This window comes from Xyrauchen texanus, chromosome 6 (assembly GCF_025860055.1).
Source record: "Xyrauchen texanus isolate HMW12.3.18 chromosome 6, RBS_HiC_50CHRs, whole genome shotgun sequence".
NCBI lineage: Eukaryota > Metazoa > Chordata > Actinopteri > Cypriniformes > Catostomidae > Xyrauchen > Xyrauchen texanus.
The window spans coordinates 4,797,759-4,869,847 of NC_068281.1; the positions used below are offsets into that span (position 1 = coordinate 4,797,759).

The following is a 72,089-nucleotide window of genomic DNA, read 5'->3' on the forward strand; positions in this document are numbered from 1 at the left end:
AGAGACACTGAGTTAATTACAATTAGCCATGATTTCATTTAATTCGTGTAGCTTACATACGTATTTCTAGTAGTTTTTTTTTAATTATTATTATTTGTTTGTCAAATTGGCAAGTCTCATTTGATGCTTCTTTGTTGGTGCAAAACTTGCAAAAGATGAAAACAACTTCTTTTCTGGGCTGTTTCATCACCTCAGAATGAATAAGAACAAAAACACGAACAGGAACTGCTCATTTCTGTTTGAATATATACTGAGAAACAGGAAGTGAATTGTTTATTTCAGATTGCCTCTTAAAAAATTTCTGACCCTCACATGGTGCATCCTTTGATTCTCTTTGGCATTTTATTGTGCACAAGAGGTAAGACACAAACATTTAATTCCACCCTGATGTTTCTACAAATGACCTTGTTCTTCTTTGTTCACGTGTGGCTGTTGGTGTTTCTTTAAATGGCTGTTTTGATTTTATCTCTTAAACATGTAATTTTGTGGTTTCTGAGTTCCACCAAATTTTTATATTATATTTCACTTTACAGTGCTGTTCAGTTCATGCATGCAGTTACAGTTATATAATTAGGGAATTAGGGGGAGGGACATTTTTATTCTATTGAGCATTTTATTGGATTCAAATCTGTGTTTTTGATCAGTTTTTTAATTTTCTTTTCTGAAATTGAAAGACTATGCATTTTAAGTGTATGCATGTCTGCTGTAAGTAATTTTTTGTCAACTTTTAGGAGTAAAAAGCATATAGATTGCCTCTATAAGCCATTCTAAAAGCCACAAAACTCCAGTTTAATTTCATGGGGCAAGGGAGTGTTCACCAGAGAGAGGAGTTTGAAGTGTATACGCTTGCATACTCCTTTTAAACAGTTAGCACTCTTATTTACATTTAAGAGTTCAAATATAAATAGTACGTAGACTAAGATAAACATCTTGGTTCAGTTAGTAGGGTATCATTATAGTTAATTTGATGTCCTTTTTATATGTGTGCTGTCCACAGGCACATTGAGCATGAAGACATTGAACCACGTGGCTGTGAGAACTGGAGGAAATGTTACAATCCCATGTCTGTATGATGAACAGTATAAACTTCACCCAAAATACTGGTGTGTGGGACTGCTGTGGATCTCCTGCCAGATTAATGCATATACAAACAAAACTGATAAATGGCAAGTAACCGATTACCCAGCAAAGAATATTTTTACTGTGCAACTCAACAATCTGTCCCCCTCTGATTCTGGATATCACTGGTGTGCTGTGGAGATTGGTACCCATGCCAACCCCGATGACAAAGAAAGCTTGTATTTAACAGTTAAAACAGGTAAAGAGGGTGCATAAAAACAATTCCATGATATGATATTTGCTTTTGTGCTGCAAAACATACCTTATGGATCAAAATAGTATTGATCTCTTACTGTCTTCCTGTTCAGATCCTGATGTCTCAGTGGTGAACAGCAGAGTAACTGGACTGGAAGGTGGAAATATCAGTGTCCAGTGTCTCTACAGTTCTGGACATAAGACTACATTTAAACAGTGGTGCAGATTCAAAGACAAGATATGTTACACAGAGGGTAGGACTGACACATCCCAGAATTCATCAGTCCAGATCAGCGATGATAGGAGAGAATCCTTCACTGTGGTGATGACTGGACTGAGAGAGAGTGATTCTGGCTGGTACTGGTGCTCTGTAGGAGATCTACAGGTTCCTGTTCAACTCTTTGTTCTATTGGACAGTAAGTACAAAAATGCATGTAAGCAGTTGATTCTCAGATAAAACCTTTCAAAGAAAATTGGTAAGACATAATGCAGTTGGATGTACTTAAAGGAGAAGTCATTTCTGTAACATTGCACCACAATGAATTGCTAAAATATTTAAGCTAGTGCCGCGGAAATGACACACTTTTAAAGGTTATACTGCATATTAATAGCATTTTAGCAAGACATATTTCACTTTCCTTTTTTTTTTCATGCATAATTTGTTTGTTATCTGCTACTTTTTGTCTTTAAACTCAGCTGAAAATGATAGAAGCTCAGATAATGCTGGTTCTGTTTCGTAAGTATTTATTTTTTTTACTGAATTAATTTAACTAACAAACCAAATATCCATATAATCCGTATATAAAATAAATATTAGAAACCCTCACCCTAAATGTTACAAACAGTGTCCGCCCACTTTTATTTTAGCCGGCTTTGTTCTGGAAGTGTTTTTCCCATTAATGTTTTCCATAGGGATTTCATAAAAATCCTTTATAGAATAGTTGTAAGCCATGAACCAAACCAACCAGCTCCGAGGTGAATCATTACATCAGAAAACATTGATTTGAAGCAAAAACTTATTTAAAAATTGGACAAAAAGACAAAGGTGCAAGGCTGTGTACTAACTATCCTTATATGAGTGAAAGAACTACAATCCCATAATGCATTGCAGATGATGTAATTGGATTAAAAACAATACAAATGTATAAAACTGTTGATTTGAAGTTGATGAATATAAGTATTGAAACAATATGTTTTTAAGTTTATATACATGTTGTTCGAGCGTGTAGGGAGATTTGACGCCTCGATTGCAGCATCTGCAGTGCATCATGGAAGGGGCGATCACTGCTGTGCTGTTTTCGCATGTATGTTTGGCACGACTTCCTGATTAATGGAGTATTTCTACTTCTTAAAGAAGTGGACTGAGACTGCACAATAGCAGAAGCATATACAACCGATTAACAACCTTGGAGCTCACGGTGGGTCTGTCTTTAAAGGTTTATTAGTAATCGTTAAAAAGCAATTAGTCTATGGAGAAAATAAATGGGATTTTGACTTCCGCAACCCACTTGTTGCACAGCATGACTCTTGCAATACCATGCACACATACTGATAAATGTATATGTAACTGGTCCTGCTTGACCTGCTCTGAGCGGGATTTGAACCGGCGTCAGCACCAAGGGAGGTGGGCGCGCTAATGAGGAAGCTAAGCCCACAGCCCCTAGCAGCCTTCGCTAGTTTGCATCTTCAGGCCAGGGAAGTGATGTTTACACATAATCGCATATGAGCTGGTTCCTGTTACATATACATGAATGCTTTTTAAATAGCTTTGGAAAGCGTCTGCAAAATGTGTTAGTAAATGTCATTAGAAAATGAACGATTTTGTGATCGGTGTTACTTAAATAATTTCACTGACATTTCAAACCCATTTAATTATCCCATTTATTAAAAGCCCTACATGTGAAAACCACCAAATGGCAAGACATGATACAGAGGACTGTTTTCCTGACACTACGTCTGAGCACAGAAACGGCATTTTACTGCTACTCTGGATTGCTGGGCCGTTACTTCTGCTACTGATGCTGGTTTTGTTAACCTGGAGGATCAAACGAAAACACAGTCAGTTCTCACATTTATGCAACTTTAACAAGTACTCCATTGCTGATTTCCAAAAATCTCATTTTAACTGGATTTATTGCACTCTCACATTAGAGAGAACTGATGTTATGTCACCGTGAATGACATTTAGTTGTTGTATGATATCATTTTTCCTTTTTAAGATGGAGCTTTGGTCACACAAGCACCCGATGCAACTTCTATGGTACGTATGTGTTTAAACAGCAGTATTTTGAAATAAAATATACATATCACAGGCATCTAACACTACAACACACATTTTAATTTACACATTTATGTGAATCGCCATTTACAGTTCCATGTTTTCTCTATTCTTGCACAGACAGGGGGTCCTCTCTGCTATGATACAGTGGTCTTCAAGGAAGGAAAGGGTCGTGATCAAGACAAGATCTCCACTGTAAGCATTGTGTAGATTGTTGGTAACATCAGTGCTTCTTTCAGAAATATTATAGACAGGTCTCGTTTTCCCACGCAAAGCCTATGGTCATAATAAAATACGTTTTATTTTTTTTTAATGGCCGCTTAAACTGTTATGTGGTTACAGCCCTGCCATAAATAAAATGAAGATAGCCAGTTTTCTTATTAATTTGTCAATTAAAAAATACATAATATTCAGTGGGCTCAATGCTTTTGATCACTTCATCTGACTGTGACATCTGTTTTTTTCTTTTAAAAATGTATCTCAGCAAAGTCCTGCTGACCAAGACTGTGAAGTGCTCTACAGTGCTGTGAAACTTCATTAATAACAGGTGATCTTTGACAAACTGGCTATTCCGATTATGAATATTTTACAATCTGAAGTACAATTATGTTATAGCATTATGAAATGGCATGTAAAGTGCATCTGTTTTACACCATTGAAATGTATGTGTTTCGTTCAAGGTGGTGGTGTAGTGGTCGAAGCACATAATTGGTAATCTGGTAATCAGAAGGTCACTGGTTCAAGCCCCACAGCCACCACCATTGTGTCCTTGAGCAAGGCACTTAACTCCAGGTTGCTCTGGGGGATTGTCCCTGTAATAAGTGCACTGTAAGTCTCTTTGTATAAAAGCATCTGCCAAATGCATACATGTAAATGTAAATACTATTAATGTTTGACCACAACTCCTAGTGGTAAAAAAGCACGTGTGAATCCATCTGTCACATGTTTGCAGAGGCAAATGTTATTCTGCTTTTCTTACCATCTTCTAAATCATTGTGAGATGTAAAAACACATCACATCAGACAGCTTGGCAACAACATGAAATCTGATTACGCAAAAATATGTCTTTGCAATAAAGAATTCAATTTTAAGCTGATAAACATTTTTATATAAATGTAATATTTATATAGTTGTAATTTTGACAATTAATTTTATTGTAGATTTTTAAGACAGTTCTTCTGTCTTTACACTTGATTCTTGTCTGTTACACTTTCTTTTACTTCCTTTGACCATGTTGAACTACGAAGCAAAATCATTGTTTGAACAATGGCCGTTAATCTTTACCATGACCTGCACTGCACATAAATAACTCATTTTGGCATTATATTCAAAATGATAGTCAGAGGGGAACTGGCCCCCACAGAGAGCCTGGTTTCTCCCAATGTTATTTTTCTCCATTAACCAACATCTTATGCATTTTTTGTTACCTATCTTTATACACACTTCATAATCGTATTTAATCAAACTACACAATTATGATTTAAGACTTTATAGATATTAAGGTTTCATTTTCTGTTAATGCATGATTTTCTGTAAAGCTGCTTTGAAATGATGTGTGTTGAGAAATGTGCTATGCAAATAAAAAGACTTGACTTGACACACACAAACATCTCAAATTAAGTCATAATTTATTCCGATAAAATTAGGTGGTTTATGTTTTATTGACATTTGACATAAATACACAAACGATTGTGTTGTTGAGCTGAAGCATAACATCTTGAGCTGTAACACATATTTATATACCCTGATATGATCAATACATATTTGTCTGTATAATGTTGATGAAAAAGAAAAAATAAGAAAAATGATCAACATCCTAAAAACCCCCCAAAACTGTTAAATAGAAGAACTTCCATATCTAATAGCTTACAAAACTGAGCTGTGAATCTAGAGTATCATTTGCTTATTCACAGTGTTAGATCAACAGAGGTCAAGAAGAGAGTAAACGTCCCTCAAAGAGAATATAGATGCAAATACTTAACTGTTGTCCTTACTGTCTTCCTTTTAAAAAAAACATACCACCCATCCGCTTTTGGTTCTGGTTTTCACAAGGTTTCGCTCTCTTCTGCTGCCTGACATTCAACATAAAAATAAATACACACAGGAATGCATCTGATAGATAAAGATTTTTGAAATATGAAGACAGCATCTGCTAGAAGGGTATCAAAGCTATTCACACTGCCTAACGCGAGCAGAAAAAAATGTCAAAACTCACCACAAATGTCCTTTGCTGTTGTCTTTTCAGTCCCTTTCCATGAGTCGGTCGAAATCTTTTGACCTCAGTCTGTGTTTGCATTTCACAGTTAAAAGAAAAACTCTACTTTTTGGTAGTTTCAATTCATCTCTACCTTTCAAGGTAGGTCTAAAATGTTTCCAAATACTTTCATTACACGTGTTCTTGGCTTTCAGAAAATTCCTCCAGCGAAACATCCTGTCACATAAAAAGTAGCACTGTTCTCTTAAAGGAATAGTTCACACAAAAATGAACATTTTGTGAACAAACCAAAGCCCTGGTGTTAAAGGAATATTCCGGGTTCCATGCATGTTAATGCATCGACAGTATAATGTTGATTACCTATAAACTTGTTACCTAAATACATTTGACTTGTACCTCCTTTATAATATATATATATACATATACACACTACTGGTAAAAAGTTTGGGGTCACTTAACTAAAATGTTTCTCATTTCTGAAGGCTTATGCTTTAATGTTTGAAATTCGTTTTGTAGACAAACATATAATTGTGCCAACAAATTCATTTATTTAATTACAAAACTAAAAGTTTTTGCAATGGATGACTTGGACCAAATAATAAAGAAAAGCAGCCACTAAGTGCCCAGCACATAGATGGGAACACCTTCAATACTGTTTAAAAAGCATCCAAGGGTGATCCCTCAAGAAGTTGGTTTAGAAAATGCCAAGAGTACATGTCTGCTAATTCTAGGTAAAGGGTGACTTCTTTGAAGATGCTAAAATATAACACAGTTTTGATTTATTTTGAATTTTATTAGTCACAACATAATTCCCAAAGTTCAATTTCTAGTATTCCATAGTTGTGATGACTTTACAATTATTCTAAAATGTAATTTTTTTTTGGAGGGTTTGAAGGCAGAAAATTGAAGCTTATTTGTATAAAAGCACTAACATTAATTTGTCTGTTAACATTTGTGTTTTATTTGAGCTTTAAAGTTTAAAACAAAATCTTTACTGATGTTTATTGGTTTAAGGCTTTACAATATTATGTTGTCATGGCAACGAAGTTGTAAAATTGGATAACTTTACACTGAAAAGGTTAGTAAGTCATTTTATAACACAAACAGCATATTAACATGCATATTTTTACATGTTGTGGCTATCCTTTTAATGTTTACAGATTGGCCCCAAACACTTCCAAGTGCCTCACTGTAACCCAGATTTCTGCTTTTTCTTTTACAGAAAATTCTTAAGTCTAAATACATTTTTTGTGGTAGTCAACATTATGCAAGAACTGTGGTCGATTGAGCTTAACTTGTACTCAACCCAGAATATTCCTTTAAAGGAGAACTTTACACAGCTCTTTTCCCTCATATATTGACCAACAAGCTCAAAAAGGACTAAAATAAACAAAACAAAACACAAACTTTGGGTTCACTATTCCTTTAAAGTCAACAATAAAACACAGTACTTTCTTCTATGCAAGTTTAATGTGCAGAGTCAACTTTAAATAAGCCATTCATAGATTGATTTCCCCGAAGAGTGTAAATACTGTGGTGATTTCACCATTTCTATGTATGTTTGAGTGACCTAATATGGCAACATTGGCTCCACCAATGGTGTGAGTTTGGGGCTGAGACAACTGTTGGTCCAAGTAATGGATAGGGGTTTTTGGGAAACCTGTTTTGAAATCAGTCAATATTTTTGCAACACTTCAGCTTTTAATTATGTTAGTCTTTAAATATCACCAAAAAAAGCATTTGTGCTCTCAGAACGAAAAAGAAAATTCAATAGGGTAATGTTTTTCAGCAAGAACCCTGGTTTCAAGCGCATTGAAGAGTTAGTCTGTCCGAAACAAAGCAGAAGCTCTCCATGCAAAGGAACAGAGTGACACTGTTCAGCAATGGATCTCATAGGCGATCTGTGTGTCAAACAGCAAACTCTGGTTCATGAACAGCCCCTCGGGATCAGGCGGAGGCCCTTCTCCACCTTCTGCAGGAGCTCTACGGGGACCGATGCCTCCTGCCCTGCATGGGGTTAGTATTCCTTGACTCTGAAGTGCCTCACTTGCCTTCAGCGTTGCTCCCTGTTGGTTTGCGGTCGATGGGGGAGGAAGTACCGGTTTGGCGCGGTTTAGCACATACATCTCATGCCCGCGTTCATCTCGATACTCTTCGAGCTGAGCGAAAGTCGTAGGACCATCAGAATAGTCGTTGACGTAGAGGATGCTCTCCTCCTTGCTAGGGCCATAACTGCCTTCCTCTTTCAGCCGTTGGTGACGACTGTAGATCATGCAAAGTAGCAGTAGGGCCGTCAATGCCAGTAGAGAGATGCCCACAGCTATGGCCATCTGAGTTGCGGTTCCTAATGTGTTGAAGTCCATGCTTTCCAATTCGTACAGTGGCTCTTGACTCACGTCGACTGAGGATGGATGATAGTAAGATGAAGAAGATGATGAATGTAGCCGAGGCCAGATAACAGAGGATGACGAAGACATATTTACAGACAAGTGAAAAGTCACTCGAGCGACCCCACCAGGGTTCCACGCCTCACATTCGTAGCGTCCAGCATGCGCCACTGTAACATTGCTGAGAAACAGCATCCCGCTTCCAGTATCTGGATCGAACCTTTCTCGGTCACCTCCATCGTCCATGCCACGGACTGGTCCTTGACTTGATGTCCCTCCTTTTCCAGCAGGTCTGGCAGTAACCACCCTGCCACCTGTCCTAGCATCTCCTTCCATTCCCACCTCTTGCACCAGCCCCCTAGGAGAAAGCTGGGCTTTACCATGAGAGGCTTTTCTCCAGGTCACCTGGGGTTGCGGGTATCCAGACGCTTGGCAAGATACACGCAAACTCTCCCCCAAACGTACCGTCAGGTGTCTGGGCTCCAACTGCACTACGGGTGGGATGCAAACAAGACTGTTGGGAGGAACCTCAATCAGACTGAGGTGGGAGAGCCGCGGAGGTTCTGCACAAAGCATCCGGCGTTCTGCTGAGCTCAACAACCTCTGACCTTCTTCATTTATCCAGCCGCGCAGCCAGTGCAAAGCGCAGTCACAGCGCCATGGGTTATCTTTAAGAGAAGAAAGACACCTTGGGATTGAAGGGACAACTGAAAGCTCTCATATCAAAATATTTTACAGCTTATCTGCTTTAACTTCAAAGAGGCTCACCTTTGTACTTTCTCCTACACTGGCTTCTTAAATAAACCCTCGTAATCTCCGTTCGCTTTATACTACATCTCTTTTTTGCCAGATTCGTCATTCTACATGTCTACATTTCTTCAAGTTTTTCTTTTTTGAAAGGGATAGTTCACCTGGACATGAAAATGATGTCATCATTTCGTCCCTCTCATAATGTTCATGTTGATGTTCTTTCTTCTGTGGAACACGAAAGGAGATATTACAAAGTATATTGGTCTCAGAAACTGAAGATGTCATTCTCCTTTTGTGTTCCACAGAAGAAAGTCATATGGTTTTAGAAGACAAAAGTGAGTAAAGTGACAGAATTTTCATTTTTGGGTGAAAATTTTGGCATCTTGGCAAATCTGAGTACATTTGAGTAACTATCCATCTAAGTTGCAAATTTTATTTACGCTAAAAAAAATCGGAATATTACAAAATAATAATGCAGGTTTAATTTTGTTGTTTCAATAAACAAATTACATTTTTCAAAATCAACCATTTGAAGTGAAGTGTGTGCCGATACAGTCACTGTTAATATCAGCCATGATTCGTGTCAGTAGATGAAAATTACTAATAATATTTACACTTTCTATATTTTAATGGCCTGTACATCCAAATTCTGAGGATTATCTCGTCTCCCATGTGTATAAAGGAGTCTGACATTCATCAAAGATGCAGTTAATTCACAAAAGAACGTAATTTTCAATTCTTCTAATTATTGCATACAGTTCATTTACACTACCAACTTTTTTATGAATGTGCTGTCTTTGTTTATTTGGTTGGTGCTTGAGGGAATGAACAATATAATAGAACACAGACGGTGGAATAACCGGAGAAGAACCTCCGAAATTTGAATTAAATTGCACTTGACCAAACCCACTTGCGCCTAGACTTAGCGCATGCTTGCACAAAAATGACAAAACATAATGGCCATGCCCACTGACTTTATACTTATGACTTATGGCATAGTGATGCCCTTAGCGTTAGCGCTCTTAAAATAGGGCCCCATATTATGTCTTAATATGGCTTGTTGAGGCAAAGTCACATTACTTTTCTGATGTGCATATTTATTCCTATATAAATTCTGTTGGCACATATTCTGTAAATGCATATCCATCATAGTTTATGCACGTCTTCTTACCGACATTTTTTTTACTCAGCTCCAAGCAATGATATACGTTTTTTTTTATTCCCAGTTTTGGAGACATTATTCAAATCTTCACAGAATTTTTTATGCAAAATCCCCAAATTTGCATGAAAATATGTGGATGGAAACCTAGCTTTTGTCAAGTTCTTTTCTAAAGTTCTCTTTGTGTGAAATCACCGGGGTATTTTTCTCCGAAGAAGTGTCAAGAAAAACTAGACTGCATGCGGATAGTCCGACCGTACTCTGCTGATGACAAAATGAGCATCACACGCACTGTCGGCGAGATATAACGGCACGTGAAAAACCAAATGCCTTACGCCTTTGGTCTTCAAGCTCATTTGGTCTTTAATCCCATTGCTGTCTAGAAGAAACAACTGAGACATTAAAGAGATCTTATTTATTGCTTCTTGGCTTCGGAATAATGGGAAACCTCTTACCTATAACTCTCAGCACCTGCAGACTGACAAGGGGTTTGAGTGAAGCGGGACTCAGAGTTCGCAGGTTATTTCTGCTGAGGTCCAGAAGAGCCAGAGAGGACAGACCTACCAGAGCTTGATCTGCAAGCACCTCCAACGCATTCTCCTGCAGATGCAGCTCCTGCAGACGCTAAACACATGTAATAAACATTTAAATGGTTTCATCTTTATAACCATTATCATAATTATCATCCTAAGCTTAATCATAGATATACTAAAAACACTGTGCAAAGCCATCTAGGATAATACAAAGTCATCGATTTTCAATACAGTGTATCCATCAAATTACCATATTTCTATATGTTTATGAATGAAGTCCCTATTAATTAGCCATTTTTATGAGACCTGCTTTTCCCTTTTTCCACTCTCATGAGAGTCAAATGAGATACAGTACTAGGGAACCTTGCCTTAATGGTGGCTAACATTATGCACATGTGGTGTAAATGCTAGAAATGTTCTAAAATAATGTTAATAGTGGAATCCTCTTTCGATATAGGCTGAATTTACTAAAAACATGTCCAGATCATATTTTACCCCAAAATCAAGAAATTATATTTGATAATTGTTCCTGTAATGTTGTTTAAACAAAGTAGAGCGAACATTTCAGGAACATTATGCTAACCTTGTGGACATTTTAAAATTCCCACAACAAAAATGGCAATGTTTGAAAAATGTCTGTGGAACATAAACTTTTTAGTTGGGATGCAGACAGACATGCAATCAGCCCAGACAGTCCCTCTACCTGCAATCCACGGAAAGTGTAGTCCTCCAGCCTGGTGATCTGATTTCCTGCGAGGTAAATAATGCGCAGGTGATCCAGGCCGCGGAACACGTCCATGGTGATCAAGTGAATTCGGTTTCTGTTAAGAGCGAGCTCCAGAAGCAGGCCCATATTTCTGAACGCCCCAATTTCAAGGGTGGAAATGCTGTTGTTCTGCAGGTAGAGGTAGTGGAGTTGACCAAGGTCAGATAGATCCTGCTGACGGACCTGTCCGATGGCATTGTCCTGAAGAAAGATGGTCTAGGAGACAAGTGACATGGAAAGAAACCATTAGTACAGTAGCACTGTATTTTAAAGCAATTATCTTGAAACATTTACATTTATGCATTTGGCAGACGCTTTTATCCTAAGCGACTTACAGTGCAATTATTACAGGGACAATTCCCTGGAGAAACCTGGAGTTAAGTGCCTTGCTCAAGGACACAATGGTGGTGGCCGTGGGGTTTGAACCAGCAACCTTCTGATTAACAGCCCTGTGCTTTAGCCACTACGCCGCCAACCACCACTCCCCTTTAGACTGAAAAGAAGCAGTCTCTTTATATAATGAGTAAAAAGAGATGTTAATAATCCATTACAGTGGAAATGGACAGTCTTGTATACTGCTAATTTTGGCTCTATGGTGGGTAAACTCTATGCACCCACTGGCGGATCCACAGGGTTATTATATCGCAAAATAAGTTTATGCTTTTTAAAGTCCCCAGATACATACAGTAAGTCAGGCATTCAGTATGTGGTATCAGTTGAAAGTTTGAACTTTTCATAGAGTACCATCACTTTGCATTAATGTTAGATTCAAAAACCAAAATAAGGCCTGAAAACATCCGTGTCGCAAATAAGCGCCATCCAGAGGTAATGTGGAATAATATTAATATGTCTTTCACACAGCACTTAAATAGACAAGCCATATATGAGATGAAAGCTCACATTCTTAGGAATGTAACTATACAATTTATTTTGTTGCCTTAATACCACAGTTCAAAAGATATAAAAAAAGAATCACAAAGTGAAATATTATTTCTATAATACATAACATACAAATGTATCTTTTGTGCGCCGATCACTGCTGCTATAAGTAGCCACAGACTTTATATCTGCTCTTACTTTACTCAGTTTTCTACAAAATGAGCCATTTTTTACTTGTCTGTGAGCTTGCTTGGGTGGATAATGCAATGTTATTTCTTAGATGTCCAAAACAAAATATGCAGTCCAACAGTAAAAACAGGCTAAACAAATCATCTGAAAAATATGTTAACGACTATTGGTGATAAAATGTTCTACAGTATATCATCGCAAAGGTCGAGAAGCTTTCTAATGACACCTAGATTAAGCTTGTAGTCCACTCAGAGGCTGAGATATTCAATGAAACATTAGAGAAAATTAAGACTGAATGTCTGTGTTTGAGCACATCTGTGAGGGCTGAGATGCATTAGAGCACCACCCTCCTTTCAGATTTACATTTATATTTATGCATTTGGCAGACACTTTTATCCAAAGCGACTTACGGTGCACTTATTACAGGGACAATCCCCCCAGAACAACCTGGAGTTAAGTGCCTTGCTCAAGGACACAATGATGGTGGCCATGGGGATCGAACCAGCAACCTTCTGATTAAGAGTTATGTGCTTTAGCCCACTACCACTCTTCAGATCTGCAAATTGTGATGGAAGGTGACAGAGGAAAAATCTTTTTACTAGTGCGTGTTTGCCAACTAGCGGATTTTTGCAGGGAGATAGGCTGAACAGAACCAGAATTGCCAACTCACTTTTTTTAAACATTCTGTTCATCAAAAAATGTAAACATATACAATATTATTTATTAATAATCTGAGTAGTTTGTTATTATTATTTTATTTGGGGGGTTTTCTGACCAATTAGAAACATTTTTGGAAATTAGTCCACAGTATGTGTGAATAGTGAGCTTTTAAATTTGAGAGTGAAAAATTGCAGGCGGCAGCCCAAAACGGCACCAGAGTTGAAGGAGATACAGAATATGTGCATACTGTGCAAACAATATAGTCCTAATGCTGAAAGAGTAGTATGGCAGTATGCTTTTAAAAACATAGCAAGTAAGCTAAGAAACCAAACGCTTTGCTGATTATAATAGAAGCAATACTGTTTTGTCATGACAAGCAATAAAAGCAGCCTCAACTATGACACCCTAATTTTCTGTCCTAACTAGCTGTAGTACCAGCACATCATCCCAGCCCTAACAAGTCTTGCGGAATGGATCGATACAATGTTCTGGGTGCGTTTAATAGTTCTGGGTCAGCTGTCTATGAGCCTACAGCCTTAAGGGCAGATCTGTAACATGCAAACAAATCACTTGACCATCACTTGATACAGCACTCATACATTTTTATAAGAGCAGTAGAGCTTATTGGCTTATCTTCACAAATTTCTTTACATTAATGATACAAAATATTACACTAATTCATTCTCAAATTGATTTCTATCAATCTATTGTCTCTAGACTAACACAGACTCAGCGGTAGCACATTTCTTGTGAAGTGCAGGTTGCACGGATCAATTTAGCAATTTATACACACCAGCTCATGAATATTCAAAAGATGCAGTAGTATTAAGGATCTGACTAGGGTAAATGTGTACTGCAAATTAAGTCATCAGAATTCGGAATTCCACCAAGCATCACGTCAGTATGGCTATACATCAAGTCTGGACAGTTACAGCTACCCCCATCATCAGTAGTGGAAGAGTTCAAGGTGGCAAAGTGCAGGGCTGTAATGATGTACTAAGACTCCAGTGATGAAAAGATCAGAGGTGCAGGTGTCACTACAAGATCAGGATGCAAGTGGGCAGCTGACACATCAGTGGCACAGGCAGAAAGCATGCTGAAGTTGGAGGACATCATTGGGAACCCATGCATGGGGAGACAAGGACTCTAAACTACCCACTTTCAGCAATGGGGGAAAGTAGACCCAAGGCAGAGAAGAGACATTATCCAAGCCAAGGTCCGACACCTGTAGGAGGAAGGGCGAAGGTCCAGGGCTGTGGAACTTGGAGTACAAGATGCCCGGACAAATTGGGACCTGCCAGTGGAAGTGGAAGATCACATGGCCTGATCTTTGCAGACTGGAGCCCTTTCGCATCTCTTTCTTGCTCTGATCATTGTACGATACTCTTCCAACACCATCAAACCTGCACAGGTGGTGAATGAGGGAGGTCCCAATGTGCAAGCTATGTGGACGGAGAGACACGTTGGCGCACACATACTGGCAGGGTGTAAGACTGCACTTAGCCAGGGAAGATACAGATGGCATCATGACAAGATCGCTCAGAGCGCTGGCTGACATCTTGGAGCAGGAAGGTCGGAAAAAGCGCCAGGCCCACGTGAGACCGGCTCCATCCATTCAGTTCATCGGGGAGGCAGAGCACCGCCACCCTCCTCCAAGAAGACCAAGAACAGCTTCCTGGTGGACCTGGGAAGAAAACTACAGTTTCCCCAAGTTGTCTAAACATCCCTGAGGCCTGACATATTCATATGGTCTGAGGAGGTATGGAGTATCATCCTGATTGAACTAACGGTCCAGATGCAAAGAGGCCTCGGAGAGGAAAGCCACCTAGTACCAGGACCTGGTCCAACAATGCAGGGACAAAGGGTGGCAGGCCTGGCTATTTCTAATTGAGGTTGGCTGTAGGGGGTTCCCTGCACAATCTGTGTGGAAGACGCTCACAGCCCTGGGAGTAGCAGGAAGGTAGATGAAGACAGCTGTGCACAGGTTGGGGGAGGCAGCTGAAACAGCCTCTTGCTGGCTCTGAAGTAGGCAGGAGGAGTTGAGCTGTGGTAGCCAGGAGAAGATGGGCAGTGACTGGCCATCACTGCTGTCCTGCCAACTGGAGGGCGTTGTGGATTAGGGTTGAAACGTCTGATGAAAGTTGGATGCCACCTGATGACATCTTCTCCTGGCCGAAAACTACAGTCATAAGCAAGTGGCTGAAGGTGACTGAAGGTGTTAGCATCTAGATGTATCTAATAGTTCATGCCTTATGTGTGTCAACAGTAATAAATTACCATTGAAATATAATATATAAATAATGATGAAATATACTAGATAGACTATTTAAATACAGGTACGCATATTATACATATTCAGGAACTGAATCTGAAATGAATCAGGTTAATTAAATAAATACTAATACGTCTGTGGCAGGGCGGAGGGCGGGGCCGGGTCGTGATCCTACACACCCGGTCCCGTATTAGGCTAATCAAGCCTCCCGAGAGGGATAAAGGTCGACTGCAGAGGATCGTGCGGGAGAGAGAGATCGTTTACGGACATGTCCGTCATGTGTGTGTTTGTCATTAAAACTATTATTCATATTATCAAGCCAGTTCTCGCCTCTTCCTTTCCATTGATCCCTTTACAACGTCAAACAAGAAAATGTGACATTTATTCATTTTAAAGTTTAAGTATGTAATTCCTGCAACACTAGCCCCACCAAACAAAGTTGCAAAATAGCTTTCTGAATACGCCCCCATCTGCCGTTGGTCAAACAAAGATATAGTCCCACCCCATCTCATGCCATTGGCTGAATAACGTTGTTGGGGCATGTCTAAGCGGGTCACTCTAAACAAGCAGAAATGTTTAAAGCACCACAGAAAGACAGTACTAACAGTTTTCAAGAAAATTTACCTTTTTATAGCTTACTAATAATTGTCTCTGCATATTAAACTTGAATAGGAGAAAGTAGAGTGGTGGTGGAGTAGTGACTAAAGCACAGGGCTGTTAATCAGAAGGTTGCAGGTTCTAACCCCACGGCCACCACCATTGTGTCCTTGATCAAGGCACTTAACTCTGGGGGGATTGTCCCTGTAATATTTGAACTGCTTTGGATAAAAGCGTCTGCCAAATGCATAAATGTAAGTATTGTAAGAGAAAAAGCATATCAGCTTTAATACACAATATTTGTTTTGTAAAAGATCATGGAAGTCTGAGATGCAAACTATGAGCTTATTGGTGTCATTCAGCCGGTTTGCCTTTCGTTATTCCTTCTCAGAGGCTTCTATTAATATTTATACCTTGAGCAAGGCACTTAACTCCAGGTTGCTCTGGGGGGGATTGTCCCTGTAATAATTGGACTGTAAGTCGCTTTGGATAAAAGCGTCTGCCAAATGTAAATGTAAATGTAAAATTTATATGTATATGGACATAAGTTTCAACAAAGTTCAATAGTAAGATGCTCAAATATTTATGTAGTTGTGCATAAGTTGTAAGCTATTGCCCATGTTTGCTCCAACTAGGCAACTTTTTAATTACGCACTGGAGAATAAAAATTTCTTTGGGTGAAACTTAATCCAGTGGGAACTGATGAGACTGTGAAAAGTGGATATTTCATGCCAGAATGAAGCCAGACCTGAATGACACTTTATAGTGGATTGTGCAGGCCTGAAAATATCAGATTGACCAGTATGCAATTCCCATGCTGGTATAGGTTTTATATACTGGTTAGTGCTGGTGTGTTGCTGGTCTGGCTGGTGGGCCAACACAGCCATGTTGTTCACCAACAAATCTTCCCCAAGGAAATGTTAACTGGTTAAGCTACTCAAAAAGCCTTGTTGGAATATGAGTATTCAAAACTCAACATATGCTGGTAACCAGCTATGCTGTTGTTTGCTGCAGGGTAGAACCCTCTTAAAATGTCATCCAAATGTGTCTATGCGATCACTCACCTGTGTTCCTTGAGCAATGCCTTTCGGGATCTCTTTGAGTCCGATGGATCCACATTCCACAGTCAAACTATAGCATCGGCACCCCGAAGGACATCCCAGAGAAGATGTGCAGAGCTGGGCCAACGTGAACGCCAACACCACAGAGTACGGATGAGGATTCATCGCAGACAAACCAGAAGGAGGGGGTGATAGAATAGAGGCGCCAGAACTAGGGCAAGACTGAGAGCAATAAAGAGAACAAAAGAGATGGATGTGGTTAAACCAGTGAAATAATTGTCCAAAAGAAATGAGAAAGGGATCTGAAAGAGACACTGAAGGTTTGTTGTTATAGAATGCACACATGTGTGAGTTAATTGGATCTGTACCGCATGAAAATTGCGCTCAAGTGGATCGGAAAATTGAATCCGTTGGTGCGGCGAGGAGAAATAAGCGAAGAGTCAAAATAAGGGGGGAAAATGGATAGATAGCACCCACTTCTGCCACTTTGGTCCCTACAGAACGAGTCTCTTAGGAGGAATCTGTGCTGGGCTTTGGTTAATTAAACATGAGCCTTGAGGTACTTCTTGCTAGCTGTCTTAAAAAAACTCTCTTCTGTCTGTTTTGAGAGGATATATCATATATATCTCCTCACACTGCCAAGTGCACACAGCATACGTCTCCCAGGAGTTAAGATCAAAACCTCGGCCTGCTCTACTCCCCTCGTTTGTGCACCATCCCAAGCTTTTCATTAAGGATTATGAATGAAGGCGTGTGCATTATGGCCCCCCATGGGCCCAGATTTACAGCTAACTAGACTAGATATACAGTAGAGCTGAGTGGTATGACAGAATACATCATGTGGTGGTAGAAATGTGTCATCCAGTAAAGATTCTATATTGGTAATGTGGTAGTTATAGAGTATTTACAGCTACCAGTGTGGGCAGGATTGCATTAATGGCATCATAATTATATCAGCAGAGCTTGAATTTGAAAAATCCACCAAATATATTTTGCATATAGAAAATGAAGCATACTGTATATTAGGGCCATTAAGTAACATGAAGCATGTGGCGTCAAATAAATATCAACAGAGCTTGAAATTGGAAACACATTTTATGTTCTCGAGATATATGTTATTTTATTGTAAATGAAAAATATTTTAAAATATTTTGAGTGAATTCACCTCCTAGAAATTAGAGCTGTGAAATTCAGGTCTCAATATTATTTGGATATTAGCAGCCTTAATATTAGGACCTGAATTTCACATCTCAATATGTACAAATATTTGATCATTTTTCAATACCATCAAATTACATCATCTTTTTTTACTGAACATAAAATGTGTTTCCAGTTTCAAGCTCTATTGATAATAATGTGATGCTGTGATATATTCTCAGTTGGCTTTTGTTTGTGTACTTCTATTTTGAAATTTCTTGTTAAAGTTCCTGTTCCCCAGTCGTGTTCATAGGTCCTGTTTTCCCTCCATGTTTATGTGTCTGGTTTTCATTGGTTCATTGTTTGATTACTTTGATTCAGTTCTAGTTTGTCATTGGTCTTAGTTAATTGTCTTGTTATCTTGTTTTAGAGTTCTGTTTGTTCATTGGACTTTGTTACCCATGTCTTGTGTCTTTAAACCAGTGGTTCTCAACCTTTTTTGAACAAACGCCCCCCTGACCTCTTCATGATCCTCTTAACACCCCCTAAAAAAAAAAAAAACACTTCAGAAATACTATTACAGCCAAACAATTGCAACACTGATACCTGAAGCCTGAGTTTTTGGTAAAAAAAAAAACAAACTGAAACAGAAGTTTCTTATTGTATTTAAACTACATGTAAAAGCCTCAAGTTGAGTAATATTGTGTTTGGAAAAAAATGCAAAAACACATGGATTGTTTGAAAGGTATTGCAAATGTATTTAGAAATTCAAACAAATTCAGGCTCACACACAAATTTTTTTAAGATGAACCAATCACGTGAACAATAACGTAACTAACCTAAATGGCCAATGAAAAAGCAGCGGTCGTTCGCGCACTCAATTAGGCAATATATACTAGGCTTCAAATTTGAATAGCCTACAAACGGTCATTTGATTTCAAATGACGAACAAAGACGACAACAGCTCGGCCACCTGAACTGAACCGAAAAAAAAAAAACGATGTCAAAAACAGCCACTTTTTTTTATTAATTACGGTCATTAGTGTGAGCCCTGAGCACTAATTATGCGCCTTATGTATTCCGCGTTATGTACAGAAAAAGCCGGTGAAAGCGCGCCTCTATTTTGCGCTGAAAATTCTCCGCCTCTTAAAAGCATGTGTAACTTAGGAAGCGGCTCTCCTGGCATATCCTCCTGGTGATGTGGCAGCAGTAATCCGAGCAAGACGAAGACATAGGCTAAGGAGAAGAGCTGGAAAGGTTTTTGCGCAGGCCGCCTGTTGAGTACCTCTGAGTAACGCCCCCCATTTGTGCCTGAGCGCCCCCCTCTCTGCTGCCTCGTTCACACCGCCCCCCAACACTGTCCAAACGCCCCCTAGGGGGCGGTACCGCCCCCGTTGAGAAACGCTGATTTAAACCCTCATGTTTGCCTTTGTCAGTTGTCAGGTATTGTATGTGTAACCTTGTTGTTTTGCCTTCGTTTAGTCTAGTCAGTGTACATGTAACCTCATGGTTTTGTTTTGCTCTAGCATAGTTGTCGTCGTCGTCGTCGTCGTAGTAGTCAAGTCTGGTTTTGTCATGTTTAGTTAGGTCCTTGGTTTCTTGTTTTTGTTTCTTTCTCTTTTATAGTTAGGGATTCTGGTTTCACGTTTGTAGAATAAAACTGCACTTGGGTTCATCTCAACTTGATCATCTTCATCTCTGCCTGTTTTGTCAACATCGTTACAGATGCCATATGCTTCATGTTAATTAATGGCCTTAAAATACAGTAATGCTATATATGTTAGGGCTGTCGATTTTAACACGTTAATAACAAGCGATTAATTTTATTTGAAAAAAATTACGTGTTAAAATTTATCACAATTAATCGCAATGCCACCGGACCGTATTAAGGAAGATTCCTGAGAAATGCAAGCTTGTAGTACCACCTGTTTACTCCAGAGGGCAGTAAGTGAAACTTCAGCTGTGTGTGCAACGTGCAGTTTATACAGTGAAGAAAACACTTCAGTAGAACAACACAAACATGCTTTTACTTTCTTGCGTTCGAAACACTTGGAGCGTGAATCCGAACTAAGGGATCTCAAGATGTGTTCTAATTATTAAACTATATTTAACTTGACACAGTGACCTAAAAATGTTATGTTTATGACGCAATGCACCCGAGACGCAACACTGACGGGTCCTTAAACAAGCCCTCATAATAAATCTCCAACTGATTGACAAATTCACTTGTGTAATGGATTGCTGTGAACTGTGTGCCAATGATTGTCTTATAATCAATAATATGGTAAAACAATACATTATATTCTAAAGCCGCTTTTTGTATCAAGAATGTGATGCATTTTAATTATATTATATTATATATATATATATATATAATTATATATATATTATATATATATAATTGTTTTTGTATTTTTTATTTGGGGTGTAAAATAGGACATTTTTCATGAGAATCAACCAAATAAGTTCTGATCGGCTTTTGTCAAGCCACACATATTTGCTTATAGCTTGGACAGTCAAATGACTTGATCCTTGCTTTATTCTGGTTAACAATATTGATTTTCCAAATAAATTTTAATTTGAACGATTACAATGCTGATTCTTAAAATGACAAGATTGATCAAACTTTCACTTTATTGTTTACTTCCATTTTAGTTGTGTACAGTAGATTATAATATCTGTTAAATAAATTGGTTCAACTGCACAGTTTAGACTCTGTTGTTAATTTTGTAAATTAATATTTGCATAACGTACTACAAGGAACTTTGAAGGTTCCTTGTATAATTTACAGCATTAGCTGATAGAGAATTCCTTTCATATGTAAGCAAAATAGGCTTTTATAACTGAAAATAATAATAATAATAATAATAATTAGAATCTAATGGATCAGAACATCAGAATCGTAATAGAAACGATTTTAGAGCTTGTGAATTAGAGTCAAATCAGGAAATCTGTACTGATAACCAGCTCAATCTGATTAGGTTCTTTTAGGCTGTTCCAAAACTAAAAATTAAAAATTTCTTCAGCAGTTGTAATTTACTCTGTTCCTAGTTAATTCAGAGTTAAGGAGAGTTTGCTGAGAGCCAGCACATCATCCAAGCTCTAAAACAAGTCTTGCGAAATGAATCAATACAGAGATCATGGTGCATTTAACAGTTCTGAGACGTCTCAGAGCGTATATAACATTACAAGCAGCACTGAAACATCATGTGCTTGAAAAAGATCAACACTGAATGATTTAGAGGAAATCTATACTATGAAGATCAAAACAAAGGACATGAGAAGGTTTGGAAAAGTATGCATTCATACACGTCATAGGGTTGAGAATAATTTATAAGGCTAGTGATTCGATTTCTGCATATGAATAGTGCTTCAAACATTAAATATGAAATGGCATCTCATTTCTCAAAAATGACAAAACAAGGCAGCACTGCCACATTAGAGGGAAAACAAATATTGCCATGAATATTACCTCTGTAAGAAAATATTATAATGAATTGTTTCCTTTTTATTTCAGCTTTGATGTGATACACTTGGGCTGTTCCTAACTTAAAGGGATAAATCACAACAAAATGAAAATTCGGTCATCATTTACTCAGCCTGACATTGTTTCAACCCCATCTTTCTTCCACGGATGACAACATATGGGTGAGTAAATGACAGCATTTTCATTTTGGGTGAAATGTTCTTTTAAATGTGCCATTGAGCGTTGGACCGTGAGTAAATGTGAATATTTCATGTCTGTTGCCTCATTTAGGGAGTATTTGAGAGGACATTGAGCTCAATTAATGCCACATGACCCACATAAGCCTTTTTATGTGCCGAATGCATGAAAGAGAGAGACATGATAAACATCAGTGGAGAAATGGCAGCCTATTTAAACTCACTTCCCTGTACTCAAATGCTATTCTGGAGAGGCTATTCTTTCGCTGGCGAACATAATAGAAATCATAAAGGACAGGGGAACATTTGTAAAAAAAAAAATTTGCTTTCAGTGGTTCTGCTCGCTACGTGTGTCGCCTCTCAAACATTTGGAAATAAAAAGAAAAGGCTCTGAAGTATTGAAAAGGTGCATGTTCTCTGAGGTGTGGCACACCTTTACATGTATTTCTGGATCGTGGGGTTATTCTAGCAGATGAGCTCCTTTAAGGCTGCAAGAACATAACACAAAGACAGGCAGACAAACAGACAGACAGACAGACAGACAGACAGATACTGCAGACAGATAGATAGATAGATAGATACTGCAAACAGACAGACAGATAGATACTGCAGACCGACAGATAGATAGATAGATACTGCAGACAGACAGATAGATAGATAGATACTGCAAACAGACAGACAGATAGATACTGCAGACAGACAGATAGACAGACAGATAGACAGACAGACAGATAGATATATACTACAGACAGACAGATAGACAGACAGATATATAGATAGATAGATACTGCAGACAGACAGACAGACAGATAGACAGACAGATAGATAGATACTGCAGACAGACAGATAGATGACAGACAGACAGATATATAGATAGATAGATACTGCAGACAGACAGATAGACATACAGACAGAGACAGACAGACAGACAGACAGACAGACAGATAGATAGATATAAATACAGACAGACAAATAGATAAACGGATGGATGGACAGATAGATAGAAAAAACAGACAGACAGACAGACAGATATATAGATAGATAGATACTGCAGACAGACAGATAGACAGACAGACAAACAGACAGACAGATAGATACTGCAGATAGACAGACAGACAGATAGATAGATAGATACTGCAGACAGACAGATAGACAGACAGACAGACAGATATATAGATAGATAGATACTGCAGACAGACAGACAGATAGACAGACAGATACTGCAGACAGACAGATAGACAGACAGACAGATATATAGATAGACAGACAGACAGACAGATATATAGATAGATAGATACTGCAAACAGACAGACAGACAGACAGATAGACAGACAGACAGACAGACAGATAGATACTGCAGACAGACAGACAGACAGATAGATACAAATACAGACAGACAGATAGATAGATAGATACTGCAGACAGACAGATTGATAGATAGATAAAGAGACGAGACAGACAGATAGATAGATAGATAGAGAGAGACAGACAGACAGACAGATAGATAAAGAGACAGACAGACAGACAGATAGAGAGACAGACAGACAGACAGATAGAGAGACAGACAGATAGAGAGAGAGACAGACAGACAGACAGACAGATAGATAGATAAAGAGACAGACAGACAGATAGATAGAGAGAGAGACAGACAGACAGATAGATAGAGAGAGAGACAGACAGACAGACAGATAGATAGATAGATAGATAGATAGATAGATAGATAGATAGATAGATAGATAGATAGATAGATAGATAGATAGATAGAGAGAGAGAGAGACAGACAGACAGATAGATAGGACTTGTATGTGATTTTACTTCAGAAGCTATCCACTCCTTATTTATGATCTTAGATGAGGGTGAGTAAATGATGAGAGAATTTTAATTCTTGGGTGAACTAACACTTTAATACATCCTGTGATTAGGGGTTTGTTCAAATCCCTAACCCCAAGTAAGAGCAATACTGATATTGAAACTTATATTAGTAAACACATCTTATCTGCAGCTGTATGAGCACTGGCGTCTCTTTGTATGCAATAATCAGCATAAATATACCACACACAAATACTACATTACTAGGTTGAACATGTATACCTCCATGAATGTGCACACCATCACCATATATAGGGTCACATTTGGATCAAAATTATAAATGATAAACTTCTATATCTAGCATGCTAAAATCTTTAAGAGAAGCAAGAATGACCAGAGATAATAGCATTGAGTGTTAAGACTACCCAGTATCGTTAAAACAAATCACAGCTATCGCATGATCTGACACGAGCATTCATCAGCAAATGCTCTGCAGTGGAATCACTTGCAAATCTCTCATGAAAGAGAAAAACTCAAGCTTGCGTTATACTCTCAATAAGAGCACATGAAGACTGTCAAAATCATTTTGGCAAGAGATGGTGAAAGTGAGAGAATATGTGAGTGAGAGTACAAATATACAGCAATGCCCTCCGGCCATGCCTCCCATGTTGTCATGGAAACAATAGCGGAGGGTCTGGAATCTGAAGGCGAGGCCTGCAGGCACTGTTACAACCAAGAACAGTGTTCAACAATAAGCAGAGACTAAAGAATAAGACAAAGGGAAAGGGAGGTTAACAGAGGGGAGATAGCATTCAATAGAGCCAGGCGAAAGAAATACATTCATTAAATGCTTTAAAGACGACTTTTCTTCCAGCTTGTTGCCATCAGTAACAAGTGAGTCTAAAGCAAGCATCTCTATTACTTTTTCTCATACAAACCCCCCATCCCTAAATATTAAACTTTTGCCTGTAAGTCACCCCACATTGTTTGCGCTTCAGACATGAATGACTTACATTTATGCATACTGCATGTGATTTAATCCAAAGTGATTTACTGTAGCTACATAACATCTGTTTATGTGTTTCCTGGGAATCAAATCAATCCAAAACTTTAGACAATCCAAAAGTTAGTGGTCTAAACAACATAACTGGTAAACTGGTAATCAGAAGGTTGCTGGTTCGATCCTCACAGCCACCACCATTGTGTCCTTGAGCAAGGCACTTAACTCCAGGTTGCTCCGGGGGGATTGTCCCTGTAATAAGTGCACTGTAAGTCGCTTTGGATAAAAGCATCTGCCAAATGCATAAATGTAAATGTAATGTAAATGTATTGTGGCAGTTTCTTGCTGAAATGAACACTAGAGGTGCTACAACAACAATTACTTTTATTTATTTTCACACATATCACAAGTAAAAGCAAAGATTATCAGTTAATAAACACTAACCTTTTGCCCTGTTCCTCACACAATGCTATCTTATGACATCTAAACACTTTTACTATAGCACATGACAACATTTGAACATTAGCATAACATGACCAACAACATTTACATGCTTGTTCGAGCGGAATCAGAATCAAATTGTGCAATAGCTCATTGATAGAGCATTGCACTTACGTTGTACAAAAATGGGGTATGAGTCCTGAACAGTATGCGAGTCGACACGCTACTCGAAAGTGACATAGAAGCATTGCAAAATGACGTGGTTGCTTCGCCAGTTGCGTTTTTGTGTCACACGTGCTTTTCTCAGCAGGAAACCGATGGAGTGCGTACTCCAGGTAGGGAAGGAGGTATTGCCCCAAGTGAAGGAGTTCAAGTACCTCGGGGTCTTGTTCACAAGTGAGGGGACAATGAAGCGGGAGGTTGGCCGTAGAATCGGGGCAGCGGGGCGGTATTGCACTCGCTCTATCGCACCGTTGTCACGAAAAGAGAGCTGAGCCGAAAGGCAAAGCTCATGATCTACCGGTCAATTTTTGTTCCTACCCTCACCTATGGTCATGAAGGCTGGGTCATGACCGAAAGAACTAGGTCACGAGTACAAGCGGCCGAAATGGGCTTCCTCAGAAGGGTGGCGGGCTTCTCCCTTAGAGATAGGGTGAGGAGCTCAGTCATCCGTGAGGAGCTCGGAGTAGAGCCGCTGCTCCTTTGCGTCGAAAGGAGTCAGTTGAGGTGGTTTGGGCATCTGGTAAGGATGCCCCCTGGCCGCCTCCCTAGGGAGGTGTTTCAGGCACGTTCAGCTGGGAGGAGGCCTCGGGGAAGACCCAGGATTAGGTGGAGAGATTACATCTCCACACTGGCCTGGGAACACCTCGGGGTCCCCCAGTCAGAGCTGGTTAATGTGGCTCGGGATAGGGAAGTTTGGGGCCCCCTGCTGTAGCAGCTGCCCCCGCGACCTGACTTCGGATAAGCGGTTGAAGATGGATGGACGTGCTTTTATGATACTATTTGTTATGTTTAGGTTTCAGGTTTAAGGTAGGGAGGCAGGTAGGTTTTGTTGATTTAAAACTCGATGCAGCATTAATCTTAAAAATCAAATTTGTTTGGGAGAACAATTGACTCGCTTTTAGTGGCACATGGACATTTCATCTTGGAACTGCCGCGATATGTGTAATGAATCACGTAATATCATTTTGCAAAAATGTCACCACAGTCACATAATATTCACTTGGTGGATGACAATATGGGTGAAAAAAAATCCCTTAGATTTACAATGAAGGAGGGGCCTGAGCCATATCTAAGGACCAAAATATCATAGAAATGTATATTTGTTTACAAGAGCAAGAAAGACAAAATCATGTAGAAAAATCATGCTCTGTTTGTCCGTGTCGACTTTGTCAGTGCTTCCATGCATGCCAGTGTCATCTCTCCTTCTGTTCTCCCTCTGTGATTGTGTGCGTTCCATTCAGCAAACCGTAATCACATAACACGAGGGCAGTAATCAAAGTCTGCTTACACTCTCCCCAAACCCTGAGTCATCAAAGTCTTACAAACACACTTACAAACCGCAGTCTTTCTCCACAGTCCATACAAACAGCCGAACCTTTATCTACTGGTGTCCACAAATCAATACAAGCCCAGTGAATTTATGATTTGTGTGATGGTGTGTTTACTCATTATTTTTACTCATTATACATTATACGGTTTACTCATATACATTTTTCTGGTTGCTTAAGCAAATCATTGTGTGTGTGTGTTTGTGTATGTGTGTGTGTGTGTGAGTTTGTGAGTGTGTTGTGTGTGTGTGGGCAGGATTAAGTGGTTTACAAGGACATGTTTATAGGTTACAAACTGGTTATTACCAGTTTAAAGGGTATTATGCTATAATTATGGTTTATGAGGACATTTATATTGTCCATATCTTTATGAACATAATCCATAATTTAAAAAACATACTAAACGATGATTTATTTATGTGAGGGTTAGGTTTAGGGGTTGTGTTAGGGGATAGAATCTATAGTTTGTACAGTATAAAAATCATTATGTCTATGGAGAGTCCTCATAATGATAGCTGCACAAATATGTCCAGGTCACATTTCACCACAAAATCATCAAAAATGAAAACTATATTTTTAATAGGAATATGAAGCCTAAGATCCTTGAGATTGTTTTTGTTTTATTTATGACATTATTTACTTTCATGACTAAAGTGTGTTTCCACTAAAATAATAATAATAATAATAATAATAATATATATATATATATATATATATATATATATATATATATATATATATATATATATATATATATATATATATATATGTATATATATATATATATATATTATTATTAGTTGTAGTAGTATAGTAGTAGTTGCATTAAGTAACACTTTACAATAAGGCTCCACTAGGTAACATTAGTTAACATGAACTTACGAGCAATACTTTTACAGCATTTATTAAACTTAGCTAATGTTAATTGAAACACTGTATACCAATACATTAAAATGAAAAGTTGTATTAGTTAACATTAGTAATGCATTATAAAATCAAATGATATAACATTGAATAATTTTATTTTTATTAAAGGGGTCATATAATGCCATTTTTGTACAAGTTAATATGAATCTTTAGGGTCTAAATGAAAACTTTGTAATATACTTTTATTAAAAATTCTCATTAGTATTTTAAGAAAACACTAATTTTACCTGCTCAAAAACAGCTCTGTTTTCAGCACGCCGTTTCAGAGCATATGACTTTAAATGATAATGAGCTTTGGTCACCCCGCCCCTCCGTTCTGGAGTTATTCTCCGTATAACTGTATTTTTGACATTAGTTCTTAATCAGTAACATACAAGTAAACCAGGTGTAACTTAGTGTTACCATGTTAACTGTAACACCTGCGTACACAGTTTTTAATAACACAATAACCATAACGCGTTGTTCATTATAAACGTGGGATTATGAATTATATTGAGAACGTCGTAACGTTATGGAAAACATGCCGTAATGTACCCTGAGTGTAAACATTAGCCACATTCATTGTGAAGCGTGCAAGCGATTTGCAAAGATTAATATAAAGGTTAATAAAACGTTACACTTACTTCTTCTGGAGGTGCAGAGGGAATATAAATAGTTGGTACCGAATCTTTTTTCAGCAGCAGCTTCTTAGCAAAACCAGCTTTATACTGACCCTCGTTTATAAAGCAGTCTGGTGAAAAATGATTCGCGCAAACATGAACGCATTGACGCTTGCTCGTGGGGAATATTCCCATCGTAAACAAAACTCAGCCACTGCGTCTTCAGCGGTTCAGATTTAGGAACATCAAAATGACTGCTGTGTTCGTTATTACACCGAAGAACCGAACACGACAATCGCTAAGGCGCCATTCTGCTCCAGTGTATCAACAATGATGACGGACTATGATTGACAGCTCAGCTCACGAGCGAGGGCGGTCTGTGTTGAAACACTGCTGTCAATCAACAATCCTGGGAGGCGTCCGACCGTGTGACGTCACACGGTCGAACGGCTCGATTTGAGGCAGGGGAAAATATATAAGGAGATTAAAACAAAAACACTGGATGGATTTTTATCATAATAGGATGGTTGTGTACAGGCACAGCCAACACACATTTCAGTACAATCAACTTGAAAAAGTGCATGTACCATTATATGACCCCTTTAACTAACATTAACTAAGATTAAAAAATTCTGTAAAAATCTTTTGTTGATTGTTCATTATACCTAATGCATTAACTAATTGCTTATTTATTGTATTTCCTGGTATTCGCTGGATATTTTCATAACTGTAATACAGTAAAATATACTGTAACATGTTTGTGTTACGCTAAACCAGTATAATTTAAAGACAGTTTAAACAATTAATACATTTAATGCAATTTTACTACAATTTAAATTATCCCATAATTTACCCACCCTCAAGCCATCCTAGTTGTATATGACTTACATACATTTCAGTCAAACACAATCAGAGTTATATAAAAAAATATCCTGGCTCTTCCAAGCTTTATAATGGGAGTCAATGGTACCTTAGATTTTGAAGCCCAGAAAAGTGCATCCATCCATCAAAAAAGTAATCTATACGGCTCCAGGGGGTTAATAAAGGCCTTCTGAAGTGAAGCGAGGTGTTTTTGTACATGTTTTGTACGAGAGAGTCGAGTTCCAGCATATGACGTAGGCCTAGCGTAAGCTCCGGTGAGAAGTGACGAACGCAAAAGTTCAGAGGAAGCCAGTGAACACGCGGACGGCTGTTTCAAATATTGTATTGGTCATAAAAGTATATATACATGTGTGTATATACACTCACCTAAAGGATTATTAGGAACACCTGTTCAATTTCTCATTAATGCAATTATCAAATCAACCAATCACATGGCAGTTGCTTCAATGCATTTAGGGGTGTGGTCCTGGTCAAGACAATCTCCTGAACTCCAAACTGAATGTCAGAATGGGAAAGAAAGGTGATTTAAGCAATTTTGAGCGTGGCATGGTTGTTGGTGCCAGACGGGCCGGTCTGAGTATTTCACAATCTGCTCAGTTACTGGGATTTTCACGCACAACCATTTCTAGGGTTTACAAAGAATGGTGTGAAAAGGAAAAACATCCAGTATGCGGCAGTCCTGTGGGCTGAAAATGCCTTGTTGATGCTAGAGGTCAGAGGAGAATGGGCCGACTGATTCAAGCTGATAGAAGAGCAACTTTGCCTGAAATAACCACTCGTTACAACCGAGGTATGCAGCAAAGCATTTGTGAAGCCACAACACGCACAACCTTGAGGCGGATGGGCTACAACAGCAGAAGACCCCACCGGTACCACTCATCTCCACTACAAATAGGAAAAAGAGGCTACAATTTGCAAGAGCTCACCAAAATTGGACAGTTGAAGACTGGAAAAATGTTGCCTGGTCTGATGAGTCTCGATTTCTGTTGAGACATTCAGATGGTAGAGTCAGAATTTGGCGTAAACAGAATGAGAACATGGATCCATCATGCCTTGTTACCACTGTGCAGGCTGGTGGTGGTGGTGTAATGGTGTGGGGGATGTTTTCTTGGCACACTTTAGGCCCCTTAGTGCCAATTGGGCATCGTTTAAATGCCACGACCTACCTGAGCATTGTTTCTGACCATGTCCATCCCTTTATGGCCACCATGTACCCATCCTCTGATGGCTACTTCCAGCAGGATAATGCACCATGTCACAAAGCTCGAATCATTTCAAATTGGTTTCTTGAACATGACAATGAGTTCACTGTACTAAAATGGCCCCCACAGTCACCAGATCTCAACCCAATAGAGCATCTTTGGGATGTGGTGGAACAGGAGCTTCGTGCCCTGGATGTGCAACCCACAAATCTCCATCAACTGCAAGATGCTATCCTATCAATATGGGCCAACATTTCTAAAGAATGCTTTCAGCACCTTGTTGAATCAATGCCACGTAGAATTAAGGCAGTTCTGAAGGCGAAAGGGGTCAAACACAGTATTAGTATGGTGTTCCTAATAATCCTTTAGGTGAGTATATATATATATATATATATATATATATATATATATATATATATATATATATTATATATATACCACAGTTAGTTCCGGTCCTCAAATCTGATTGGACGAGAGACGTTCCATGAGCACTAATGGTCTGACACCATCAGCATTCCGACACTTCACTGTGTGTGTGTGTGTGTGTATCACTCCGCTTGTGTTTACTTTGTTCTAAAGTGTAAGAGCAGTGCAGATCTGTTAATTACATATGTTAGCCAACAAGTGCTGTCAAAAGCTAATTTTTGTGTGTAATATGAGCCAGTTATGTGACGTGAAGTGAATTCGCATCAGCCGTTTACATACAACAGCTCTTTGTGATAACTTACTACATTAAACTACTAAAGCTAGGAAATAGCTTTAAACGGCTTTAAACAAACAACTTCAGCATTATGGCTCATCACAGCTGAGAGACACAACATACTGATTTAATTACACAATGGGTGCTGTTTAAAATGGCGGAGGACATTGCGGTTTCTATACTGATCGTCTCTGTGAAATAGAGAGGAATACCCCAGCTTGGATGCTATTTTTCCACTGAGAAAGCTGACCTTCAGAAAGCTGAGAGCATCTCTGCTTGGGTGTGGCAACAGGTGATCGCTCAAGCTCTGTCTCACTCTCTCTCACACACACACACACACACACACACATTCATCCTTGTTTATTTACATTTACATATATGCATTTGGCAGACGCTTTTATCCAAAGCGACTTACAGTGCAGTTATTACAGGGACAATTCCCCTGGAGCAACCTTAAGTGCCTTACTCAAGGACACAATGGTGGTGGCCATGGGGATCGAACCAGCGACCTTCTGATTAACAGTTATGTGCTTTAGCCCACTACTGAGTCAATGAGTCTGTCAATGAGTTTGACACTCTCTAGCTGATACCATAAAACCTCAATGGGGTTAAGATCCATAAAACTCTTTTCCAATTATCTGTTGTCCAATGTATGTGTTTCTTTGCCCACTGTAACCTTTTCTTTTTGTTTTTCTGTTTTAAAAGTGGCTTTCTCTTTGCAATTCTGCTCCTGAGTCTTCTCTTTACTGTTGTACATGAAACTGGTGTTGAGCAGGTAGAATTCAATGAAGCTGTCAGCTGAGGACATGTGAGGCGTCTATTTCTCAAACTGGAGACTCTTATGTACTTATCCTCTTGTTTAGTTGTACATCCCATAAAAGGCCTTCAGCTAGAGTGGTGTCTGCGCTATGCCAAAAGCCTAGCAAGCCACCATCTCTGCTTTCTCTCCCATTCCAGCCCCCGCCTACTGCGCACCCAACTACCGAGCACCCTGACGCAGGAGCCTTCCTGCTGCCATCTCTTGGTGTATCACCGACCTCAGAGGCCCCCTCCTCAGCTAGCCTTCCCCAGCTCTTTCCCTCTGTACTACCCCTAGGCTTCCAAAGCAGAATCAAGCGCTAGGTCGCCTCTGCTAGCGACAAATGCTCCAGTCCAGTGTTTACCCTTTCCAGCCCCCCCCCCACTCAATTCAGCCACCCAAGGCATGAGGATGTTTTTGCCTTCAGTGCTGGCTCCGCCCCCACTCCTTTCCAATTGGCTTCAACCACCCTGTCCTCCTACTTTCACACTCCATACAGCTTGAGTGCAAGTCCATTTCTCCTGCATTTCAGTATGCAGTGCAGAACCAAAGCTCTTATTTATCAGATTCTTTTTTTATGTTGTATTTGTTTCACATTGTTTATTAAGATGCATTTCTCAGCACATTACTCCCGCATTTCCGTATGCCGTGCAAAGCTGCAACTCTCTTTATTCCTAGATAATTTCATGCTGTTGTTCACATCTATTGCTATGTGATGCATATCCTATGCAAGACGTGTATTGTACATCAGGTGGCAGTCACACTCTTAAGGAGAGAATGACCACAAGTGAATCCTTCAATAATGATCGAAAGTCCATTTCTCCTGCATTTCAGAATGCAGTGCAAAGCCAAAGCTCTTTTATTTTCTTGATCATTAAATGCTGTTTTATTCACATAGTTTATTAAGATTTATTTCCCAACACATTTCTCCAGCATATCCAAATGCTGCAACTTTCTTTATTCCTAGATAATTTATGCCATTGGTCACATTATTGTTTCTAAATGTTACTATTATATATTTTCTCTCATCTCTTGACTCACGTCGAATGCATACTTTCCCCTCTGATAAGCATTAACAGTCCACACGTTTTCCCATCAAATAAGCATTAGCAGTCTGAGGTTACCACTCATTGCAAGTGCAGCTCACACTCCAGTGGACATGGATCTAATTTTTCACAGATTTCTTAGGGTTATGAAATGTGTATAAGTTTCTACAGAAACGCCTGGAACTGCGACATCTGCAAGGGTTTCACCAATATTACTTAACAGCAGGTCTCTACGAGAGCCATCTAAATTTCCTTCCATGGGATTGTTCACAAGTTTTCCTCTTGCTTTAGCTATCTAGGTATCATTCCAAAACTTCACCGTTACCTTCCAAGCAGCCAAAGGCAGCAAACATTTAAGATGCTAGAAAGCACAACAGTGGTGCTCCTACCAATGGCTCAAAACATCCCTAAGCATCCCTCTTCCGTTCGGACGCAGTGTGAATCTGCAATTTGGGCCACAGGTTCTCCCATTTGAGCGAGGTAATGGTGCAGTAAACTTAAGAGCCTTTTGTAATTTCCCGTTAACCTTCGCATTGGCATTTCCTTCGCTCATGGTTCAAATGAGCCCCACACATTATAAATAGAGCATGATATAACCATCAAATGTAATGGTGTGCCTAAATGTAATAAAACCATGTGTGATACTGCAGCTGCAGTGCCCCACCTTATAATTCACCGCAGCGCCCAGCCACGCTCAATACTGCCGCAGAATCACCCGCATACTCTTGATAATGCCACAGCAGCACCCCTTTCGCATGTTTTATACTGCCACAGTAGTGCTCCGCCATGACAAATGTAATAAAGTTGTATTCTTTTGATTTCCTTAAAACTGCATATAAATGTAATTGATTTGTTTTCCATAACTAACCATTTGCTCCCTCTACAGGTAAGTACAAACTAACATTTGCTTCCCTTACAGGTGTTGATAAACTGAATATAGTCAGTTGTGCTTTACTTGATACCACAGCAAAAGTACCCAAGCAGCAGCAGTGCCCCGCCCATGGCAAATTAAATTAAGTTATGTCTTCTTATCTAACCACTTACTTCCCCTGCAGGCATGTACAAACGTAATTGTCAAGTTTATCTTAAATAACTATTGGCTTCCCTTGCAGGTGTGTATAAATATAATGGATAGATTTTCCTAACTAACCTTTTGCTTCCCTTACAGGTGTGTAAACTAGAGTTATTTCTATTTTCTCCACAGGCATTTTCAATTCCTATGTTCCATAAATTTAAAGATGTGCATCTACAGCAATGCAAACACAGCAGCACTCCCACAGGCACCCCTTTACCATGCCCCCAAATACTCAATCCACAGCAGCAACAGTTCTTTAAACTCTGCTACCGCAGGATGCCCACTAACTCTACAGCAGCAGAAGCGTTTTACCATGCTTCCGCTGAAGCCCTTTTGTATTCGCTTCTCAGCAGGTACAACGAGCATTACAGGATATGGCAGACACCTATTCAAGCTCCATATTTCCCCATCTCTGTGTAAACTATTGAGTGAGGCTACCTCCACAAGCCAGCCAATCTGACAGTATACCTGTGGTACAACTCCCTACAGCTGTACACAATCTAAACCTTCCACACGGATTGGTCCCTTATGTGAGGCCACCCCAATAAGCTGGCTGATTAGATGCAAAAAACATCAATGGTACAGCCCCCTATAGCTTCATAAAGGTCCTTCGTCTAAACCTTCCACCCAGAGCAGGCCCTAGTGCAATGTTGCCTCCAAAAGCCAGCTGTTCCAATGCAGTTTACCACGATCTAGCACTTCTGTCAACCTTCAATTTGCCTTCATTCCTTAAACCCAATTTTCACTGGCCACTTATATCCATGGTGGTTAATAATGGTTCTACTACAATATATTATCTATTTCACCATTCATTTAATTCCTAAACCAATTCAAATGCATTCAACCAACAGTGGCATCTTTTTTCCACAAATCAATATTTGGCAATCCGCCCCAGCAATCAATGACCCCCAAATTTCTCTGCTCATTAAACGCTCAGGCACCAGAATGCCTCTAATCATCAATATCTTAACAAAATGCCTAACCACCCTCTGCCTTGGTTACATTTCAGTAAACAAGTTTATCCTAGCCTTTTCTGGCTTTCTGCATTGCTCAGAAATTACTGTCAATACACAATTCGATCCCAACATTCATCCCACTTTCTCAGACCTGCAGATTACAGACAACGAAACAATCAGACTCTTCATTAAACAAAGCAGACGCATTTCACAGCTACATCAGATCCAGTCATTTCCACATCAGGAATCAATAACTAATCCCCTTATCAGTATCACCTGTCTCTATCACTCATGTCACCACCCACCGTTGTCTCGGTGCATCCTACAAGCGTGCACGCGTATGTGTACACGTACGTCTGTGTATGTATGTATGTATGTGTGTGTGTGCGGGTGTGCATACATATTTGAATGTGTGTGTGTGTGTGTGTGTGTATGTATATATGTGTGTATATACAATATGTTTGTGTGTATGCATGTGTGTATATATATATATATATATATATATATATACATTACTGTGCATAAGTCTTAGAAACAGAAGATGTTTCACTAAAACATTTGTCTTAAGATGGTTATTTATATCTGCTACTTTAGTGTCTCAATAGGAAATATACATTTTATACTCCCAAACATTCCTTTAGCAAATAGAATAGAATAGTAGAACAGGGAGCCCTGCAACAGATGGCATGACCCTAACAGAGGCCCCTACTAAACATCAGGTCAGTCTGGGATTACATGAAAAGACAGAATTAATTAAGACAGCCAAAATAAATAAAAGAACTGTGGCAAATTCTCCAAGAAGCTTGGAACATCCTATCTGCCAACAACCAAGAAAAACTGTGTTCAGGTGGAAGTAGGAGAAATGGTGCAATATTGAAGGCAAAAGTGTTTACTGGACTTTGTAAGATTTTAATTGATTAATGAAAACTATTTATGTCATACATTTTTTAAGAAATCCTCACTTTGAAAGTCACTTGAAAGTGCCTAAAACTTTTGCACAGTACTGTATATATATATATATATATATATATATATATATATATATTAAACCAGAGTCCTCCCATTCGAATCACAGTAAGAGTCCTCCCGTTCGAATGCTGTGTGAGCCCACCCATGTTCACACGTATAGTGGGCTCTCCCTTTAGAAGCACTGAGTGGGGTTTTCCTTTCAGATGTAGAGTGCACCCCAGTTCGAATGCCGGGAATGTCGTGAGCCCATCCACTTCTATGCTTAGTAGAGGTATCACATTCGAATCACAGTGTAGCCCCTTTTGATCAAATGCCACCCAAGCTCATCCACATCCTTGTATCACGGGCTCTCCCTTTCAAGGTGATGAATGGGCTTTTCCATTTCAGATGCAGAGTGTATCCCCGTTCTAATGCATGCTGAGCTTACCCGTTCGTATGCCACGAGCAAAACCACTCTCTCTTTAGGACAGTCTCCTGTTCGAATCGCAGTTTGAGCCCTTTCTATTGAACGCAGCTCGAGCCAACTCTCGTTCTCAATTTCCCTGTTTGAATGCTGTGAGCCCATCCACTCCTATGCTTAGAGTAGGTCTCCCATTCAAATTGTAGTGTAGTCACTTTCGATCAAATGTAGGATGCGCGAGCTCATCCACGTCCTCATATCACGTGCTTTCCGTTTCTGAAGCAGAGTGGACCCCCATTCAAAAGCATGCTGGGCTTACCCTTTTGAATGCTGTGAGCTAAACCACTCTCTCTTTAGAGCAGTCTCCAATTCAAATTGACTAAGGCTGTCAATTTGCTTAATATCTGCTTTTTTGTTCCATGGTTTTATTTAGTTCAGATGGATTTAATGATTCAGTGACCATTTCTGGTGATGCCAGAAGGTTGTTACAAATGAGTTCAGTGACTAACTAATGAAATGAGTTACTCTCACTGAATCAACGATCAAAAGAAAATTTTAATCCTTTAAAATATATACGTCAACAGACCTACAGTACAAAGAGACTTTAGTAGAGGCTTTAAGCATTATAAGAACAAATCAAATCTATAATTTCCCAACCGTTTGTGAGCCGCTGAGCATGAGTTTTATTAAAAGACAACAATAATAGTCTTATGATGATTTTCAATAACATCCGTACATTTTCATGTATAAAAAGCGTGTCTATATATCTATACACTTCAGTATAATGCATAAGTGTTCTAAGAACACAGCAGATCTATCATTTATCCTACAGTTTGTCAACTGCACACCAACATAGAGGTAAAAAAACAGGAGCTGATATTAAAAATAGCTTTACATATTTAACACAGATCTAGTAATCTGCTTAAATTGGCAAAAAACAATATCAAACCTATCAAACTATTACCTCACAAACATAATGTAAAAAGCATAATTTAATGAATACTCGTGCGCTGATGCCTCCAGTGACAATGTGTGCTTAAAAGAAGGATTGTCCTTTGTTTTTTTCTGCAGTGCATTTCACGTAATGCTGCCAATCAAGAATGATGTGCCAATAAATAACTCTCATTTGTGTGTTCCTCATCTCTAGATTATTCATTTAGATCAACATCAATGCCGATTAAAACATGGAGAAATTAGCATTTTGAAAGCAACTTTGTAGAAATGAACGGGGCCACATTGATTAGACTCTCTGACTGATGACCTATTACGTAAGTGTTGTTTCCTCTCATGACACTCACCTGTGATTGGCTGGCTGGTCGCTCAATTAGCCCAAAGTAACAAAACGCAAAGAATACTGTATACAAATCTATCATTTGGACTCTTTATGGGATTAGCTTGGAAACGTGTGGGGGACAATAAAGACAACACCTTTTTAAAGAGTGCAGGGGACATGTTCCCAACGTCCCCCGCAGCTGCTATGCACTTGGGTTTTACTGTTGTTGTCTCTATATTGTTACAACACTATTGTGTTAAGTTTGCACAAATGTGTTTTTATTGCTCTCATGCATCTTTGGTGCTGAATCAAACGAGACTTCATCATTTGTGTACCAAGCAGGAGACATATCTACTTAGTACTTATCACGGCTTCTTCATGCACACTGAAATCTGACAGACCCCGGCTCTATGCTCCCGTAGTCTGCACTCTTTCTTAGTCTCTTTCTCTATGTGGACTATCTTTCTTTGCTCTGGCCACTTCTATGCCGCTGTCCAGTTCTGAAAAGATCACAGTGGTTCATCCAATATTGTCAATTCGGTCTTCATTTACTCACACTCATGTCATTCCAAACCCATATGATCTTTCTTTCCGTGGAACACAAAAGGAGATGTTTGGCAGAATGTTAGCCTCAGTCACCATTCACTTTCAATGTGTGAAAAAAAGATGCAATGAAAGTGAATGGTGACTAAGGCTGTCGATTTGCTTAATATCTGCTTTTTTGTTCCACGGAAAAAAGTCGCACTAGTTTGGAACAACATGAGGGCGAGTAGGCTAAATGATGACATAATTTTCATAGTGAACTACGTGGCCAGTGCATTACAATGCAGAATATGAGAGATACATTAAAAGTGATACACTTCAGCTGTAGTAGGCTACAATGTGTAGGCTACTTAATATCAAAGACAGATAGTCATAAGCATTACAAATGTGTTACTACGAAAAACATCCAGTTACACCGAGAGAAAAAAAATTTGTGCTTTAAATGTGCTTGTGGTAACATCACATCAGCATGTCAGGAACATAATTTAACATCATGGATCAACCTGAATAACCTAAATTAGATTAAACCAACCAAACTAATTTTAAGTGATAGATCTGGTAGAAATAGCTCCGTTGGGTAACAAGTGCAGGTTAGCCTACCACTTTTTACTGTGTAGAAATGCTAGACTGTTTATGAAAGCATACCTAGACACAGCAATGCACATGCAGTGAATTCAAATAGATGAAGTGTTTGAAAAGTAACAGGATATATTGGGTTCTATTAGAACATATTTGAAAATACACACAGAATTCTTACCCGTGAAATGTTCGGTAGTGTTTAAGTGCTGCGTTGCTGGTCTTTGTTAAAATCAGATGCACGTATAAGGACAAACGGTACCTTTCAAAGCCGAAATATCAATCCACGTCGGGACGGGAAACAAAGCGGCATTTAAGCTGCGATCCTGAAAGGCCACCGCTCCGTCCTGCCATTCTCCATAGAATTTCCTCTGCCACAGAAATATCAAATCAATTTCAGCCAGCGCGAATCGTGAGCCGTTTACCAATCGCTTGGTCCTAAATACCTAACATAACGTGTATGCCTCTAAAATAGGTTATGAACCCCACGTCCCCCAATCCCTGCTTCGTTATGAGCTCAGTTGATCCGACATATCTCTCTCTCTCTCTCTCTCTCTCTCTCTCTCTCTCTCTCTCTCGCGCGCGCGCGCGCACTATTGTTCAATATCTGATTTTTAATGTAAAGACAAGCATTCTGGAATTTTCAAGCATGCTGACGTGCTTTCAACTTGTTTCGTTTCCTTTCAGTTCCGCTTATGAACAGTTAAGACGCTATCCCTTCTCATTTGCATATTACATATTGATTTCGCCATAATGATTCTGATTGCCGCCGGACTGCTTCTGGTTCCGGTCTCCGTTATTTATAATATAAGCAAATTAAAAACTACAGAAATGAGCGATCCAAACGGGGAACATCAACCATTTTAAGTTAAAGTTGAAGTAAAAATTAGTTCAGGCTTAACTTTTGCAGTTTTTGGCTGAGGAATTGCAACTACTCTCGTTATGGTGCGTTCGCATACAACGCGAGCACAATTTTCGCCTCGCATTGCTCGCGCGAGTTTGACTGCTGGATTATGAATTTGTGTTTAAACTCGCGTTAGCGCTAGTAAAGCTGGGTTCACACTGCAAGCTACTGAGTGACTGCATGTCGCCAGCGGCTGTCGGTTAGGTCGCTAGTGGTGTGTATGGACAGTCTAAACAGCACTGTTTCTTTGCAATTAATACTATTATTAAAATATTAGGATCACGTGAGCTCTACCATTTTCTCGTGTTGGCTGTCGTTCCCGAAAGTCACTCTTCAGTTGCATAAAGTAAAAAAATTCTCAACTTTGTCACGTCGCTAGACACGCCCACATCCGGTCGCTAACGGTCGCCGTCGCTCGTGTTGCCGGAAGTCGCCAACTCTTTTTGAAAATGAATGAGATGAGGTTGTTTTGTCACTGCACACAGGTTAATGCGAACCCGCATGTATTTTCCCTTCTCTTCCGGAAAAGGGCAGGAGGATCGAGGGGCTTCTACGACTTTGTTCATAGTAAAGTACAACCAATAGCTGGAATCAAGTAGATGCGCATATTTTCAGAACTTACCAGGTAGTCCAACTCCCTCACTCACTTTCCTCCAAGCGATGTCATTTTTTGTCCGGTCTCTGTACATGTATGACGTTGTGTCATACAATTCCGGGTGCCCACGGGTGACTACAACAATTTTTTCATCCATTTTTCCAGATTTCTTCTGCTACTACATCAGTACATCAGTGACATCCGGACACTCGCAATGTTGATAGGCTTTCGCGACAACACGTCATGTGAATTTCTCGGTCGAGTTGAACATTTTTGTAAAAGTGATTTCGCATTTTCGAGTCGCGTCATTCACTTCATTCGCATCTATTCGCTTCTTTGCACTGACTTTGTATGTAATCGCGCTACGCGAAATACTCGCTTCGCGTTGTATGTGAACGCACCTTTACAGTTCTTGAGTACATTTTTCACAGTTTTCAACTTTTTCCCCATTAAAAAAGTTTTACTACTAAATAGGTTCATTTAAATTTTGATGAAAAATACATATAAAATCATGACTACTCACATGAGATCTAATCATATCAGAAACCTTATAAAAGCTTTTTAATGCTACATGGTGCAGGACCATTTTTTTATTCAGTCTCGCCTCCTCCTTTCCATTGAACGGCTTTACAATGTCTAAAACAAACTTTTTAAATAAAGATACAGTGCCAATAGTGTCGGAAATTATCTGGGACTCTGGGCCAAAATGCCACCGAAATTGACCAACATTTCCCTGAAATTCAAAATATGGGGTCAAAAAATGCCCACACAACGAGTTCCCGTGTTTTATGAATAATATCTGATATAGTAACAATTACATAGATTGCGATCTTCTTTTGACTTTTCACTGAACATAATTTTTTCCCTGCCATCCGGTTCCTCGCACCATCCATTGAACGCGCACTAATTATTGGACGGAAGACCTCTAAATACAAGCCGCTAAAATTTGTATTTAACTCTCGATGGATGTACTGATACATCATCTTCAACAGCGAAGAACTTGGGTGTTATATTTGATACCAATCTGTCCTTTGAAAATCAAATTACCAATGTTTGTAGAACAGCATTCTTCCACCTAAGAAATATGGCTATTGCTGATGCAGAAAAACTAATTATAATGCATTACTGGGAGGATGTCCAGCAAGTTCAATAAATAAACTTCAATTGGTTCAAAATGCAGCAGCCAGAGTGCTGACTAGAACCAAGTGTTATGATCATATTAGCCTCATTTTATCATCGTTACATTGGCTACCTGTTAAATTCCGTATTAATTTTAAAATGCTGTTAACTACGTACAAAGCTTTGAATGGTCTCGCTCCACAGTACTTAAGTGATCTTCTACCACGCTATATTCCATCACGTTCATTACGATCGCAAAATTCTGGCCTGTTTATTGTTCCAAGAAGGCATGCACCTTATTTATCCTTCAACTCACAATTAGGCTGCTTTAGTTAGGTCTGCCGGAACCAGAAATTATTTTATTTGTTTCCCTGTCTCAACCTCGGGACTCCTATCCTGAGGTCACCAGAACCGGCTGGATCCAGCTCCATTCCTGCTTCGTGTTGGACTCCTCTGCTATGTGTTGCTGATGAGTGATGATGACTAATAGCAGCCGGTGCCAGCCAGACATCACTTCAGTATATTACAAAAGGCTTCAGAGGATGAACTGATGCCAACTCCAACCATAAGACATGGGATACTTCATATGCGATTGCCTGAAACTTGGACTTAGGATAGACCTCACTGAAATTCACCTCGGTCTATTGATGGACTACACTCTTGAAATGGAATACATAGACAATCAATAAATTGCCAAAAAAAACCTTCATCACCCAACTTACAAGGACAATTGCATCTATGTGAACTTCTGCAGTTAATTAAAGACATTAGTCATTAATCTTACAGTTCATACAAAATCTTTGTTTAAACACTGACCCTTAACACTTACTGTACGTTCACACCAGAAGCGGCGAGAGCGTCCAAATTCGCTCTGGCTGCCCTGCCTTCGACGCTCAAGGACGCTCGTGGACGCTCTGACGTAGTTGAAATAGGCGGCAACGTTTGTTCAGAATGCTTTGTTTTGTGAACTATATTTAAAGGGGCCGCAATTTAAACATCCAGACATGTCGACCATTTACTTTTTGCCGACCTATCACAAGTAGCGTATATCCTCATGAACTCTTTAAAATGTGAAAATAAGAAATCAATCGATGGCAGAAAGTAATTAAAATTACAGTTGTTTGTTATCAAAATAAAATACATTTGTAATAAAAACTGTGGTCTTGGTCATATATTACATGGAAACCCGTCACGGCAATAATTCGTTTCTCCATTTTATCTTCGGAACGAATGTTTGGTGGGAACCAAAGTTTACACGGTTATGTTCTCTAGACTTCGCTACAGCGGAGCACTTCTGTATTCCAATAGGTTGCCGCCGAACCGCGTGACAGCTCATTACCATAATGTTGACTGCACTTGAACTTCCATCTGACGCCCACATCGCCCAAGACTCGCCGCGCCGCTTCTCGCCGCCGAGAGACGCTGGCTGTCATTGAAAATGAATGACTTCCGGTCGATTTGACGCTCTCGCCGCCTCTGGTGTGAACGTACGGTTACTTAGATTAATAATTTTAAACCATGTGTTACACTATACATAAGTAATATTGGCATTGTATTCATGCTGGTTAACCAGAGGGGAACTGGCCCCTACAGTGAGTCTGACAAGGTGATTTTTCTCCATTAACTAACATCTTATGGAGTTTTGCGTTCCTTGACACAGTCGCCTTCGGCTTGCTCACTGTATTTTATCAAACTACACAATGATGACTCTAAGACATTATAGATATTACAGTTTCATTTTCTGTTAATGCATGATCTTCTGTAAAGCTGCCTTGAAACGATGTGTGTTTTGAAAAAAATGACTTTACTTGACCATCGCACGCACAGCTGGCTCTCTGCTTTTATCAATCTGCATCAGTTCAGTATAGTACTCCCTTGTTAAATCCTGTATTTGTTCAAAATAAACTGTCCTAGTGAGTAACACTCACGCTCATGGTGCTGTACTGTACTTCCCTGCCCAGTGCTGCTGCTGTCTGAAAACCCTCACCTGCTAGAGGCCAAAAGTGTGCAAGTGATGGATGTTATATAAAGAAGGCATGAGAAATCACAAAACATAATGTAACCTAATGCTACAATTTACTTAATAATCAGAATCAGAATGATCTTTATTGCCTAGGATGCTTAACACACAAAGACTTAGTCATGGTGACAGAAGCTTCCACTGCAAGAGAATGCAACTATATATACATACATTCAAACATATACATTTAAAAGTGCAATATGTAACAATTTCCATGTAATATTCGCATTTTTGTGCCAATGTGTGAATGAATTGTAAGGCAACTTAAAAAATGAGCCCTTCCCGGACTTCCTAGGTTGCCTATTAAAGCCTGTTGACTGATTTTCATGCAAAAGGAACGAGTTGGTTTTCCCGGGAAATTCCAAAGGATGTGATGTTTATGCATGCTCTTGCCTTGCCTCAGTAATCGATTCTCTTCCTCTATTCAACAGCGACAACAAACTACAACACTAGGTAATGTTATCTTAGAGATGGAATGCAGTAAACGTCCAGCTCCCAGCACAACATCGACTCCTTAAACTCAGAGAAGCCCCCCAAAAAAATCTACTCAATCTTTATCTACTGAATCCCATCTGGCTATGCGGAAACGTGATTGTGGTCGAGCAAAAACTAGAGTGAACATCGGCAGGGCATTTGATTCCTGGAGGGACCTTCCTTTGTTTTGGGGATCAAAACCGACCTTGAATTGGTGTTCTTCTTATTGGACAGGTAAATGTACATAACTGCAATGCATGTGAAATATAGTTCCATAAGGATTGATCTGTGTAGTTTTAGCTAACTTGATCTTCCCTGCACGGTAACTGTCATAAACAATGTTAATCTGTAATTATTCAGCAAGATAAACTACAATAACACATGAAATGAATGCTAGACAATGTTCAAGATAATGCAAAAAGACCCATTCATTAGTGTAACGTAATTTGGCTATAAAGAAAATATTTACATTCTATTATTATAAAACAAAAGCACATTGATACATCAAAATGACAGTTGTGATGGAATCACATCAGAACTGAATTATGTCAACATATTTATAATGTACAGTCTATTTTATAAACAGCTACTGTCATCATCCACCAAATTTAGCTAACAGCAATTGATAAAACTGGCTAGCTAGCTAACGCCGACGTAGGCTATCATATAAATTCAGTCAATGCATCAAGCAAAGAAAAGTGATTTCTTCAAACTACAGTCTCGCATTGTCAGACCTATATCCACACATTGTTGTAGCCCTGTTCCTGCACTGGAGAGTCAAATATAATATACAGTCTAATAGTTTGTAGTAAAACATTCACAACTGTATATATATATATATATTATTTTCATAAAGTAACTTGTAACATAGTTACTTGAGTAGTTAGTTTTTTATTTACTCTTATAATATTTCTCATTACTTCTACTTGTACTCAAGTGAATCATTTCTTCAGTAGTAGTACTTTTACTTAAGTACAACTTAACTTAACTTAAGTAAATGTGGGGCGGCTGTGGCTCAGGTGGTAGAGTGGGTCGGCTTCTAATTGCAGGGTTGGTGGTTTGATGCCCACATGCCGATGTGTCCTTGGGCAAGACACTAAACCCCAAGTTGCTCCTAATGGCAGGCTAGTGCCTTGCATGGCAGCTCTACCACCATTAGTGTATGAGTGTGAGTGTGAATTTGTGTGTGAATGGCTGATTGGGACACAGTGTGAAGCGCTTTATAAAAAAGTGCTATATAAGTGCAGACCATTTACCATGTATGTACAAAAAATGACTCTTTCCACCACTGGTTTTTGGTGTAAAATATGTCTTCCTGAACCAGCTGATAAATGCACTTATTTATTTATTTATAGCAGAGTATGGTTATGCATGTGACCAAAATGCATCCTGTAATGGCTCAAACATTGTCACTGTGCCACAGCTAACATGTTCAGCCAATCAATTATAAGTGAGGTCAACCACAAGTGTCAGAGAAATATTTAATATTTACTCTTTTCATATTTTTAAACTGTCACATAATCCTTATTGACATTGACATTGGAGTTTTCCATTCACATGATTTCAGCACCAAGGACAGTGACACATAAGATTCCCAATGATCTAGGATTCCAGAAAAGATAAATTCCAATGTATTAAATGGCAATATGATCGATTAGATTGTTTGGTATTCAATTAATATGTTATTTTCTCATAGAAGTTACAAGTGACATGCATTTGGCACTTACTCCCTTACTAATGTTTATAGATAAACACAGTGATGTAGATACCATATACTTGGATATAAATAGACTGCCATGTGATAACTTGTAAATTAACACCTAACTGACTTATTCAAGTCAAATATATTACTTAATATGACTTAATAAATGTTAAATTGGGCCAAACCAACGAAAGTCACTTTTTTCAGACCGTTGTCATGGTTCCAGAAGGCATGCTGTTTTGTTAGAGTGATTCTTTCAATGAAGACAAACCATTGGGAATACAATGTGTTCTGCATTTACAAGCAATTATTTTTCACATGCAAGAGTTCATTGTACAGAGTTCATTGAAACAATCAAGAGCAGAGAGCCAATCATAACAGTGGCCATTTACGGTCAAGTCTTAAAGGAAAAGCAACACCAAATCCGAGCATTTCTGACAGAGGATCAGAATGAGGGTGGAAAATGTTCATGTTTTACAAATGTAAGATAATCAAAGTTTCTCTTGTTAAATGCATAAACCCACTACATATTGCTAGATTTCTCTGAAATCAAGACATAGCATCTCTTGTCATTTTGCTTCTCTAATATATATATTGTCCTTTTGGTGTTTTAAAGGGGTTATGACATCATAATATCACTTTACTGATATTATAAGTTAACCTCAATGGACGATTAAAATAATAAAAAAGGCATGTAATAACCCCTTTTAAATAAATTACACTCAGCTCATCAGAGAGGCTTTATTTTATATTAAAACACCTGGGAGCAGGAAGGCAATGGTAAGTGGTGCAGAGAACTCTATAATGCACAAACACACAGTCCATTACTGTTTTTTAGCATGAAAAAACTCATGTGGTAGCTGGTTGGGTGACCCTATTCCTGTAACTGTAATTTTCATCTCTGTGTATGTATTTATGTGTGTGTAAGTTTATTTGAAATAGAGATGAAGATATGTGTGAGAGAAAGAGAGTGATGTGTCTTTCTGTTTAAAAGTCAAATAACAGATTTGCTCCTGGGTGTCTCTCATCCCCATAGCAAAAACAAATGGAGTTTCAACGTACTTTCGTCAATGCATCTCTCCCACACTGATAATAACACAATTTATTTCCAAGAACACCCTTGCAGTTAATGAATGTTTCGACAGAAGCGAACTCTCCATGAAACATACTGTAGGCGCCCAATAATGCTTGTCGTCAACTGACAGGCCTTCTCATAAAAAAGGTTTTGGCAATGTCATTTTCCCTTTTCCTGAATTAATAAAACATGGCACATGGCACACAACGGAAGGTTGAATTTTCTACAAACAGTAAGGAAGCAAAGAATCAGTCGCCATGGTGATATGATCCAGGGCTGACATTTATATCGGTTTACAAGAAAGAATAGAAATTCAGTTTTTCTCTTTATGTTTGTTCTTGCGTGGAGAACGCTGCTATCATCTTACTTATCTCTCCGTGTAATCCCTGTTGGGTTCTTGTGATGGCTGCGTTATTGTTTATATATGGGTCGTATTAACCTCTGGGATGGGGGATCAAGTCAAGCTGACCCACATTCAAGTGCATTCAGATCTGTGTGTATCAGGGATGATGCACGCATTCAGACACTCACTGAGTGGTAAGGTTGTGTGTGTTTTGTGATTTTACAAATGTATTCTCAGTATTGTTGTGTGTTTACTGTGTGAGTAAATATCCCGAGGCTGTGCTGGTTCATGTCGACCCAGATCAGTGTAATTACACATCGGAGACAAACGTCTGGTGTAGATGAGAGCTTTGTTACATAAAGTCACAAAAACAAATACATTTGAGTTATTATAGCTTTTCTGTTTTGCCCGAGGAGGCCCAGAACAATAACACTGTTCTAACACAGTAGTGAGCTGCTAACCAGATTTTAAGGCCTCGTATGCATGCTCTCTTGAAGCAAAGGCTGTTTCAAAAGGTGAATAGTGACAGTTTCATAGGCAGCATCATATATATCCTCTACTGATAACCAACTGCTCTCACATTGAAATCAGGAACAGTAGGTTGACATTTCTTTAGGTAAAATTGCCCTGTGCTAACCGAAATAAGAAACACTGCCCCCAGTGGCCAAAGCGTTCAGTGTTGTTGGGCATATGGGCACATATGAGCTTCATTTTCTGTCCATATAGGGGGCGCTAATAGCAAGTTTTAATGTGAGTTGTTTTCAGCTGTACAGGTAAAAAGATGAAGACTGTGTACATCTTGTAACGAGGGAATGAACTACAATCCCATGAGTGTAGGGTGATCGACTCGATTGCGTCATTCACAGTGCTGAGCTTGTTGCATAGCTCGTATGGTGCACTTTGTTGGCCACGATAGGAATTTAGCTGTTAAGCAAGTTGCAATAATGCAAACTGATGGCGTCAACAGAACAGAAGCATATACTGTACCACCAGACAACAACCTTGGTGCTCACTGTCTGTCTTTAAAGGTTAAAAAAATAAATAAAATATAAAAATCAATTCCCTATGGAAACATTAAAAGGATTTTTACTTCCGAAACCAGACTGTTGAACTCTTTTGCCTTTTTGAGTGAGGCACCAGCTCATGTCATTTCTCTAGATTAGAATGTTTTAGTTTAATTTTAGTTTTTAGATTATTTATGCCTATAGAGCATTTCAAATCAGGGGCCGGTTGCATAAACATAGCCATTAACTTAAGACTGCATCTAACAATTAGTTTGACTAGCTAAAGATGCCATAGAAAGCCTGTTGCATAAAACAAGCTCACAGTTGTCTTAAGTAAGACGGTCTAATTTGCATTGCATTGTGGGAAAAATAAGACACTGAACAGCTTAAAAAAAATGGCCGACAGTGGACGCTCAATACATTTTTTATTCTCTGAGAATATTTGCTTATTAGAGGACTACAATGCTTCAAAATGTATTTTAATGAACACATTTAGTGATTTAACCCAAATAATTAAAAACACAACATTTTGTAACCATTTTTGAAGTCAAAGTCTTCAACCAAGTCTCAACTCAAGCCCCTTTCAGCCCCCACTGGCTCAGCTGACAGTTATTTTCAATGGCAAAATGGAGGTGTGCTGTCTTACATTTTGGTCTTTAATTAAACTGATCTAAGTTTTTATGCAACTGACTGAAAAAATTAAGACCAACATTTTAGACGACTAACTAGTAAGACTAGTCTAAAACAGTTTTATGCAACCGGCCCCAGTCATTAATGAAGTTCAGCTGTCTATGTAGGCAGTGGATATAGCGGTTTTAGGACCGCGTTAATACCTCTTTGAGCAGTTGCTTTGTATGCATTTGTGATTGTACATTTGTTTGTGTTTGCAAACGTCTTACATTGTTCCATATTTAGGGATTATTATAATACTGAATTAAGAAACAGAACATGCTTAAACCCGGAGAAGGAGGTGGGCCGTGACTAAAACAGCTTTGAAGGATTGCAGCATTGAAAAAAGTCATATTTTAGAAAGAAAACATGAGCAATGGTGTACTAGACAGATGTTTCCTTTTTCAGTAATCTTTGGGGGGATGAAAACAAGGGCTTTAGCACAAACTCAGAATGAAAAACAAGACACATACACATATATTCAGACATCTGTCTCTGTGTTGCTGTCTGCTTGAGGTCAATGAATAAGCAGATTTGACTGATTACTGCTGTGCATTTGTGTCTCTCTCTCTGTGTGTGTGTGTGTGTGTGTGTGTGTGTGTGTGTGTGTGTGTGTGTGTGTGTGTGTGTGTGTGCGTGTGCGTGCGTGTCCACAGTCTGTCGATTTATCTATCTGTCATCTAATGAATGTCCTTTACTCTCTCTCACACACACACACACACACAAACTCACACACATTCACACACACACATACACACACTCACAATCCATCAACACAGCTGTCCTTAATTATTACTCATGGCTTTACAGCAGTGATCCCTCGATGGGTTCATTACTATTTCAGAAACACATTGCACCACAATCGATACATTTGCAGTAACGTGATGAACGTTACTGGCATTGTTTTTCAAATGCTCCTGTCTCAACAATATGATGTTTATGAGACATAAAAGTGTCATAGAAGAGTAATGCTTATTCCTTAGATGTCTGTCTGGATTTTCAGACAATTTAAATGGATAGTTCGCTCAAAAATGTAAGTTCTGTCATCAATTCCAAAACAAAGTGAGGAAAATATGACTTGTGAAGGTTTTCTGATGTCATAGCATAGATTTACAGTTTTGTGTTCCTTACCACAGTCACCTTCAGCTTGCTCACTGTGGTTATGGTAAATGGTCTGCACATATATAGCATCTTTTTAAGCCTTAACAGTATTCAAAGTGCTTTACACACACACACACACACACACACACACACACACACACACACACACACACACACACACACATGACTATTATTTTCATGTGCAAGCTTTGATTAATTCATATGAAAAAGCATCTGTGAAAGGAGAATGGGGAGGATGGCTACAGTCATTTCCAGTTTCTTTCAGACTTTGTTGCGAGGGCCTGTTCATCCCTCTCCGTCACTGACAATGTCAGACACAGTCTGCTATGATTCATCATTCATATTGACTTACAGCACTTCTCAGAGGACACAAACTGAATACTTGAATTCGTAAATAGACATTTATAAATCAAAAATAATAATGTCAATTGTATGCACCCTACACCTTACGTTTTAATTAAAAATTTAAACAAATGATCTGCCTGAATATGTTGCTATAGTTTCTATAGTAAATTTCTTGTTTACAACACCTCACAAAAAAAAAAAATTTTTAATAACAAATAATAAAAATAATAATACATTTTTTTAAATATATTTAGAAATTTTTTAAGATTTGTGTATTTACATTTTGTAACAAAAATCCATTCAATTGACCTTGTACTTAAAAAAATAAACTTTTTTTTTTTTATATTTTGTTAAATATTTCTCAATTTAATTCATTAGATTTTTGTTATGAAACTGAACTGCATCAATAAAAAGCACATTTACTTTATGACAAATGGAGTAACCCTAAGAAAACTTCTTGATATTCGTGACTCAAAAATTAATGATATTTGTAAAATTAGAATAATAATAAAAAATAAGTAAACTTTATACTAAAATGTATAAACTGCATGTTCACAACACACTCAAAAAATATTTTAGCCAATTTTTAAGAATTAGGGTTAGGGTTACATAATTCCATACAAATGTGTAATTAAAAAACTAATTAATAATAATAATAAAAAACAAGATATTTATTCATTTATTTTCTCAATTTCTCAATTTCATTGGATAGATTTTTTATGACATTAAAATATATTTTTAATTTTTTTAAAAAAATATATTTATGCATGTGAATCCTGTGAGAATCTTTCTAACACGTTTAGATTGGTTCATGCTATGAAACTTTGAGTAGCTTAAGAGATGGGCCTATTTCACCTAATTAATGTTAGTAGTATAACAGTAAGGCTATGTTCAGAATAGCATACAACGCATACTATTTTTTGTAGTATGCAGTATGTGCAAGCTTCACAGTATGCACATTTTCAAACATTTCCTATTTTCTTTAAGCTTGGTACACCTGGGTAACCAACATTTGCCATAATAGTGTCAGTGTTACTACCATACTACCGTACTACTCTTACTACGTCTGCCAATGACAGTTATGGCAGAAGTAGTATGAGTAGTATTTGTAGTATAGTATGCAAATCCGAACTCAGTGACAGTGTCTGAACCGGAAGCTTTATTAGGCTTACTGTTATTTTTAACATCTCAGCCATAACTCATTATGTGATCAGACATTAGCTGGTAAATTATAAAAATATATCATTTTAAACTCATATAAATTACATGAATAAAATATATGAATTTAAAATGTATATTTTATTTTATATAAATAACAAATGTACATTATTGTAGTGTATTTTTATTATTATTTGTTATATAAAATAAAACATGTAACATAAATATATCATTAAAGCAATATAACAGGAGCAAGAGTGAACAATCTGCATAATAATAGTAGTTACATTCTGTAAACATTGAGAACTTTGCAACAAAAGAAAGAAAGAAAGAAAGAAAAGAACAATACAGCAGCCATCGGGGAAACTGTAGCCAACATCAACAAAATAATTATAAGAATTAAAAATATGAGTGGTTATACATCTTATAATTAATTGTAAAACTTCTTATATGAGGTTATAAAGTTATTAGTTTACATATTCGTTTATATTCTCCAATAACGATGTAAATAAGAGTCAAAATAAACCAAATAGTGTGGGGGAAATGTATTCTTGCCTAAAATCTTACATTTATGAATGACATTTTTTCCCCCGAAAAAATCAGCAATTTGACAATGTATTAAATCTGTGATTTTTGTTGTAATAATAAAAAAATATATATTAAAGGCGTTTGAAATATTCTTTCCGTTGCCGTTACTTAAATCAGACGCCACGCCAGCCGTTCGTAGGATGGATGACGTAATCACGTTGTTTCACTTTTAACCAATCAGCACATTTTCAGTCTGTGCGTGCGGAAGTGTGTCTGAAGCCGGTTGATCGGTGTGTCCATCGCGTGAGTAACAATAATCATACATTTGACAAGATTATGATTACTAACATTCATAAATGCTTGTAGTTATCAACGAAGATTGATTAAAATAAAGAAACGGTCGACTTGAGATTCATCGCACGACCTTGTCGATGTTATGTAGCTGATGGCGGTTAATGGACAAATTATTTTTCAGTAATTTCCCCGGAATTAATGACGTCATGGGTTTTTCCCAATATGTTATCAAAATGACATAATAAAGTCCTGCGTCTTATTTTGTAATAGCAGACGCCGTGTAATAACTGTCAACATCGCCTTTTTTTTAATTCTAAGATTTGAATCAGGTGCGTAGTTTTTAGAGGGTAATGGGGTATGGGGGAGAGGGACACCAAAAAAAAAACTAAAATCTAAATCAAAACAAGCAAGCTATACAACCTCGCCATGATTTATACCATGATCAATGGACACATGTAGATGCTTCACGCTGCAACCATCCCTACGCCCCTTGAGTTGAATATGCATATTATGGCATAGAAATAAAAAAATATACCAAGTTTGTATAGTCATGTGATCTTCGTGAATTATTAATGATGTGAATAATTAATTATCTTCATTGTGAAACAGAATCATGCTGCTGTGGATCCTGTCTGGGTCTCTGGTTCTGTTCGGCAGTGTTGATGTCTGGTACTTTCTGCGAGGCTCGTGGATGGTCATCAAGTCCTGGTTTCAGGGTCCGATTCGAGATGTTCTGGCCGAGCAGATCGTTCACGGACGGGTTCTCCTACACGATCTGGACTACATGTGCCACATGAATAACGCCCGCTACCTGCGCGAGTGCGACTTTGCCCGCTTTGCGCACTGCACCCGGAACGGGCTCTTCTTGGCCGCCCGAGCGCTCAACGCCTCAATGGTGGTCGGAGCCTCGACCATCCGGTACAGGCGCTCTCTCGCGCTCGGCGAGGCTTTTGAGTTGCGAACCCGCATCGTGTGCTGGGATGAAAAGTCCTTCTACCTGGAGCAGAGATTCGTGTCCAAATCGGATGGGTTCATTTCTGCTGTGATGCTGTGCCGACAGAACGTCATTCGCAGCTCTCCAGAGAAGATCTTGGATATCCTTTGCAAGAGAAGGGTATAGTTTTGCATTATTTTTCCAAGAAGGAATCCACACAAAAGTTCCAAAAAGTACTATGGTACTACCATGGTTTTTGGATATACAGTATACAATGGTAACATCATAGTATTCTTTAAAGAACCTTAGAGCACTATGTATAGTGCAATGGTAACTACCGTGTTAATCATTAAGTACCTTGAATGAAGGTGTGCACAGGTGTTAGTGCTCTAACTAAGAATTATGGTAATACCATGGTGTTTTTTGAAGTACCTTGGTACACCATGTACCATATATACCATTGAACTACAAGAATGTGGCAATCATTCAGTGTCTAACTTGAAGGGAATCACAGGTATTGCTGCACTAAGAAAAGCAGACTGTGTTTTTTGATGTATCATGGCAGTATCATGTTATCTATCTATCTATCTATCTATCTATCTATCTATCTATCTATCTATCTATCTATCTATCTATCTATCTATCTCTACCAATCAGCCGCAACATTAAAACCACCTGGATAATATTGTCTAGGTCCCCCTTGTGCCGCCAAAACAGCGCCAGAACATTCTTCACACCACAATTGTACAGAGTGGTTATCTGAGTTACTATAGACTTTGTCAGTTCAAACCAGTCTGGCCATTCTCTGTTGACCTCTCTCACCAACAAGATGTTTCCTTCGGCAGAACTGCCGCTCACTGGATGTTTTTTGTTTTTGGCACCATTCTGAGTAAATTATAGAGACTGTTGTGTGTGAAAGTCCCAGGAGATCAGCGGTTACAGAAATAAACAAACTAGACCATTTGGCACCAACAATCATGCCACGGTCCAAATCACTGAGATCACATTTTATCCCATTCTGATGGTTGATGTGAACATTAACTGAAGCTCCTGACCCATATCTGCATGATTTTATGCACTTCACTGCTGCCACATGATTGGCTGATTAGATAATCATATGGATGATTGTTAGTGCCAGATGGGCTGGTTTGAGTGTTTCTGTAACCGCTGATCTCCTGGGATTTTCACACACAACAGTCTCTAGAATTTACTCCGAATGTTCCATGACATTACAATGCTTTTTGACATGTATCATGGCAATATTATGTTTTTGGACATGTACCTTGGTAATACAATTTTATGTATTTTTTTACATTTAGATTTAGTCATTTAGCAGACGCTTTTATCCAAAGCAACTTACAAATGAAGAACATAAGCAATTCCTCATACAAAAATCAACAGTATCTTCAGTATCGCTCTGCTAAGGTCTCATAGTGGCTGGAGTAGTAAATATGCTAGTGCAGAAGAAAGAGAGACACACACACACACACTCATATATATATATATATATATATATATATACACTACGGGTCAAAAGTTTTGAAACACTTACTCATTCTTTATTATAAGTTTTAGAATAATAGTAAAGTCATCAAAACTATGGAATAACATAAATTAAACTTTGGGAATTATGTTGTGACTAAACAAAATCCAAAATAAATCAAATCGTTGTTATATTTTAGCATCTTCAAAGCAGACATGTACTCTTGACATTTTCTCAACCAACTTCTTGAGGTATCACCCTGGGATGCTTTTTAAACAGTATTGAGTTTCCATCTATATGTTGGGCACTTTAAAAACATTATTTTTTTTTTAAATTAAATTTGAGTTTTATAATGAAATAAATTAATATGTTGGCACAATTATATTTTGTCTACAAAACTAATTTCAAACATTTAAGCCTCCAGATCAAAAGATTTTTTAAGATCATGAGAAACATTTCAGTCAAGTGTTTCAAAACTATAGTTAACTAAAACGGTAATGTGTGTGTATATATATATATATGAGTGAGTGAGTGAGAGTTGTCAACAGTTGTCTAGGTAAGCTATTCAGCAGTATTCTTCACAAAAGAATACTTAATTTCCTTGACAAACACTCCATCTTGTGTAAAAATCAAACTTACAGAGCCCTTATTACAGGGACAATCCCCCTGGAGCAACCTGGAGTTAAGTGTCTTGCTCAAGGACACAATGGTGGGATTGAACCAGTGACCTTCTGATTACCAGTTATGCTCTTTAGCCCACTACACCACCACCACTCGTATATACCCTTCACACTTGAATGAACAAACATGTACACCAAATAAAAAATTGTAAAATATTCGCTTGTTTTATTGATTTCAAGAAAGCTTTCGATTCTATTCGGCATGAAGGGTTATATTATAGACTTCTACATTGTGGTATAGGTGGCAAAATATATGATCTGATTAAATCAATATATTTGAAAAACAGGTGTGCTGTTAAAATTGGAGACAAACAAACTGAATTCTTAATCCCAGAGAAGAGGTGTCCGTCAGGGTTGCAATTTAAGTCCAACTTTATTTAATGTATATATAAATGAACTTGCTGTTCAGTTGGATCAATGTGCTACTCATCCTCTCCCCCTCCTAGATAGAGAGGTGAAGTATCTGCTTTATGCTGACGACCTTGTGCTACTGTCTCCTACTGAACAAGGACTACAGCTGCAGCTGGACATAGTCAAAACTGGGCCCTAGCAGTAAACATGAAGAAAACAAATGTCATGATTTTTCAAAAACGGCTGAAGTGTCAAGAAAACAAATACCAGTTTACTATAATTGAACACAGCATGAGTTATACCTACCTTGGTATAACAACAACAACAACAGCATCAGGGAGTTTCAACATGGCAGTGAATGCACTAAAAGAAAAAGCTCAAAGAACCCTAAACGCAATTAAGAGAACATTTTATAATCTCCAAACTCCAATGAAAATCTGGCTGAAAATATTTGATGGTGGCATCGAGCCTATTGTGCTGTATGGTAGTGAAGTATGGTGTCCACTCAGTCATCACAGCTATACACATTGGGACAAACACCCAACAGAATCTTTACATGCAGAATTCTGCAGATACATCTTACATGTACACAGAAATACACCAACAAATGCATGTAGAGAATATTAGGCAGATACCCACTGATAATTAGCATTCAAAAGAGAGCACTTACATTTTTATTCACCTTAAATCCAGCCCCCAAGACGCCCTCCAAATCCAAGAGCTGAGCCCAGAAAAGAGTCCCCTACATCAGTTGGTGCTGAGACTAATTGTCCCTCCCTCAAACACACTTTGACCAGTCTCAAAACAACACTTAAATTGACTTTGTGCCTCTTTGTGATGGGACCACCAGGAGCTGCTCGTTAAGTGACGGCAGAGAGTGATTTGGGACATAGACCTGAAGGAGTGAATTGAAGTAAGAGGGTGCGGTTCCTTGAATCAAAGCCTTGAATTCGATGCAGGCAGCTACTGGCAACCAGTGGATTGAAATCAAGAGTGGGGTGAAGTGAGCCCTCTTTGGCTGATTGAAGAACAGATGTGCTGCAGCATTCTGGGACATCTGCAGTGGCTTAATTGTGCTAGCAGGGAGGCTGGCCAATAGGCCATTACAGTAGTCCAGTCCTGAAATGAACAGAGATTGGATCAGGAGCTGTGTAGCATATTCAGACAGGAAAGGGCTGATTTTCCTGATGTTATAAAGTGATGTGATGTTAAGCTGGTCATCCAGAATCTTCAGATATGTTTATGGCAATATCATGTTTTTTTGGACATGCTCCTTGGTAATAAAATGGTATTCTTTGAAGGGCAATGTAAATGCGATGATACATGGCTATCAATTGTAATCATTCAATACCATGGTAGCCTATACATTGTAGGTTTATTTGTCACTTACACATCATTACAGAGGTAGTTAAATGTGCTTTCTGTACACTCCCAAACAGTGCAATAAACCGTTCACAATAATCTAAAACACAAAAACAAATGTAAGATTTAGTTCACAGCCTTAAAGGAATAGTTCACCCAAAAATGTAAATGCTCTCATCATTTACTCACCCTCATGCCATCCCAGATGTGTTTTGACTTTCTTTCTTCAGCAGAACACAAATGAAGATTTTTAGAAGAATTGCTCTGCTTTTTTTGGTCCATATAATGCAAGTGAATGGGTGCCAAAATTTGGAAGCACCAAAAATCACACAAGTCAGCATAAAATTAGACCATAAGGCTCCTGTGATTAAACCCATGTCTTCAGAAGTGATATGAAAGGTGTGGATGAGAAACATATCACTTTCACATTCTTCTTCTTGTGTTTTTGGTGATTCATATTCATCATGCATATCACTGGGCAGGTAGAAGAATTTCAAGCATAAAAGGACTTAAATATTGATCGGTTTCTCTCCCACACCTATCATATCACTTCAGAAGACATGGATTTAACCACTGGAGCCTTATTGTCTACTTTTATGCTGCATTTTTGTGCTTTCAAAGTTTTGGTCGCTATTCAAATGCATTGTATGGACCTACAGAGCTGAAATATTCTTCTAAAAACCTTAATTTGTATTCTGCAGAAGAAACAGTCATACACATCTGGGATGGCATGAGGGTGAGTAAATTATGAGAGAATTAACATTTTTGGGTGAACTACCCCTTTAAATAGACAAGAGAGTATCACAGCATTATGTTATTACCATCTTATACATCACTGTACCCTGGAACCGCCACTTAACAATATTTCTTTGAAAGGGTGCAATGGATGTTCCTACCCAATAAACATTTCTTATATGTTTGCCTCTTTTAGGTGGAGTGCCCCGACATCCCAGAGGACCTGCAGCATTGGATTAGATTCATCTCTGCCAGTAGTCAGGCATTGAGAGCAGAGAGTGGACTTGAGGAGAAGACCAAATGATAATTTTAAAGACACTTACCTTATGGTAAGCCTTCCTTGTGCATGTAAGTTTTCCCATGAGGCTCACCTTAAATCATGTAACTTATCTTCAGAGGGTCCGTTTTGAAATTGCAAAAGGGATCGCTGATCCAGAACCTGTGGCTGTTGCTGTTGCTAGCACCAGCGCATTGAATCATTCTTATATCTGTTCATCCATTTACTATACTGTACATACCTGCTCTTCCTAAAGAGTTTCTGTTAGTTTTAAGCAGGCCCGCACTTTAAAACCATTCCACAATTTTCCCTCCAGCATCAGTGCAGAAAATGCTAGTTATCAGATTCCGTCTGGGCCTGTTTGTACGTATAGAAACATGATTGTTGTGATACTGATAAAACACAAAGCACGCATCTCTTTGTTGAAATACAGAAAATGAACGAACGCATGAACGAATGTCTAAGGCCGACAAAAACTTGACTTGCTCCCATGACCAAATACACACATGAACGTTATCCTTAACTCGAAAGTCATTTTGAATGAATTTGAATGTTTGTTTTTTATTAGTTCTGAGCCGTGAATTTTATCATATCACTTATTTAATGTTTTCACAGATTTTTTTGTGCTTTATTCATTGGCTTCATTATTTATTCCAATTTAAAACAAAAAAACTATTTATTATTATTAATGAGAAGGGAACGTGTATTTATTCCATTAAGATATTTTTCAAATATTTGCATTGTGTTATTAAAGCATCTGTTTGTAAAGTTAATTTATCTAAAGGAATTGAAGCATCTGAAAAGAAGATTTGCATTATGAAATAAAATACTGCATTATAAATAAAGTTTATGTATGTGTCTTAAGTTATTTTCCTGGATACATCTATTAAGATTAAGATTCAACTTTATTGTCATTGTGCAGAGTACAGGTACAGAGCCAATGAAATGCAGTTGTTTTCGCATATCCCAAATAACTGGGGTCAGAGCGCAGGGTCAGCCATGAAACAGCACCCCTGGAGCAGATAGGGTCAAGGGCCTTACTCAAGGGCCCAACGGTGGTATCTTGGCAGTGCTAGGGCTTGAACCCCCAACCTTTCGGTCAGTAACCCAGAGCCTTAACCGCTGAGCCACCACTGGCTTATACCTGGTACATTATACATCACAGTAGTGAAACTAGTCTTTTGAGCAGAAGGGATGTGATGGGTGAGAGCGGCACTATTGGCGTCTAGTGTCAAAAGACTGTCATAATGCTTTTCTCAAAACTGGGTACACTTTGTCAAAAACGCTTCACATAGTCAGCACAAACGCCATCTTTGTGGAATACAATTTGGATAATTTTTCATTGCTTTGCACAACATGCATTCAATGATCACATCCTGCAAAATTCATGAAATGAAACTGTCAGAACTTATACATTTATGTTCAAGAGAACCCAAACTGAACTGCATTAGACGGCAAAGTGATTTATTTGTTCGGTAATTCAATACCGCAGAATATTAAAGACATCAAAACAATCAAATGAAAAGCGTTTAAGATCTACCGCAGCTGATTTCCCTTTTAGATGGAGATCTTTTCAGCAGTTTTGCTTTATCCATTTAGCTAATAACTATTCAAAAGGGTCAACCTCTCTGTGTGATGATTTTGTTATGCAAATATGGCTGACAGACATACAAAGAGATTCTTCCCCAGCTGTATATGCAAAAAAGGATGCAAAATATGGCATATTTAAGCATATTGCATTTTTTAAATATATTTATTTAATTCGTATAATGTACTTCAGTGGACCTGACTCAATACAGAGAGTTTGTTCTTCATTTGTAAAGATAAAAATATGTTTAGTGTTTTAAGGTCATTGGTTATGGATGACAAAGCGTTGATGCTTGAGAACATTTGTTTTGTTATGGTAGAATTGATCTGAGACATATGACATTTATTTAGATGGGTTTTAGTCTGTAGTTGTTCTGCAAATGCGAGTTAGAGGGGAACTGTATGAAGATGTTTGAAAATGTGCAAATAAGACCTAAAGGGATGTTCTGGGTTCGGTACCAGTTAAGATGGCATACTGTTGATTACCCTCATTTATAAGACATGAAATGCGGTTACAGTAAAGCACTTACAATGGGAGTGAATGGGGCCAGTTCATAAACATTCAAATACACACTGTTTCAAAAGTATAACCACAAGATTTATTGTGGTTTATTGAGATTTATTATTATAAAATGTATTGTGTTAACACGTTTTAAGTGTGATAAAAATGCTTAGGCTACTAACCTAATCTGTATTAAGTTATTTTGAATATTACAACTTTGTTGTTGTGACACCGAATCCCTGTAATCCTGATACTGGATATAACTTTACACCGATTAGGTTACAAGGCATTTTTATCACACTAAAATCATGTTAACAGCCTTCAAGTACCTTCAAGACTTCTTCCCTAAGCTGTCTGGGGCAAAGGTCAAAGCCGGTGTCTTCATCGGACCACAGATAAAGAAGATCCTGGAAGGAGAAAGCGGCTTGGAACAGTTTGCCGCAGTGGTTCGGGGCTTCCTGGGCAATCATAAGGCCGAAAACTATGTGGAGCTGGTTGAGACTCTGGTGAAGAACTTCAGCACAATGGTCTGTAGGATGTCCCTCAAAGTCCATATCCTTGATGCTCACCTTGACAAATTCAAGGAGAACATGGCAGCGCACTCGGCGTAAAAGGGCTTTGAGTGTAGTGTCAGATAAGTGTACATTTCATTTATAAATTCATGTTAATAAGAGTGTTGTTTATCTTGATCAAAGCAAGAAATATTTCAGATTTAAATGTTTAATCATATAACATAATATCATCAAGAAAATAGCACGTTATGACTTCGGCTCTGAATATCTTCCAGTCATGATCACACACAGGCGAGGTCCAGGTAACCTCAAATCATGAGATTCGAAACACGGCGGACGTAAAGTGTTCTTCCGCAGATTGCTTGCAATTTCAAATTTCAACCACAGATGTTGCTATAGAGCACAGTTACATAGTGCAGCTTTAACTTGTCTAGTTCTAATTTATTTAATTATTGCGTCTACTAACAATATTCAGGAGTGTATGTACACGCACGACAGGAGAATTATGTCATTTTTGTCATTTTTGTCATTTTTTCTGAAAGCCATGAAAATGTTCACCATAGGATCATTTCTATCGGGAAGACACGCAGGCTTGAGTGAAGTTTAAGATGCCATTTATTTGATAAATGTAAAACAGAAGGTGATGTCTCTCTCTTTGGCGTAGGCCCCGTCCGGCGGTCCGAGGGAGTTGTGCCCGGAACCGTCATGTCCTGCCAGAGATAGGAGGCAGGGGCGAGGAGCCTACCCCCGTGCGGGACAGGGCTCAACTGGTGGTGGTGGGGTGGTGGAGGTTGCCGTGTTAGCACACTAAAGCAGCAATGTGATAGATTGTGAGCAGACTTATAAAGCAACAGCTTACATGTGATTGGCTAGGAGTTACCCAGCTAATGATGTGATGATGTACAGCTGCTAGTCTTCCCGCTAGAACTACGCTGCGCTTCCATTTCTAGCACATCTCAAATTCTGTATTGCGTTTTATGGAATTCTGTGGTGGAAATGACGCTGATAGAATTTACATTTGTAATATTTTTTAAATTAAATGGCTGAATTTAATTTCATTCTAAGGATAATTTCATAGCTAACTTTTATGTATCCAAAATACACATGATTAAATTATATTTTCACACTTTTTGCATAAATTATGGCTTGATCAGAAATGACACCCAATGAAAATAAAAATATTTACCTTGATTTTTCTTTGTTTTAATTCACATTTACATTTTAACTGAGCACTCTTTAATATAAAAAACAAAATTTTTAAAGTTGTATTAATTTAATTTAGTTAATCATTACAGAATTCGATTTTATTTAATTTTGTTGTGAAATTGTCATGTGTAAATCTTAACAAAATAGGCTATAAAACTGTTGTTGTCTCATGCTTCATCTCTCAAGCATTCTCTTCGCTGACACTTTTTGTTTTAGTTTTTTAAGTTTAGGAGCAAAAGTTTTGGTGTGGGACAACTGTGGGACATACATATATTTTGTAAATTGCTAGAAATAAATTTCAAACAGTATTGAAGTGGTTTATGTTTATTTCTCACTCTTTTTTTCAACATGTAATAATTGGTATTTTTATAATGCATTTTCATTGTTTTATATTAAAAGTCTGGGTTTGGGACAAGGCTAAAACTGTAAAATATATACATAAAAGGCATTTGAAAAGTACCAAAAATGAATGCTGATGGCCTGGTAAAAAGTTTCAAAGTCTAAAGTGATCTTCATATATTAAAAAAAATTATAATAATTGAATCTGTTTTAATTAAAATCAACCCCTGGGACATATAAGCCATTTCATGTTAAAGAAACACCCATATATAATAGGAAAAAAACATATCTGTGCCAGAAGACCTACAGTCAAATAAAACTTGTATATTTTACAAATGTATTACTTTTAACAAAAAGTGTACAAAATGTTTCAAATATTCTTATAAAGCTCTAGCCATTAATTCATATCACATGATATTGATATAATCATGTTAGAGTCTGAACTTAAAGGGGCCATATTCTAAACTTTTGTTGCTATTTGTCCACTTACAATATTCATACAAAAGGTTTTTGTAGCCTACTGGTCAGACATCTATATGCAGATATCATCTGTTATGATTGGACAACCAATGGATGATCTTGTTTTGCATCTCTCAGCTTTCGCACAGACAGCATTTGAAGAGCGAGTGTATTTTCATAGAGCTGGTGTGCTCCATAGAGCAGCAGTGCACTGAAGTGAAGGAGCTGATCCTAGGTCAGGAGAGGGCAGCAGTGAGTCAGGCTGAAGCGGTTCTTCATCAACTGGAGCAGGAGATCCTATGGAATTACGATTGTGCCAATAATAATGAATGTAACTTTATAAAACTGAACGTAACTTTATAAAACTGAACGTAACTTTTTCAGAAACTATCAAAAATATTCCATTACAAAAGAAGAAAAACACAATTAAAATGAAAAAAATGAACTCAGTCGCACGAATTTAACAGGCTCTTCAAATATGCTTCATTTTTTGTTAATGTTTTTCAAAGATTCGTCTTCGCAAATCGTGGATTCTGAATACATTGCCACAGATTTCGCTTACGCTTCGCAGTTTTTCGTTTGCTGTTTTGACACAAACCTCTCGTGGGGGTGGGCTTAACAGTGATCTACTCTGATTGGATAGTGAGCTTTTGATGGACAGGTGCTCTCTCTCGGATGTACAGACGTCACTCAGTGGCGCGCATATTGGAAAGCTCTCGCGGTGATTTGTAGTTATGCAATACGTCGTGCTTTGTTGTATTACTTACTAACAATATGTAAATAATATTTGACCTATAATTATATAATTTAATATTATATGAGACCTTCGATCGTCTAATAATCGTCTTCGATCAGTCTGTAAAGATGAGCTCTCAGGAGAGACACGGAGCGGCATCATCTTCCTCCTCCTCCTCTTGTCCTTCAAGGCAGCTTGAAGTAAGTTCGTGTTACTGAAGTAACCAATAACATCGATAAAAGATTTATTCATGTAACGTTACAGTGTGCAACAGTTCTGGCTTTATTTTGCAAATTTATTGTTTAACCACTTCAGCTCTGCAGGATATTTTGAATTTTTTAGAGAATTAGGCATATCTGAATTTAAAAGAGCGTCCTGCCCACATTGGAGTATATGGATAGAAATTGTCTCATTTTACAGAAAACACTCTACATTTCAACACAGTGGTGGAATATTGCATATATTTTATTATATTTATTCACAATGTTTTGATAAACACATATAAAATATCATATTTTTATATATTTTTTAATAATTTTTTATTGTCATTCACAAGTTTGCAATGCACTGATGTCATGTCATGATGTTATGTAGTTTGATTGTTTGCTCTTTTGCACAGTTATTATATTCAAGGACGTGCCAATGTAGACAGTGCAGATATCAAATCTAATGTTTCATTACGAATAATCAAGCTAAACTTTGACAGCATATGCTGTAAAATGTCGTCTTGCATTTGTTCCTACAGGTAAAAAAAAACAAACAAAAAAAACAGCCCCTTAAGGACAGTTAAGACAATCCTTTTTTCTCTTTCTCTCTCTCTTCCTCTCCAGTTAATTTGCACAAAGTCAGCCATCATCATTATAAGGACTAGCAAACCAGTTTTACCCTAATTCAGCTGTATAATTTATATACCATCATTCAGTGCCTACCTGGAAAAGTGACATTTGTCTTTGGTCCTGACAAGTAACGTTAGCATTAAAAGAAAGGAAGATTATGCAAACATATTATTTATATTTATATCTATACATGGTATCTTGATATATAAAAAAGTTTTTTAAACAATAAATTTGCAAAATAAAGCCAGAACTGTTGCACACTGTAACGTTACATGAATAAATCTTTTATCGATGTTATTGGTTACTTCAGTAACACGAACTTACTTCAAGCTGCCTTGAAGGACAAGAGGAGGAGGAGGAAGATGATGCCGCTCCGTGTCTCTCCTGAGAGCTCATCTTTACAGACTGATCGAAGACGATTATTAGACGATCGAAGGTCTCATATAATATTAAATTATATAATTATAGGTCAAATATTATTTACATATTGTTAGTAAGTAATACAACAAAGCACGACGTATTGCATAACTACAAATCACCGCGAGAGCTTTCCAATATGCGCGCCACTGAGTGACGTCTGTACATCCGAGAGAGAGCACCTGTCCATCAAAAGCTCACTATCCAATCAGAGTAGATCACTGTTAAGCCCACCCCCACGAGAGGTTTGTGTCAAAACAGCAAACGAAAAACTGCGAAGCGTAAGCGAAATCTGTGGCAATGTATTCAGAATCCACGATTTGCAAAGACGAATCTTTGAAAAACATTAACAAAAAATGAAGGATATTTGAAGAGCCTGTTAAATTCGTGCGACTGAGTTCATTTTTTTCATTTTAATTGTGTTTTTCTTCTTTTGTAATGGAATATTTTTGATAGTTTCTGAAAAAGTTACGTTCAGTTTTATAAAGTTACGTTCAGTTTTATAAAGTTACATTCATTATTATTGGCACAATCGTAATTCCATAGAGATCACAGAGCTGAAGACATGCTGAATTAGGAGAGCTCTCCCAAACAGAGGACCATGTCGCCTTCCTGCAGGTAATGCTGCTGGTTATTTAGCAGCTTCTTTTCTCAACCGACTCCCAGTACCTTAAATACAACAACAGTCTCTCTGAAGTAACATAGGGTTGTGTCTTGATCAAGGACACAATAGTGATTGTTTATGAATCACCTTTTCTGGGGTTTGCACTTACAATCTTTCAGTTGCCAGCCTAGATCTGTTACCATTACAAGAAAATTCTGGGAGAGTCACGTGACGCTATGCGAGGGTTGATTGCTTGAAGGCGAGCGTTGCTACAATTATCCTTTTAAGCAATATTAACCGGTGAGAACTGTAATAGTTTTGTTTGCTAAACTGTGCTGGGAGTGCAGGATGTCAAAAAAGTCTAATTCGTCAGACTTTGGGGACATTAAAAAGCACTTACGTTCTCACGAGTCAGACACCTTGTTGGATCAAGATGGCAGAGGTCCAGTTGATGGTGGCAGCGAGCCGGATGACGTAGGTCGTGATATCATTTATGCAGCACTGACGAAAATCTTGACCGACATGGAGGGTCTCGCAGAAATACGTCGAGCGATCACATCTATGGAGGCAAAACTTTCCACCCTGATCACAAGAATGGACGATGTTGAAAAAAGGGGTGAGTATCTGGAGTCAGCCGAAAGAGAGCTACAGGATCACCTGCCTGCTACCAAGGCTAATGTGGAACCGGTGTGGGGAAAACTTGAGGATATGGAAAATCTTAGCAGGCGTGATCGTTTTTGTTTTGTTGGAATCCCAGAGGGAAAGGAAGGTCAGGATATGGAGAAGGTTTTGGACGGGCTTATGGGGCTTTTCCACTGCACGGTACAACTCGGCTCATCTCGACTCGGCTCGCTTTTTAACAGAACAATTAATTATGCTTTTATAAAATTATACGCTTCACATTTCTGCCTTTAAACCCTCCAACATTTCGCCCCATTCACTTCCATTGTAAGTGCCTCATTCTAGCATAAATTTGAGCTTTTTTATTTTTAAGAAAAGGAGGGACACGCATTGTTTTGCTGTAACAATTTTTGTGGTAATCATCATTATGGCGCAAATGCTGTCAATTGATCTTAACTTATTGAAACTAGAATATTCCTTTAAGCACTTTTATGCCATAAAATGATTTTATACTGAACTAAGACAATTATAAGGGTTTGAAACGACCTAATGGTGAGTAAATGATGACAGAATTTTAATTGGGAACACTTCCATTCGTTACATTAGTTAATGCAATAGGTCTCATGAACAAACAATTAACCAAATCATTTTTACAGCATTTAATAATCTTTGACGTTTAACAAAAATCCAATTGTTCATTGTTAGTTAGTTCATAATGCATTAGTTTATGTTGAAGTTAAAATGAACTAAGATTAACAAATGTTATAATAGTATTGTTCGTTCATGTTTACTGATGTTGTTAACACATGGAACCTTATTGTAGTGTTCACTTTTAATATTTGGTGAATTTTCCTTAAAATTTGGGTAAACATTAAGTTCCTACCAGGAATGCTGTTCGTGCACAAGGACAATTATCCATTTAATTTTTAAATGGCAAACACTACCATTTGGCCATCCTGATCTTTGAGTCTTACATGGTGAACTTTTATTAAAAACCATCAAAGGACTGAAAGAACGTGACACAAAAGTGAGGTTGCATCATTCCCTGCTTCAATCTGTCATGATATGTAGAGTCAGAGATGAAAACTAGCCTTTGTGGACTTAAAGCCATATCCTAAATTGAATTTTGAGTTTTCAATTTGTACAAGTTTAAAGTCAGACCTCTACCTACAGGTAATATAGTTGCATTTATTCGCTTTTCATTATGAATGTTGCACTGAACTGCAGGTTTGTGTGTGCTCAGCCTGTGCCTGTTGACTTACATCACCCCTGAGCCAAACTCTGGGACCGTCATGACAGCATTATCTGAGTTCCAAGCTCTCTTCGATGACGTCTGCCAAGGAGGATTTGTCAGTATTTAGGAGAAAGGTGAACAGACTTTATTTAAAGGGGTGTGCATGCATTGTGTCTGCAATGAGGTATTTAAAGCCACTAAGAACTAAATCAATACTTTATTGTGTTTGTACAATGACTCTGATTTCAATCTAACCATCCTGTTCCGGTTTACAGTGAATGATGTTAATATTATTCAGACCATGAAACCACATACAAATTCAGAGGCAAAGTCGGGTAAGAGTTCATAAATTTAACACCATAAATTCAGCCTAGACTAAAACAATGAGAGCTGCCTTGCTGTCTACTGCCTAGACAGGCATGTGCCTTCTAGGACAGAGAGTTATTGTTATAGGTTACTGAAAATGCCCACAAAGTGCCGTTTGTAGGGTTGAAACACCCCGTTTCCTACAGAATATTGTAGATGTGGGCCTCTTTAAATGTCCATCAGGATCAGTGGATCAGGACAAATTCAGGATTTTACATTAATTATGACATTTCATGGATCACCTTCAGCTGCTGTTGGTAGATTGAAACTTTTCACGAAGGAATCGCACATACTAGTCGCTAACGGCTGTACTTACATTTCCAAAGTGCAATTGTTGTGACAGATATGAGGTCAAAAATATTAGGGTGACCAAATTACCATAAATCGTTTTTTTTTTTGTTTAAGTTATGTTTATGTTTTCAATCTAAAAAAGGTGGGAAAAAAACAGCGAGACGCAGCACAATGGCTGGGGGTGGGTGATTTTGTGCACTTGACCGCTGTGCTGCGTCTCGCAGTTTTTTTCCCACTTTTTTTTTAGCATTTCTAATGTTTCCATTGATCATGGTATAAACATTGGGGTGTATTTGCTTGTATTGATTATTGGGGGTTTACCTTACATTTACATTTATGCATTTGGCAGACACTTTTATCCTTATTACAGGGACAATCCCCCCGGAGCAACCTGGAGTTAAGTGCCTTGCTCAAGGACACAATGGTGGTGGCTGTGGGGCTCGAACCAGCGTCCTTCTGATTACCAGATTACCAGTTATGTGCTTTAGACCACTACACCACCACCACTCTATATACAGCACTCTATATACTCTGAAATACAGCGGATGAAAAATATGTTTGGTGTGATCGGCCCCAGCGGCATCAAGCTTTGTGCCTGGAGTAATTACTCAAAATACTGTCTTGGTAGGCACCTCACACAGGTTTTGGAACAGAGCTATTTATATACTGTAGTAATTCATTTTATTCTTACAAAATATCCATTAATGCATAATGCATTACAAAAATGATATGTGAATGTGTAAACAGGATTGTTTATTCTATAGCTACAGCAACACCACCGCTCTTTGGCCAAGCCGGAAAAAACCCTTTTACCATTACCGTCCCGGCATTTAGTGTGTTTCCATTCTCGTCAAACGGTGATTATCAAAAGCTTTTATTTTGGAATTTTGATTTCAGACTGTTTATCCAGTTCCAGAAAAGAAATTCATGTACTGTGTGTGAATTTTAGAAGTTTTGTCAGTGTGCATGTAATTTTACCCCGTGTTCTATTCGCCCGGCATTAACAAAAAAACAAATAATAAAAAATAAAAATAAAAAAATCTTATGAATTATGCAAAAGACTAAAAAAGACATTTTTGTTTTTTTTACAACTTTTATGTAGAGGAGAGAAGAGTGAGTGGACTAGATATGTTGCAAGCTGGATTGGAACCTGTGTCGCCAGTATGAGCAGCCCAGCTCAATGTGTCAGAGAGTAACCCGAATCCATATGCATTCGCTGCTGAGTTACCGCTCTAACTGCTTTACATTAACAATAGAAAATATAATTTGCCGTCTTGTGGCTAGTCTTGATTTAGGTCAATCTAATCCAGTTCAGTCATTTATTTGAATAATTTTGCACATTTTAGCCAGTCAACAACACCATTTCGGATGTCTCGGCCTCTTGATACAGTTAAACTTAACCTTCTCACATTCTCCATCCTCTTCAGGATCCAGAACATCAGGTTCTCATCAAAGAGTGCCTCCACAGAGGCGATGCATGCAGCTTTAAGAGTGGCCAATAATGCTTATTAAAATTCAGAGAGGAGGATTATGATGGGTGCCAAATTTGATTACATTCAGTTTCTTTTATGAAATATGTACGGCATGTTTGGTACATACCAGTTATGGTAAAGACTGCAGTAACCACACTCAAACTAAGACAGAAATGTCATTCAGATATGTTTCAGTGTCTCAAAATGTATTTCTCAATGGTAGCAATAGTTAAATGTCTGTTCTCTTACAACTAAAGATGTGTTTCGAGTGAAAGTTGACATTTTTTTTTAATTATAACATGAATTAAGACATAGCAGCAGTCTGAAATGTTTGTTTGTATTAATTAATTAATGATAAATTGCAAGTATTTTTGGACTTTTTGGACTTTTAGTGTGGAACAGTATCAAAACACTTTTAATTTGGACATTTTCTGTATGGATGGAATAACAAGACCACGTTACTTGAATCCATATAATTACTGAGAAAGAATAATCTTCTTCTTGATTTAATTGATTGGACAGCAAGAAGTACAATAGTATTCCATTCTGAACATGGTCACAGTTTACACATTATTTATTTCATTTATGTCTGTTTAGATTTCACACAGTATGCTTTTAGGATGAACTTAATAGACCCGTGTACATTTAAGAAGAATTTCCTGGAAACTCTTATTTCAAGATCATTGGATTTGTACAGATTTAGGCAAAATCTGTAATAAAAGTCAGCCGAGGGAAAAATCAGTGATTGTAATTTAGACCACACACACACACACACACACACACACACACACACAACACAAAGTATTGAGCAAAGACTTTGAGTACATTTTTATAGTTTTATTTGTTTTATTTTTAGTAAATTTGCAAATATTTCAAACAAACTTCTTTCACGTTGTCATTATGGGGTATTGTTTGTGGAAAAAGTGAAGCGCTGTGAATACTTTCCGGATGCACTGTATGGTATGGTATACTGTATGAATGTATACTGTATGTATATGTGTGTGTGTATACATATATATACACACACACACACACACATACATACAATATATATATTTACATACAGTATATGTCTGGAGGGAATGGCTGTAGCCCTCACCCACCGATCCAACAGGTCCTTTGCTTTTATGCAAATCAAGAGTGCCAGGTGGAGAAGCTTCACATGCAACCTGTGTATATAAATGAATATTATATATATATATGTATACTTTATGAATGTATACTGTATATATATATATGTGTGTATGTATATATATATATATATATATATAATATTCATTTATTGGTATGCATGTGATAGCTATCTCCACCTAGCACTCTATGATATATCATATATAGTATATAGGATACTGTCTGGATCCATACCGCTATGAAATATACTGTATGTGTATATATATATATATATATATATATATATATAGTTCACTGAACTAGCATGGAATACATTGTATGTAATACGCCTGTAAAGATCTGTATAGTATATATATATATATATACTGATATATAGAGATATATATTGTATGTGCTGAGTGTGTATATATATATATAATATTCACTTCTTTACACAGATTGCATGTGAAGCTTGTTCACCTGGCGCTCTTGATTTGCATAAAAGTAAAGAAGTGTTATCTTTCTGTTCTCATATGTGATTGGCTCGCTTCAGGCCATTTTGAACAGAAACCTGATAAGCTTCTACCTGCACACGCCCTGTTTATACACAAACACTCTTTTGTCTCCATCCTCTTTTTACTGCCTTCCTTACCATGTTCTGTCTTTCGTTTCACTCTCCTCTAACCATAGCTGTTGGGTAAAATGTCAGGCACAAATATCTCTGTGGACAAGGACCAATTCTGTTGCTCTGTGTGCCTGGAAGTGCTGTGGGAGCCAGTCACTATTCCCTGCGGTCACAGTTATTGTATGGAGTGTATTAAAGGTTACTGGAAGAAATGTGAGTTAAAAGAAGAGTACAGCTGCCCTCAGTGTCGTCGAACCTTTAGTCCCAGACCTGCGCTGTCCAGAAACACCATGCTGGCTGATATTGTTGAAAAACTGAGGAGAACTGGAGTTCAAGATGGTCTACGGAGTCATTCCAAGGATGTGGAATGTGACGTTTGCACTGGGAAGAAGCATAGAGCTGTTAAGTTTTGTGTAAAATGTCAGACGTTATACTGTGAAATTCACCTAAAACCTCACAATGAAAGAAACCGAGGAAGGATGCATCAGCTTATTGAAGTTACAAGGCAATCGCAGAAAAGGATTTGTTCACGGCACAATAAACTGCGGGAGGTTTACTGTCGCACCGACCAACAGTGCGTTTGTAGTTTGTGCTTAAAGGATGGACATAAGGGACACAGCGTAGTATCAATTGCGGAGGAGAGGACTGAAAAACAGGTCATTTAAACTGCAATAAAAAATCTTTGAATCACACAACATAGAATTTTGTCAAAAGATTAAGATGGCAAACAAATCAAGTCTTTAAATCTCATGATTTCATAACAGAAATACCTGGAGGAGGCATGGAGACAGTCAAAGCTGAGGTGTAAGGAGAGAGAAAAGGAGCTCAGAGACATAGTAAAATACGTAAAGGTAAGTGCATCAATGTGCTTATGAGCCAAACTGTTTACTATTATTAAAGGTGCTAAAAGTTTTTAATTTTTATGAATTGATGTGCAGAATGCGTCCCTATTACCTGCCAGATATCACTGAAATAGAGAGATGCCATGAAATATCTCATCGCTAGTATCTGTAAACAGCTGAAAAAAAAAGGCTGTGGGCTGCTGCTAGACTCTTTATTTAGCCAATCAGAAGACATTGAAGCACTTTCTACCTGTCAATCATTCTGCGTCAGGTTTGCAGTGTAGTAAGTTATTTTATGACCATGCACTACATGGACGCATTTCGCTGTTGTGCACCGTCTTCATGTTTACACGTGATGGGTGAAAGGTGCTTACAGGCTCCATATGGTTAGGATTAGGGCGGGGGGTCGGGTTAGCACATCTGCTGCCACCCAGGAACAAACTGAGGCACCATTGTACAATGGGTGTGTTTGCATCGGCTAGACGTTTTGCTCGTGTGGGCCCCCTAGTGACTTGGTCCCCTGGGCACATGCCCATAAAACTCATTGGT

The 72,089-nt window shown here is 38.2% G+C and overlaps 4 protein-coding genes across 5 annotated transcripts in view; 3 read left to right on the forward strand and 1 right to left on the reverse strand.

Annotated features, from left to right (window-relative positions):
- The first annotated feature begins 247 nt into the window (after positions 1-247).
- Positions 248-5,184, forward strand: LOC127645659 (CMRF35-like molecule 1). The gene is made up of 9 exons (XM_052129343.1): positions 248-358; positions 998-1,318; positions 1,428-1,730; positions 2,011-2,050; positions 3,206-3,372; positions 3,534-3,574; positions 3,713-3,787; positions 4,077-4,139; positions 4,273-5,184. The coding sequence occupies exons 1-8, from the start codon at positions 313-315 to the stop codon at positions 4,131-4,133; spliced, it is 1,050 nt and encodes a 349-aa protein (XP_051985303.1). The 5' UTR covers positions 248-312; the 3' UTR covers positions 4,134-4,139; positions 4,273-5,184.
- A 54-nt stretch (positions 5,185-5,238) lies between these two features.
- Positions 5,239-39,097, reverse strand: LOC127645653 (leucine-rich repeat-containing protein 24-like). The gene is made up of 5 exons (XM_052129329.1): positions 38,789-39,097; positions 17,064-17,282; positions 11,340-11,618; positions 10,559-10,727; positions 5,239-8,862 (listed from the first exon to the last, which is right to left on the reverse strand). The coding sequence occupies exons 2-5, from the start codon at positions 17,223-17,225 to the stop codon at positions 7,685-7,687; spliced, it is 1,788 nt and encodes a 595-aa protein (XP_051985289.1). The 5' UTR covers positions 17,226-17,282; positions 38,789-39,097; the 3' UTR covers positions 5,239-7,684.
- A 12,827-nt stretch (positions 39,098-51,924) lies between these two features.
- Positions 51,925-58,576, forward strand: LOC127645663 (protein THEM6-like). The gene is made up of 3 exons (XM_052129350.1): positions 51,925-51,968; positions 52,569-53,073; positions 57,701-58,576. The coding sequence occupies exons 2-3, from the start codon at positions 52,573-52,575 to the stop codon at positions 57,806-57,808; spliced, it is 609 nt and encodes a 202-aa protein (XP_051985310.1). The 5' UTR covers positions 51,925-51,968; positions 52,569-52,572; the 3' UTR covers positions 57,809-58,576.
- A 12,176-nt stretch (positions 58,577-70,752) lies between these two features.
- The window catches only part of LOC127645656 (E3 ubiquitin/ISG15 ligase TRIM25-like), a 6,615-nt gene continuing 5,278 nt past the window's right edge, over positions 70,753-72,089 (forward strand). For both annotated transcript variants that reach the window (XM_052129332.1, XM_052129333.1), the window contains exons 1-2: positions 70,753-71,354; positions 71,463-71,549. In XM_052129332.1, coding sequence (XP_051985292.1) covers positions 70,776-71,354; positions 71,463-71,549 — 666 coding nt within the window. In that variant the 5' untranslated portion in view covers positions 70,753-70,775. The remainder of the gene's footprint in view (positions 71,355-71,462; positions 71,550-72,089) is intronic.

Excerpts from the sequence above, each read along its gene's own strand:
- LOC127645659 (XM_052129343.1), top strand. The coding sequence starts at position 313 with ATGGTGCATCCTTTGATTCTCTTTGGCATTTTATTGTGCACAAGAG. Across the intron at positions 359-997 it reads CATTTTATTGTGCACAAGAG|GCACATTGAGCATGAAGACA; the intron begins GTAAGACACAAA and ends TGCTGTCCACAG. Across the intron at positions 1,319-1,427 it reads GTATTTAACAGTTAAAACAG|ATCCTGATGTCTCAGTGGTG; the intron begins GTAAAGAGGGTG and ends CTTCCTGTTCAG.
- LOC127645653 (XM_052129329.1), bottom strand. The coding sequence starts at position 17,225 with ATGAATCCTCATCCGTACTCTGTGGTGTTGGCGTTCACGTTGGCCCAG. Across the intron at positions 10,728-11,339 it reads ACACTTTCCGTGGATTGCAG|CGTCTGCAGGAGCTGCATCT; the intron begins GTAGAGGGACTG and ends ACATGTGTTTAG. Across the intron at positions 8,863-10,558 it reads GCAGGTGCTGAGAGTTATAG|ATAACCCATGGCGCTGTGAC; the intron begins GTAAGAGGTTTC and ends CTTCTCTTAAAG.
- LOC127645663 (XM_052129350.1), top strand. The coding sequence starts at position 52,573 with ATGCTGCTGTGGATCCTGTCTGGGTCTCTGGTTCTGTTCGGCAGTGTT. Across the intron at positions 53,074-57,700 it reads ATATCCTTTGCAAGAGAAGG|GTGGAGTGCCCCGACATCCC; the intron begins GTATAGTTTTGC and ends TGCCTCTTTTAG.